The 69697-nt window shown below is 35.2% G+C and overlaps 3 protein-coding genes across 11 annotated transcripts; 2 read left to right on the top strand and 1 right to left on the bottom strand.

The window, feature by feature from the left end:
- LOC18594898 (lysine-specific demethylase JMJ25) lies at window positions 11006-19941 on the top strand. Of its 3 annotated transcripts, none has more exons than XM_007022579.2 (13): window positions 11006-11845; window positions 11949-12052; window positions 12713-12812; window positions 12913-13057; window positions 13597-13660; window positions 13769-14522; window positions 15531-15860; window positions 16831-17142; window positions 17938-17986; window positions 18071-18156; window positions 18384-18503; window positions 19099-19160; window positions 19710-19941. In XM_007022579.2, exons 1-13 carry the CDS (start codon window positions 11153-11155, stop codon window positions 19768-19770), a joined length of 2880 nt encoding a protein of 959 aa, XP_007022641.2. In that variant the 5' UTR covers window positions 11006-11152; the 3' UTR covers window positions 19771-19941. The 3 variants fall into 3 exon arrangements, with proteins under 3 accessions (XP_007022641.2, XP_007022640.2, XP_007022639.2); XM_007022578.2 differs by having other exon boundaries at window positions 17914-17986; XM_007022577.2 differs by having other exon boundaries at window positions 17914-17986; window positions 19691-19941.
- LOC18594899 (ataxin-10) lies at window positions 20349-28376 on the bottom strand. Of its 4 annotated transcripts, none has more exons than XR_001928874.1 (6): window positions 28097-28376; window positions 27418-27607; window positions 25107-25715; window positions 24051-24975; window positions 22755-22849; window positions 20349-21501 (listed from the first exon to the last, which is right to left on the bottom strand). XR_001928874.1 is itself a non-coding variant. In XM_018125125.1 (5 exons), the coding sequence occupies exons 2-5, from the start codon at window positions 27449-27451 to the stop codon at window positions 21456-21458; spliced, it is 1581 nt and encodes a 526-aa protein (XP_017980614.1). In that variant the 5' UTR covers window positions 27452-27607; window positions 28097-28376; the 3' UTR covers window positions 20349-21455. The 4 variants fall into 4 exon arrangements, 2 of the variants coding, with proteins under 2 accessions (XP_017980614.1, XP_007022652.2); XR_001928873.1 differs by lacking the exon at window positions 22755-22849 and having other exon boundaries at window positions 20349-21256; window positions 21335-21501; window positions 24084-24975; XM_018125125.1 differs by lacking the exon at window positions 22755-22849 and having other exon boundaries at window positions 24084-24975.
- On the top strand, window positions 28545-50408 carry LOC18594900 (tetratricopeptide repeat protein 27 homolog). 4 transcript variants are annotated; one of them, XM_007022593.2, is made up of 21 exons: window positions 28545-28994; window positions 29394-29535; window positions 31411-31742; window positions 32457-32538; window positions 32622-32901; window positions 33844-33902; window positions 34261-34350; window positions 34877-34968; window positions 35145-35243; window positions 35375-35452; window positions 41362-41446; window positions 41533-41591; window positions 41725-41794; window positions 41982-42073; window positions 44957-45019; window positions 45133-45199; window positions 46681-46944; window positions 47225-47341; window positions 48726-48878; window positions 49470-49621; window positions 49971-50408. In XM_007022593.2, exons 1-20 carry the CDS (start codon window positions 28591-28593, stop codon window positions 49569-49571), a joined length of 2730 nt encoding a protein of 909 aa, XP_007022655.2. In that variant the 5' UTR covers window positions 28545-28590; the 3' UTR covers window positions 49572-49621; window positions 49971-50408. The 4 variants fall into 4 exon arrangements, with proteins under 4 accessions (XP_007022655.2, XP_007022654.2, XP_007022656.2 ...); XM_007022592.2 differs by having other exon boundaries at window positions 49935-50408; XM_007022594.2 differs by having other exon boundaries at window positions 49743-50357.

Here is a 69697-nt window from a genome sequence, read left to right as displayed (position 1 = left end):
ATATATATATATATATATATATATATATATACACATGTATATTATTTTTTAAAAGAACAAAGCCATTTGACTACTTGTTATTTTATTTTTCTTTATGTCTATCTATTCATAGTTTATATGACTAAATAATTTACTATTATTCTTTTTGTCTACCATTTTCATTTGCAAGTTTTTAATTCTCATATTTTCTTATCCTGAATTATTCTTTTTATTTTTTCTGAAGACAACTTTCTACTATTTTAAAGCTACATATACTTCACCTATTTTTTTTTTGTATTTATTATTATTTATTTTATTTTATGATTTTTTTGTTTCTATGTTTTTTCATTTGATTAACATTTTTTTATTATAGTCTTTTTTAAATATTTATTTAGGATTATAATAGTGAGACTTGAAATTAAAACCCTCCCATCATATTAGTGAAGTTTTAACCAAAATCCTTCACCTAGGAAAATTAATTCGGGATTGTGACTTCTCATGTCCCGAACGAATGTTCCATAATTAGTTCAATCCAAATAATATACTATTATTTTTTTATATTATTATCACAGACATTTAAAAAAATGAAATATTCTATTTATTATTATTATTATTGTTATTATATAAGCCTAAATATTCCATATCTTTTATTATAAGAATCATCCTTAAGATTTCCCTTTTATAACATCAATTACTTTAAAAGATATTGCTTAGAATTGAAACTATAAGTTTATTTTTTTATATATACCTATATATATTTTGCCATATAATATTTAGTATAACTAAGTATTTCATAACAAAAATTACATTATATATTAATGGAAAAAGATCTAAAGAAACTAAATAAATAAAACTAAAAAAGCAAACAAGCCAAACCCAATAAACAAAAGAATCCAAGCCATACCAAAGTTTGAGCTAAGGATTGCTCAAAGGATTGGGATTCCACCAACTATAGGCATGCTCAATCAAAGCCCAAAATGGCAGCTCAATTGATCTCAAGCCTGCCAGTAATGGAACACAACATTTAAGTGCTTTAGATGCCTTCTCACACAATTGAAACAACGCTATTTAGTTTCTATTTTCTCCAACCAAAACCCCAACTATAAAAAGGTCCTTTTTTTTTTCAAATGTTCATCTTTAACTAACCCTAGCCGCGAACTTAACCTCTTCTCTCCTTGAGCTATCACTTAGCCAACACAATTGCTCAACTTTTTACCTTTATCTTCTATTTAACACCACCACAACCCATCATGACTTTGTTCTAACCTAAAACTCTGCACATCTATTTCTAAACCCATAAAAAATGGTACTTCCAAAAGCTACCCCACCCATGAAAAGAACAAATGAACTCTGATAATGTTTTTTTTTTTAAGGAGGGTTTTCAACTCTTCATTCCATTCTCATTTTCTATTCTTTCTTGTGGTTAGTGGCTTCTAAATCTAGGGTTGTTTAGAATTTTTTTAAAGGTTTTCACGATATAGAAGCCTCTTTTTTTTTTTTACTTTTCTGTTTTGGTATTTTTTTTTTCTAAATCTTTCTAGGTTTTTTAAAAAAATTATGTTTTTGAAAACAACAAGAACAAAAGAAAAAGTTGCTAAGGTTGCTAAAAAAAAAAAACCTAGGGTTTCTCCTCTACTCAAAAAAATTTTGAAGTTTCTTAAAGAATAGCTCTCTTCCCTTACCCTAGCTTTGATTTTTTTTATTTATATAATGGTTGAGAATGTCATTCTTAGCACTCTGTTAGCAGTTGATTTCTTATTGTTTTTGCCTCTACCATGTGCAATTTCATGCACCTGGCAGTGTGTGTTTTTCCTTATGCGATTTGGGGCTTTTTCTGGCAACTAGCCTTTTTCAGTCCGTTACTTACATTTTCAAAATGTTCTTTAGTTGATCTTATCTTAATTTTGCTTACCTGTTTTAATCTCTGTTTGATTTGTTTTTTCTTTAATTGAGCTTTACGGGCATGTTTTAACCAAAAGGCTCAAACGATAGGCTTGGATCTTATACCTATTGGACATTTAACATAAACTAAAGTATCTTATACCCACTAGATGGTTAATGCACCATCCACGCTGAATTTGACCCATCTTTTATGAGGTGCCTTCCACGTAACTCCATGATGAACCTTTTTTTTTTGTAGGGGCAATTATCGCGTGGGGGTTCTTCAGACGCCCCAACTGTGAGGCCTTGAGCTTGGCCTCAAAGCCCCAGTCAGCCTAAGGATGCCTAGCAGTTGATTCTTCAAGGCCACAAGGACCAAGAAGCACACAAGAATGTAGTATGCAATGCAACTTACCAACTCACACGCAAGGCCTCAGCCCTTAGTGCGCACTCTGCACACGCACCCAACACAAGCAACATGCATGCCCAACAGAGACGTTTCAGTCGACAGGCTCATGGCACACTCACAAGCACTACGAACAGTGCGTGCTCACACCAACAAGCAGAAAATGGCCTTAGGCTAGTAAGCACACAAGCAGAAGATTGAAGTGAGAAGAGTAGAATAGAAAATTAGAGAGTTTAAGAGTGAAAGAGAGTGTATTTCATTAATTGTCTGATGATAATTTGCTATACAAAATTCACAAGAGGTATTTATAGTGTGTTTTCTCCAAAAACTCCCTCCAAAGTCAAATTAGCTTATAAGACAACTTTTGGCGGGAAACTGTACATTTTGGGCAATTTTGGCGGTTTAGGCAGTACAAGCTCTACAGTATGCGGGTTTGAGTGTTTGGGCCCCGCACAGGCAAGCTGCTTGGGGGCTGGGTGCACGGGTTGGACTAGGCTGCTTACAAGCTATCTATCTAAGGCTGTGTGGGTTGGCTCACCCAAGGGCCTGTGTTCTACACCCCTGTAGTAGTTGGTTTTTGTCTAGCACACCCTAGTGGGGGTTCTCTCCCAACAATGCTTCCCCATGTACCGGCACTCCGTTACACCTCTAGGCCTCCTCTACGGCTCTAAACCGCACTCCATAATACCCTCCCCCACTTAAATTGGCAGTGTCCTCGGTGTAGTGTGGAAGGCATCTATCTGATCTTGGAACTGCCACAAGTCCTCCGCAGACTCCCAGCTCGCTTCACTCTTGGGTAGTCCCTTCCATCTCACTAGGTACTGATGCTAGGGCATGTGATGTTGTCGCCTTAGTACCATATCGGCCAGCATTTCCTCTACTTCCCAATCGTATGTTGCTCGAACACCCAATGGACCTCGACGGCTCACTCCGTGGCTAAGGTCACTCTCATCGGCATGGTAGGGCTTCAGCATACTTACATGGAACACTAGGTGCACCTTTGCCTTGGCAGCATGTCCAGCTTGTAAGCTACTTGGTCGATCCTCTTAACCACCCGATACGGCCCCTCGTACCTCCAAACAAGGCCCTTGTGCAGGCTTTTATTCTTAAAAATCAGATGCAGCTTCACCATCACCATGTCCTTCTCATTGAAGTGAGCCTCCCGTCAGGTTTGGTTTGCCCACTTCTTTGCCAGCTTGGTCGCCTTGTTGAGACATGCTTAGGCCAAGTCTCGCTGTTCCTCCCAACTCTTGGCAATCTTATATGTTGCTGGTGCGGAACCTATGTAGCCTATGGCTATGGTGCTGGGGGTGCGCGGTTGGTACCTCATCATTATCTCGAACGGGCTTTGGCTAGTGGATTCACTCCACTACAGGTTGTGGGAGAATTGGGTAATGTCGAACCACCTCGGCCAGTCTGTCTACGTGTCGCGCACAAAGTGCCTCAAGTAAAGCTCCAACAACGCGTTCACCCGCTTGGTCTGCCCATCAGTCTGCAGGTGGTTGCTAGTAAATAAGCATAGCTCAGACCCTAGCAGTCAAAACAGCTCAGTCCAAAATTTTTCAGTGAAACGGCCATCCCAGTCACTAATTATAGCTTGTGGCACGTCCTAGTACTTCACCACATGCTTGAAGAATAGCTTGGTCGCTTTCTCAGCCGGACACTCCCTAGTGGCTGGTATGAAAGTGGCATACTTAGAGAATCTGTCTACCACCACCATGATGCTGCCGAACCCATTGGCCTTAGGTAGCCTCATGATGAAGTCCATGCTCACGCTGTCCCACGGCTTGTCCAAAATCGGCAACGGGTTGAGCAACCCTATAGGCCGTTGCTGCTCAATCTTATCTTGTTGGCACACCAAGCACGTCCAAACATACCCCTCGACATCATCTTCCATTCGAGGTCAATAGTAGTCCGCACTAAGCAATGCTAGAGTCTAGTGCACCTCCAAGTGTCCTACCCATCGGCTATCATGGCACTCTTTTAACAACAGTTTCCGTAAGTCCCCATGTTGCGGCACATAAAGCCTGTTACCCTTGGCGTACACCAACCCATCGCTTACCCAAAACCGTTTAGTCTTCCTTGCCTTGGCGTGCTCTAGGATGGACTGCGTAGTGGGATCATGTGATATGCCCTCTCTGATGCACCGCAGCAGCTCTGCCTGCACCTCATTGATGACCACTAGCGTGGCCTTCCTGCTTAGCACATCAACCACTAAGTTAGCTTGGCCTGGCTTATACTCAAGCACATAGTTGAATTTTGTCAAAAAATCCTACCATCTAGAGTGCTTTAGGCTCAACTTCTTCTGGCTTTGGAAATATGACGTGGCCACGTTGTTTGTCTGAACCACAAATTGAGCCCCTAGTAAGTAATGCAGCCATGTGCGCAGACAATGAACCACAACAGTCATCTCTTTCTCCTGCATCGTGTACCGCCGCTCGGTATCATTCAACTTGCGGCTCTCATAAGCAATCAGGGTGCCTGGACTGCATCAACACCCAGCCGATGGCAAAGTTACTAGCATCCGTATGCACCTCATAGGGCAGAGTGTGATCCGGCAGTGCTAGGACTAACTGCTCGCACACTACCTGTTTTAGCTGCTCAAAAACCCCTTGGCTCACTACATCCCATGTCCATGCTCTGCCTTTCTTCAACATGTCGGTGAATGGCGCGACAATGGAAAAATACCCCTCAATGAATCTATGGTAATAGTTTGCCAGCCCCAAAAAAAATCTCAACTTTTTTACCTTGGTGGCCAGCTCCCATTTTCGGATAGCACTAACTTTAGAGGGATCCATCCAGATTTTTCCATCTCCTACAATATGCCTTAAGAACGGCACCTCATGCAACCCAAAGCAGCATTTTTCTTTCTTCACATATAGCTCATGGTGCCTTAAAGCCTCAAAGACCAACCTTAGATGCTCTACATGCTCATGCAAGGTATGGTTATACACAACAATGTCATCAAGGTATACCATAACAAATTTGTCAAGAAAAGGCTGTAATACCTTATTCATTAGCGTGTAAAAGGTTGCAGGTGCGTTGGTCAATCCGAACGGCATAACCAAGAATTCATACGATCCATATTGAGTAACATACATTGTCTTGGCTATGTCCCCTGTTGCTACCCTGACTTTGTAGTATTCGGACTGTAAATCCAACTTAGAAAACCAAGTGCACTGCCCAGCTGGTCGAATAGATAAGCAATGAGGGGAATCAGGTACTTGTTCTTCAATGTCAGCTTGTTTAATGACCGATAATCAATGCACAACCTCAATGACCCATCATGCTTTTTTTGAAATAAGATCAGGGCATCGAATTGAGACTTGGATGGCCTAATAAACTCGGCATCAATAAGCTCCCCTAACTTTTTTCTTAACTCTACCAGCTCAAGAAAGGCCATCGGATAAGGCACTCTCGCTGGTGGTTATGCCCTTGGCACCAGGTCAATGTGATGGTCCACCTTGCGGGTGGGCGGTAAGCGGGTCGATAATTGAGGAGGCATCACATTGCAAAACTCTTTCAGCACTTCCAGCACCTCAATCGGAGCCTCTACTACACTACGGGGGGTATCCTCTAAGCTCAGTACGGTGGCAAAGGTCTGCTCACCCTTTCGCACACCCTTGGGTAGCTGCATGATGAATAGTGTTTTCGTCAGCTAGGTCCACCCCCGTCCAAACGGCACCACATATTGCCCCTATGGGTCTAAGATGCAAATACAGTTATTGTGTGGCACGCGTATGGCTTGAATCCGCTCTAGGAATCTGAGCCCCATAACTTCCTCATAATCATCCATGGGGATCACCTCAATATTCTCAACCCCATGCCACTACCCTAGCTGCACGTCTATCCCATTGGTAATGCCTTTTATGCGCACCTATTTAGAGTTGACGGTCTTCACTTAGCCCTCCGCATGATCGGCCTTGATGCTTAACTTGGCAATAGCTTGCTTGGACACAAATAAATTAGAGGCACTTGAGTCCACTAAGGCCTCCATTTGCTGACCGGCCACTATCAAGTCTGCATACATGAGCCCCTTGGCTAGCTTGCCTGCTTTGTTCACTACCGTCAACAGCATCGAACCTAACTTTACTACCTCAGTCGATTGCTACTCCTCCTCCGAGGCAATAGCCACCAATTTGAACCGCTTGGGGTAGTCTCTCACCTAATGAGGTCCATCACATAAGAAACAGCTCTTGGGTTTATCTTCCTTGTTGCTAGAAGGCTTCCTCTTCCATGTGGACTTGCCCTTCCACTTCGATTGTGGCTTGCCATCGCCACTATCTTTATCCCGAGGCTGTTTACCCTTGTCAGCCCAACCCTTGCTTTTGTCCTTTGGCTTGGCCAGTGCAGCCTTTTCCTTGTCCGAGCAGAAGTAGTCAATCAAGCTCTCAGCCACTACCATGGCCCGCGTGAGGTCTTACACACCCCTACGCTGTAGCTCCTGTTTAGCCCATGGCTTCAAGCTGTCCATGAAGGTGAAGAGGGCCTCCCTTTCCCTCAAATCACCCACTTGCAAGGCTAACTCAATAAACTCCTGGACATATTCCCTAACATCACCCTTTTGGACCAATCGGCGCAACTTCCCCCTCACATCATCCATGGCATACTCGGGGTAGAACTGCTTTCATAACTAGCATTGAAAATCAGCCCAGGTGTGTACCAGCACTCCCCCGAGCCTATCATCGCACCGGTGCCTCCACCACAGTAGCCCGATGTCTCCTAAGTACATGGATGCCGCGGTAATCCGGCGATCATCCGTATTAATCCCGATTGCCTTGAAGTATTGTTTTAACCCCCATAAGAAATTGTCTATTTCCTTGGCATCCATCTTGCCGCGGAACTCTTTTGGCTTAGGCACTTCAAGCCTCACCTCGAGACAGGCAACAACCTCATGGCCACCCTCAGTTCTTGCTGCGCGAACTTCAACTCTTAAGTCCTTCAGCTCACGTTGCAAGATGTCTACCACACTCTCTAGCTGAGAGTTTCGTTCAGCCACATTCTCAAGTGTCTCTCGCACCATTTCTTGAACCTCAACCTTGACCTCTTCATCCCAGCCATTAAGCTCCTCTAAGTGCTCCTCTTGCACATTTAGGCGATCCCTCATTTTGCCCACTGTCACTTCCACCCTAAATAGCCTCGCGTCTAGAGAGGATATGAGGTCTCAAGAGGAAAATTTCTCCCTTCAGCTGGCGCGAGTTTCTCTACCCTCGGGCACTGGTTTTGGTAAACTAAACCCACTAGTTGTCATCCTTTCCACCCAATCACCTCCTGTGAAGCTTACAAACTGCCGCTCACAATTGATAGCAAACTGTCCCAACAACACTACCTAGCTTGCAATTGACCCAGCAACACTGCCTGACTTGCAAACTGTCCCAACAACACTACCTGGCTCGTAAACTATCCCAGCAGAATAGCCTGGCTCACAACTGATGGCCTTGATACCACCTGTCACTTGGGGGTTCTTTAGACGCCCCAACTGTACAGCCTTGAGCTCGCTCTTAGCTTGGCTTCGGAGCCCAAGTCAGCTTAAGGATGCCTAGTAGCTGATTCTTCAAGGCCACAAGGACCAATAAGCACACAAGAATGTAGTATGCAATGCAACTTACCAACCCACACGCAAGGCCTCAACCCTCAGTGTGCACTCTACACACAGACCCAGCACAGGCAACATGCACGCCCAATAGAGGGGTTTCGATCGGCAGGCTCACGGCACACTTACAAGCACTCCAAACAGTGCGCGCTCACACCAACAAGCAGAAAATGGCCTTAGGCCAACAAGCACACAAGTAGAAGATTGAAGTGAGAAGAGTGGAATAGAGAATTAGAGAGTTTGAGAGTGATAGAGAGTGTATTTCATTAATTGTCTGATGATAATGTGCTGTACAAAATTTACAAGAGGTATTTATAGTGTGTTTTCCTTCCAAAGTCAAATTAGCTGATAAGATAGCTTTTGGCGGGAAATTGTACATTTGGGCAATTTTGGGCTGTTCAGGTAGTACAGGTGCTACAGTATGCGAGCTAGAGTGTCTAGGCCATGCACAGGCAGGCTGCTTGGGCGCTAGGTGTGCGAGTTGGACTGGGCTGCACTAAGGTTGTCTATCTAAGGTTGTGTGGGCTGGGTTGCCTAGGGGCCTACGTTCTGAGCCCCTACCAGCGGCTAGTTCCTTTCTAACACACCCCAATGGGGGTTCTTTCCCAACAATGCTCCCTCATGTGCTGACACTCCGCTACACCTCCGGGCCTCCTCTACGGCTTTAAACCGTGCTCCGTGATATAATGACATAGTACTTGACATTCAAAAAGTATCTTCGGTTAAATCTGTCATCTCTGGTCATCTAGCTTTACTCCATATAACTAAATGAAATTTAATAATATTATACAATTGAAAAGTGTCTCAATTCTTCCCATTGAAAATTATATAATTACAAAATAGCCAAGTGGACCAAACAATTGCGTAAAAGGCTAACATCCAAACTTTTAATTTATCACCACATAAACACATTGACAGGATGGACTCAAAAACTTTTCTAAGTGGTGTAATAACTAAAATAATAATAATAATTAAAAATATATAAATATATTAAAATCCATAAACTAGAAGTTTAAAATTAAATAAAAAATGATCTTACATACCAAATTATTAGGTTTAACAACTAACAATGTGACATTTTTCTATTCATTGATCAAACTAAATATAAGCATTCATAAACCACGTAAAGTTAAATATAAAAATCAAATAATCAAACAATATATCTACAAAATAAATAAAAAAGGACTCATAATTTCAAGATATTATTTGACATACAATACTATTTTCTATTAGCTAGATTATAATTATGAACCCAAACTATCAAATTAATCAAAAAATTTAGACACAAAGTATTAAATAACTTAATTTGGGTTAAAAATTACTTATAATTGAAGCCTAGGTGAATTGTTTTGAAAGAGTAAAAAATGCAACCAAGGACCGAGTAGAGGAAGCTTTATTATGGGTCTCAAGAGTAGAACTTGAATTTTTAGAGAGGGAAAGTAGCTTATGTTTTGACTTTTTTAATAAAATCTTAACTTATAGGGAGAAATTTTTTTGTCTTTCCATGTAATATTTAAATATTAATCTATAAATTACTTTTTGATAAATCTATTTTGACTTGGAGTTTTGACCTCGCCCCAATAAAATGGCAAAAAAATTAATGGGTTCATTATATCATTAACTGTATAAAACTCTAGCTTAACTAATATAAATAAGTAGAAATTTTTGGAATGCGGTAGGTCCTCCCTTGCACATTGGTCTCCAAGCTAGGAAAAAATCTTTTGGATTATTAAGAGTAACCCAATTAATTTCCCAATTAGAAAACCATGAACACCATATCCTCCAGATCTCTTTACATGTGAAGAAAAGATGACAAACAGTCTTACAAAACACAATTAGATTGATCCATTCCAATTAAATGTCTTTTTACTAATTCTGTTTTAATAGCAATTCTTTCCCACGTTAACTGCCAAACAAAAACCTCAACTCTATATGGTGCATACCCAAGCAAGATCTTCTTTCACAACACATTATTATCCGAATTTGATTTATATATAATTTGACAAAAAGATTTAATGGAAAACGTACCACTTGGAGATGCCTTTTATATCACCCAATCTTTGTAGTTGTCCCCCAAAATATACTCTCTTAAGGTAACTCCATAATCTTATCCACTATTCAAATTCCCAACCAAATAGTTGATGTATGAGCTCAATTGTCCATTGTCATCCACTTTCTGTTCATCGGTCACATTCACATAATCTTTCATCTTTATTTACAGCTAAGACAAACAATCTAGGAAACTCTTTTTTTTTTATATATATATATCAGTTTTGTGTTATTTGTTTTCTTAGCTATAATTAATAGTGAAGCCCCATTTTGATTTTCTCATAGAGGTTACTGAAGCCGAGGGCAGCAACCAAGATGGAGGTATAGCCTTGATAAGTGCTTTAAGTAACATTTATTGAAGGTTACAAATAATCTATTTCATTATTTTTTCCAAATTAATCTCTATTTACTTTTGAGTAGTGCTATAATGTCAGTTGGTTTTTAGAATAATGTGTACGGACAGGTAAAGGAGTGCAGCGATTGGGATATGATTTGGATAAACATGGCATGCTCTCAAACCGCATTATAGTGAGCAGCAATAGTAAAGAAGTTGATGTATTTAGACATTCGTTAATTTAAGTATCTTACTATCAGGGTTATTTATTTATATTTTTTAATAAAATATGATAAATACGTATTTGAATATTTAATTTATTAATTAATGTAAAATTTTTTTATTAAAAAAGTAGAGTTTAATTTTTTTTAATTTAAAAAAATATACGAATGGGAAATACTGAAAATAACAAACAAAATAAGTTTGCTAGCCTTGAATTTTCAAGGATATTGGGAGCGGGGAGAGTGAAGGGTCATTATGTAACCCCAACAAGATTGTATCAATTCCAGTCGGACTCTAACAAACAAAATAATAAATAAATTAATTATATGTATTTAAGCCATTCAACTTTTTAATGCTTTTTTTTATAACAATAATAATTGATAATTCATTGGTCAGGAATAATTTTAGAACCTTTGCTTTGAGTATGATTATGTTTAATGTAAAAATATTTGGTTCCCGAGATTTCGGATTTCAAAAGTTTGAAAGTTTAAGGATTTACAGTAAAAATAAATAAATAAATAAAAATAAAACCACTCTCCAATCTTGGCGCCACTTTTCAAAGCCCACAGTTTTTGCGTTCCCCTGGGAACCCTTCCTCTGCTTGTACCTCTTCCAAACTCTGTCTCTCTCTTTCCCAAATCCACCGAAAGTCCCCTTCTCTCTGAGCTAAAACTCTTTTCAGTTTCCCATGGCTCGTCCGAGGAAGCGGCAGAGACCCGTGAGAGCCCCTGGAATTGGCGACGATTTGCAAACCACCACCCACGAGGAGAATGCCCCAGGAAGAGAGGAAGGCATCGTTGAGAAAACGGAGGAAGACGAAGTGAATAATAAGAAGAAGAAGAGTGAAAAGGGTAAAAAGATGGGCACACACAAGGTTGATGGGCAGGGAAAAGAGGAGGAAAACTCGGAGAAAGTGGAACGAAGTTCAAGCTTTGTTGCTAATCAAGTTGTTGAAACGGGAAATGATCAAGTTGTCTTTGAATTTACAGAGTCATTGAACAAGAGATTAAGATCTGCCGTTGGGGGTAGAAGGGTAAATTACTGTAGTCAGGATCAAGGGTTTGAAGAAGAGGGAGATGAAGTGTTCTCTAGGAGGAAAAGGAAAAAGGGTAAAAGGCAAAAGAGGAAGCTTTCAAAACCTAAAGCTGAAGAAGAAGAAGAAGAAAAAGAAAAAGAAGATGATAATGACATGGAAGTGATTGATAAAGAAAAGGATGGGGAGAGTGACAGAAAGGGATGGAAAAGAAGAAACGAACCCAAGAATGAAGAGAAGGAAGCAATGGTGGAAACTAGAAGATATCCAGCTAGGGCATCAAAAGCACCAAAGAGAATGGGTGGATTTGTGTCTGATAATACTGCAAAGAAGAAAATTCTTTCTAAAGTTAGAAACCCATTCTTTTTAAGATTTTGTAATGGTGTGTTTTTTTTTAATTGATTGTTTCATGATATAATTCTGGTTTTTGCATTTTTCTTTTCCTGAATAGGACTCTATAATGTGCCATCAATGCCAGAGGAATGATAAAGGAAGAGTTGTAAATTGCAAAAGTTGTAAGCGGAAACGATATTGCATCCCTTGTATAACCAATTGGTATTATTTTCTTTCTTCTTTTTACCAAAAGAGCAATAATATGATGAGAAATTTGAATCACTGTGAATTTACTTGAGTTTTTATTTCATTGATTTGGATTTTATATGTATATATCTCTCAACTACTTTAGATATTCTTCTTTTTTATTGTTGAGAGTAAATGTTAAAAGTTTATAGCAATATTGGTATTTATTAGAGTTTGTATTGGTAGGCTTTTTTTCTTTAAATTTCAAATATAATTTAAAGCTGCTTGGTGCATATTTTAACAATGCTGTCGTTATGTAATCATATTGAGGCCTAATAAATTATGAGTTTTACCTTAAAAATTGTTCAGATGATACTTGACTATAAAATTTGCCAGTTTTCTCATGTTTGGTAATTTTTAAAGGTTTTGATTGAAAAAATGTGTACTTATAGATTTCTTGCAGCATTGACTTTACTTTCTTTACTTCCTTTATACCCTTGCTTCCATCAGTCCATCATTATTGTGATTTGAATGTTGATGCAGATGCTTGGTGTACTTAATCATGTCTGAATCTTGTTTGTTTTAATTCTTGAATTTGCTTCTATTTTTGTATAAGCAACTGATACACTATTGTTGCTTTTGCTTTGTTTATGAGAAGTTGGGAACTCTTTTTAAATCGTCCTTTTTATTTTATAGGTATCCGAAAATGTCGGAGGAGGAAATTGCTGATGTCTGCCCAGTTTGTCGTGATAATTGTAATTGCAAGGCATGCTTGCGCATGGATGGACCTGTCAATGTTAGTTTTACATTTCATGCTTAATTGGTTTTTGATTTATGTATTAGTTGATGGTTGCTATAGGCTGATAGATGGTATTCTTATCCATGATATGCTGTAGAAATTGAAGGAAGCCTTAGAAATGAAGTTCAGTGGTGATGAAAAGCTTCGGCATTCTAAATACTTGCTTCGGGCACTTCTTCCCCATGTTAAAAAATTTAGTGAACAACAAATGATGGAGAAGGTGATGGAGGCCCGGATACAAGGTGTGGTTTATTTCCTTGACATCCTGATAGGAACCTGTTTTAATTGCCATGCATTGTCTTGTTTTCAGCAGCTTATTTATGGTTATAAATAAAAAAACTAGGTTAGAGGGAAGCTCTATGATGTACATCTTTTTCTTTTTGGAAATGCATATGATGTACATCTTTGCTTTTATTTAAAAGCTTAAAGAAGTATAAAATTCAAAATCTCGCTAGGACATGTTAAGATGGCCTGTAGTTCTTTAAGTTTTGAACTATAAATTTCAAAATCTTGCTAGGCAGTATTAACCTTCATTCTCAACTTGTGATAGGAAATCCTAGATTGGTTCATTAATGATCTTTTCTGCTTCCATAGTGGTTTGTTTCTCTGCTTGCTGCTTCCTCGTGCCTCGTCAAAATTAGGAAACAAGAAACTACATTAGTGTTTGGGACAACAAATTCTTTGTTTCTTTTTTTTTTTTTAATTTAATATGGTTGTTTCCTGCTGCACATTTTAAATCAACATTAATTTTAATTTTTTGATGTGATCCTTGGATAAATAGGGTCATCACCATCAGAAATAAAGCTGAAGCAGGCAGTTTGTCATCCCGCAGAGCGTGTTTATTGGTATGCGCTTATTACTGCTGTCAATGACTATTGCTATTGTTGTTGCATTAAATGATCATTAACTCTTTACACTTATTGCGTTCATGATTCCATTGCATGCTTTTTCAGTAACAACTGTAAAACTTCAATCGTCGACTTCCATAGAACTTGTCCTCTCTGTAACTATGATCTTTGCCTAATTTGCTGCCAAGAAATCCGTGAAGGCCACTTGCAAGGGGGGGAGAAGGAAGTTACTGTGCAATATGTTAACAGGGGTTTTGAATACTTGCATGGTGAGCTTGACTCCTCTATGCTTACAGAAATGGTGGAACCTCTGGATTCACCTGCCAAAACTAACTGTAAAGAACTTGAAGGGGTGGAATCTAGGTGGAAAGCAAATGGAAATGGCAGCATTCCTTGCCCTCACAAGGAAATGGGTGGTTGTGCTGAGGGCCTTCTGGAGTTGAGGTGCATGTTTAAAGAAAATGCTGTTCTTAAGTTGGTGGAAAATGCAGAAAGAATAGCCAGAGATCTCAATGTGGAAGACATGCCTGAAACTACTAACCATCAGTGCCCCTGTTACAGCTCAATGGCTGAAGTTGATTTGGGTGACTGTAAATTACGGAAAGCTGCTTCTAGAAAAGATTCCAATGACAACTATCTGTATTGTCCATCAGCAAAAGATATTCACAATGGAGACTTGAATCATTTCCAAAGACATTGGGCTAAAGGTGAACCTGTTATCATCAGTCAAGTGTTTGAGAATGCATCTGGGGTGAGCTGGGAACCAATGGTTATGTGGCGTGCTTTTCGTCAGATAACTAACTCTAAACATGGTCAACATCTAGATGTTACAGCCATCGATTGCTTAGATTGGTGTGAGGTCAGTTTGGCTATTGATTGCTATCATCCAGTGTCTGAAACATGTGATATTGAACTGACTTGCATAATATCTAATGTCTAAAGTTTTGTTTTATCTCTTTTTTCACCCTTATGGTTGCCAGTAATTGATTTTACATTTTAGCGAGAATTTTGGAAAAGAAAAGAATCTCTGGAAGCTACTTCATTAGGGAGATCTTATTAGTACCATACTAGTAATATGTTGATGCAGCAACTGTGGCGATCATTATAGGGCATGTGAGTTAAATTAATGACTATGGAACTTCAAATTATGTGATTTGAATGTAAAGGGTTCCAAATATCTATGGTCCTTAAATGCAGTTAGATATAATTTAATGCTTCCCCATGTGAAATGTATTGTGTTTATGTAGGAATTTAATTGTTCATGATTTAGTGTTCTTCATACCATGGATACTTGGATCCCTTAATTGAGAAATTTACTTGCTGGGATCTCTGTTCCCTGCAAAGTGCAAAGTTTTTGGAATTTGGTTATATTGACCATTTCTGAGAAAGGATTGTTAATTGAGGAAATGAAATGCTCTAATAAATTAACCATTTTGTAATGGTCTCCACTTTATATGAATTGTTTTGCTAAAGAAGAATGTAAAATAAGGCAGGGCATGCATTTTTCGAACCCTCCTCCCTCATCTTTCCAGAAATGATTTGCCAATTTCTGTTTTGGATGGTACTTTGTTTATCTTCCAAAGACTGCCATCCTTCTTTCCTTTCTTACTTTTTTAAGAGCTATTATTTGGTACTTATTTTTAGTTGATGTGGGAAAAGTCAGGACTACCAATAGGTTGAAGAAGCAAACATATTAATTGAAAGTAAAGAGAACCTTATGTGTGTCTGTGTGTACAAACACGGTAAATATTTTTTCTAATATGCTATTTCTTCCAAGTGAACTGTATTTTTCATCTTTCCAATCTATTTTAAATATTTATGACACAGCAAGCTTGGTTTCTAAATGAGCTGTTGTGATGAAATGCAGGCACAGATCAATATTCACCAGTTCTTTAAAGGGTACACAGATGGCCGTTTTGATAGTAAAGAATGGCCCCAGATATTGAAGTTGAAAGACTGGCCCCCATTCAACAAATTTGAGGAGCGACTTCCACGCCATCATGCTGAATTTCATTATTGTTTGCCATTTAAGGAATATACACATTCTCAAAGCGGCCTTCTAAATCTTGCTACCAAATTGCCTGAGGGGTCCCTTAAGCCAGACATGGGGCCAAAAACATATATTGCTTATGGAGTTGCTCAGGAGCTTGGGCGTGGAGACTCTGTAACAAAGCTTCATTGTGATATGTCTGATGCAGTATATTCTTCTCCCCCACATCCTCCTTATCATTTTTATATTTTAATTTTTTATTTTCCATGCTGCTCATTTGCTCAACTTTTTGTTCATTTACACATTTATGTTATGGTATTTGTACCTGTGTTCTAGCTCAGACTTTGTGTGCATTAAGTTATAGTCATTTTTTACTTTTGCCTCAGTATATTGATCGATAAATTGTTGACATGGTTGATACAATGAAAATATGATTTTTTTAGGTATATCCACTTTCTCTTGTCCTCAGTTTTTGTGTATTTCATGAGTGTCATGTTGGGGATATTGCAGTTGTAGTTGCTTCAAAGTAACAACATAAATATGCCTGTAGTTAGATATTTAAACTATTGTAAATATATTTAAAATATTGTAAATTGTTTAAGTCATTCAATGTGTGTGCCTATGTGTTAAGGTGATCAAATGTGACACTTGCTCTATGAAGTGCTTGCCTTTGATGATGACTTTTTAGTTTAGGAGAATACTTGATCCTTGTAATATACAGGGCAATTAATTTACTTTTCTTTTGGCCGGAATAACACAGCTTCTTTTAAGGTCTTTTAAACAGAATTAGTCTTTTTAAGCTACTGGGTTTTACCCAGTGGCTCTTTTATCTCCAACTTAACGTGGACAGTTGGATTTGCAAATTATTAAATGTGATTACATGGCTTTTTGCTTTTGGTGCATCTATTTATTGATTTATCTTGGGGAAAATTTTTATATCTTGCACCTTGATATGGAGGTCAGTAAGTATAATTGACTTTGCCTTTTTTTTCCTATTAAGTGATGTGTGAAAATGCTATAACGGAGTGAAGAGCCCATAATCACATGCCCTTGCTGATAGATATTGTATAGAGTAATAATGCTTGTCTGTGTCACCCACTGGACAGAAAAGATTAGATGATTCTTGATAACGTTTTCCTAAAATTTACTTTATTTAGTATTACTTTCACTGTTTCAGGTCAATGTTTTGACACATACTGCTGAAGTGAAATTAAAACCTGAAAAGCTTGCTAAAATAGAGACGCTGAAACAAGAACACTGTTCACAAGACCAGAAAGAAATATTCGGGATGGCAAAAGTGGATCAAGAAATATATATGGGAAATGGTGGAGTCCACAAAATTTGCGGAAATAAGTTTGAGGAATTACAAGCTAATAAGGCAGGTGCAGTTTGGGACATTTTCCGGAGACAAGATGTTCCCAAGCTGAAGGATTATCTTAAGAAGCATTTTAAGGAGTTCAGGCATATTTATTGTTGTCCGGTGCCACAGGTAAACTACTGCATTTTAAACAAAACTGTAATGTCCTTGAAGATTTGCTTTTGAATTGATAGTATGTTAAACTAATGGCTAGTGTTGCCTTCTGTTAGTTGTTGTTGTTGTTGTTGTTGTTTTGTCGTTCATTTAAGTTGGGGGAGGGGGACTTAAATCAACACTCTATTTTGGAGGTGTGACTATTGTCATTTTTTTCCTTGGCCATTATTTGTATTCTGTTAGTTATTACAGTTATGTACATTTTTAGCTATTTGAGTCAAATGTTCCAGTGTTTAATTTTGTAAGTCAATCTGTTTAAAGATTAGGGGACCTAAAAATATTCAATTATCTGTTTCAGTGGTATTCTGGAATTCAAATCAACACTACTAAGTTAGCTGGAAGGGATTGGGATATGTTCTTAGTTGTCTTTAGTTTAGATTTCCCTCTCTTTTTCTCTCCAATGAACTTACATCAAATCTGCAATGCGGAAATGTATATATAGTGCTAGCCAAGACTACATAATGTTTCATATGTTACCTTTGAGCACCATGAAGGAAATGGAATTTAAAGTAATTTTACTTTAGTGAAAAGTGGGCCCCTGCATATCCTTGTTTCTTGTGCTGGGTAAATAAAATCATCAACTAAAGTACTGAGATTGAACTTCTCAATCAGATGCTGCTAATCTTAAATTTTAATGTTTTAAATCATTTTAGAGAAACATTATTCTTTACTACATTTGCGGACTCAAATTATTACCTTGTCATTTTGTTCCTTCATTTGCTAACACAGGTTGTCGACCCTATACATGATCAGACATTATTTCTGACTTTGGAACATAAGAAAAAGCTGAAGGAGGAATATGGTAAGTTAAATTGACCAAGTATTTACAAACCAGTAGGAAAAAATATTTCAATCTCTTATGTTTATATCGTATACTTTCATGCAGGAATTGAGCCATGGACATTCATACAGAAGCTTGGGGAAGCTGTTTTTATTCCTGCAGGCTGTCCTCATCAAGTCAGGAACATTAAGGTAAGATATGTATGAATTCTGACTTTTTAGTTATATCTCTAGATTCTATGCACATGCAACATGTAATTAAATTGGGTATGTCCACTAAACGGTGGCACAGCAAATTGTCCATATTAGACAAGGGACAAGATTGAAGCCTACTTAGTTAGAGCTGTAGCTGTGACTGCTACAGATGGTATTTACCATATGTGTCTGATTTCAGATGCTTTTGTGTTTGTGCCTTTTAGTCATGCATAAAGGTTGCTCTTGACTTTGTTTCGCCTGAGAATACTGGTGAATGTGTTCGTTTGACTGAAGAATTTCGATTACTTCCACAAGGTCATAGAGCTAAAGAGGACAAACTGGAGGTATGTGGATAATAAGCACTGGACTGGATGCTGTAATTTCTATCTTTTTTTTTTTTCTTAATTAGTTTATTTTGCATCTAGAGAGGGGGAGAGGGGTGTTCTTTCTGATTTGATGTCCAACCTAGAAGAAAGGCGACATTGGGCATCATACCTGTTTGTGAGTGCATCCCTTGCTAAACTGAGATTTCCATAGATCATTGTTTCTTAGAGTACTCAAACATTAGTTGTCCACTTCTGTTCATCCGTAAGTGGTGGTCGAACCGACATCATACACTAACTTCTCTCTTAAAGCTTCCTTGTTGTCTCTAGATTTCTCTGTTAAAATTCTATCTATTGGGGATGGCTCCCCTCCCTATATGTTGTATATGGATCTTTTGTATACTCCAAATATTGGTTTCATCTACGGTTATTTTGCACTGGTTCAGCAATGTGGTTTTCAATTGGAGTTGGGGGTTGAGATTGTTACACTCCTTAACAAGCCGCTAGGATTTTCGCATGGTTGCATGAAGTTTTTGTGAGGGTTGTTTATGTTTTAAAATAAGTTGGGAGTTTTGACACTTGGAATGATGTTTTCTTTTTACTTAATCTGAAACAGGTCAGGAAAATGATACTGCATGCAATGTGTGAGACTGTTAATTATTTGGATCCTCAAGCAAAGTGAGTCACTTTAAGTACATTTAGCTATTATTTGTTTCTTGATGCTAGTATGCTGAAAACCAAATAATTAGTATGTATCATGGAGTTGGCTTGACACTTGCTCTATATCTTCTGCAAATATTCTGACCGGCCTAGTGTAAATGGGAAAGCTTATATTGAATTATCTTAGGGTGGATTTGGGATTTGCAATGTGTCATTTTACGGCACGACTAATGTTTAAGAGCCAGAATCACTTTGCAGCTGATTCATGATCTTGAGTTTGTTATAGCTTTTCATAAATATTCCTTATTAATTTTGTATTGACTGCTCCATTACTGATTGTTTTTTTGGTGGAGTGGGCTGGGGGTTTAATATTTCCGACACAGACATTATCTGTTAATATCTGTCACTTAGTACAAATAATTTTTTTCCGACATGAATTTTTAGATTTGTATGCTTATATATTTTTAGTATGTGCTGTGCGCTCTTCAAATCTTCTGTAGTGATGATATGCAGAAATAAGTAACTCGTATTTTAAATGCTTGATTTAGGATTATGCTCAAACTGCAGAAACATGCTTGATGACGGATCAACATCTTTGTGGAGCCATTCCTGGATGCAACTGGGTTAAGTATATGGCATCGTACAGTTATTAGGCCATGAACTAGTTTCTTTTGTATAAACTTTAGTTGTGTAAAATATATGTAGAACTAGTTCAATTTGCCTCTAAAGAAGTTTGATCTGTATTTTGTGGAATTGGAGGCACAATTATTATGGTATATACAGATATATTATATGGGAATAGCTCTTATATGATGTTTTGCATATTCGTTACTACATATTTACTGGTTGAAAGCCTTGAGCTGCTTACTGTGTGAAGCTTCACGAGAGCTGTTAATATTGACCTTTAAGAAAGGCTTTGTTAATATTCACAGTTACAAAGGAAAGGTGGTAATTGACATTAAATCATGCAGGAAGAAGGGAAAATACTGATTTTGTTTTATTTATTTTTCCAAAATCTTTACAATAAATTAGAAAAAGATAACTAAATTTTTATTTTTCGGATTTTCATCTAAATCCGAAATTCTAAACAATTGTTTTGCTTTGCATTTGTTTGCTTAATTTAGTGTACTATCATTGAAAATAAATTCTCTTAAGCAGAGTAAGTGTTAACATTATTCCAAAATAAAGGTAGTTTGAGTCTATTAGTTTTGATTTCACATGAACATCTCCTTTCTTCAATCCCCAACCTGCAACATCTGGTTTATTATGTAGTAAAGATCAAAGTATCCCATCATGGAATTCCATACAAAGCTTTTGAAGCTAATCTCAGCATTCATTAATTATTAAGTTAGAAACAAATACAAGAAGTTGAAGAGACTGCCAAGATTTTGCTTTGGGAAGATGCATCCTGACGCAGTCCTCATCATGAATGCCGCTCCCAATAAAGTAACCTGCCTGCCCCTCTTCAAATCCTTCAGCTACCTTCCCCATTGGGCTCCCCTCACTCTTCTCCTTTCCCATTCCCTTGAAACCACATTTCCAGAATGTCTTCCAGAAAAAGGGCAAATTGTGATGAAGATTTTGTCCCTGATTCTGAAGATGATGATGTTGAAAAAGAATCCATTGACACACAAGCTACAGAGGCAGAAAGCAAGAAGAAGAAGAAGAAGAAGAAACAATGGAAGGAAGAAGAAGAGCTGGCGGTTTTGAAAGAGATGGTCAGATTCTGGAAAGAAGAAAAGTCTGATCCTGCAACTAATAAAGATTCTTTTCTTGGATTCATGAGGCTTGAAGGGAGCTCTGATTTTTCCCAAGTTCAACTTAAAAACAAAATACACAAGCTCCACAAAATGTACAAAGAAGAGAAAGCTGCCAACAGAGGGAAGGTCATTATGGGTTCACATAAAGAGCAAGTCCTGAAATTATGCCACAGCATTTGGGGCCAAAAGGCTGAGCCTGACAATGAAGGTGATAAGGAGGATGAGGATGAGGAGACTAGCACGGGGCAGACTTGCTTCAATGAACTTTGGAGGTATCACACCAAAATATCATCCCGTGTTGGAATTGGAGATGACATTCTGACACAAGCACTTGATCTGGTGGAAGAGCAAAATCTGCAAGAATGGGATCAACAGTGGAAGGAATTGCAGCTTCAGCAAATAGATTTGAACATGAAGGCTGCAAAGTTATACCATGATCAGACCCAGAGTCTCCTAAGAGCTTTGAAGGCTTCGTCTGGTAATGCTAGCTTGAAACGAATCCTCTGACATGCTTCGACCTTGCATTTTCCTTCCTCTCAAGGTTGTTTTCTAGCTATTTGGTACTTGCTAGTAGCAGTTTACCAGTAGTGTATCTTGTCCTGCAGGGTTACAGTTAGTTTGTATGCCAACTCTGCCTTTTTGTCAGTTCGAAGTTTTGGTTATATGTAAATCAATGTCGGTTCCGATCTTAAGACATTGCTGTCAAATGCAAAAGCTTAATTCTCACAAATCAATAGTAATTCTTGATCACATTTACATTCCATATGCTTTCATTTAAACAAATAAAATTGAAAAGGATGCTAATTCTTATATCTTTTGCCAGTCTCATTTCACATTTGGATCAAGTTACTCTTCCAATCCAAACTGTTTCAACTTTGGAATCTATTTATTTTCTTTGAATGTGAAATAAACTAAGAGCTTGTCTTCTATATACTTTGACAGGATTACAAGTTTCCTTCTCCTCATGCTTTGATTATATTAAATTGCTATTAGCATAAAGAATTTGTTGTCTATGTTCACAGAAAAAAACATGAAAATGACAATAGATAAAGAATGCATTTCGGATTGATCAAAGTAAATAAAACTTTCACAATCATAAGCTGGGGACATTCATCGTCAAAATTCATAAGGTGAAAAAAATAAAAAAAAAATTCATTAGTTTGACATAGACCACTGTGCATTATGGCAGGTAAAGACTTCACCCACTAAGTAATAAATGATCTGAGTTCCAGTATTCCTCAGATTTACTGTTGAATACTTAAGCAATAGTGGCAATTGTATTTAGGTGAAGATAGGAGAAACCACCATTCAAATAATTCAAATACATACATGCAAACACCCTTTTACAACTCCAAACTCACTTGGAAAACTCATTAGTTTGGGATACATAGGATGAACAAAATCAATGAACTAATAATAGCTTTGTCAACTTCTGAGCAATATCCACTCAATTTTCAGTTGTGCATAACTTAAAACTGAAGAAGGGGGCAAAGGGCAATGTGAAGCAAACTCTTTTTATCTAAATAATGGTGTGAAACAGTGCAAAGAAAAATAATTAGAAGTAGGGTTCAATTATCCACAATATTTATATGGGAGTTCCTTTTACTTTTTTCCACAAAACTAGTTTTTTTTTTCCCCCAAAAGACAGACAATTCTAACAAAGCGCAGAAGGAATTTTGCAAGATTAATCCAAGGCCAATGCATCATAAGCTTTACTAAGAACTATGAAATGTTTGGAAAATGACCAAAAGTTTGTGTAAGAAAAATTAATACCCAGAATATCAGCAAAAACAAAATATCATACAGAAAGAGGGAAAGGACAATTTTCACTATCATGATCCAAAAATCATACCATATCAAAATCAGATTGCATAGTCAAGCTTTCTGCCTTCCTGGATCAGTTCCTCAAAAAGTGTGCAAATTGAAAAACTTCAAATAACATGGCACCTTTTTTCCGATTTTAAGACATTGCCGTCCAATGCAAAAGCTTAATTCTCACAAGTTAATACTAATTCTTAATCACATTTACATTCCATATGGTTCCATTTAAACAAATAAAACTGACAAGGATGCTCATTCTTATATCTGCTGGCAGTTTCATTCACATTCGGATCAAGTTATTCTTTCAATCCAAACTCTTTCAACTTTGGAATCTATTTATTTGGTTTGAATGTGAAAATAAACTAAAAGTTTTTCTTCTATTTACTTTGACAGGATTACAAGTTTCCTTCTCCTCATGCTTTGATTATATCAAATTGCTATTAGTATAAAGAATTTGTTGTCTATGTTCAAAGAAAAAAACATGAAAATGACAACAGATAAAGAATGCATTTCGGATTGATCAAAGTAAATAAAACTTTCACCATTATAACATAAACTGGGGACATTCATCTTCAAAACTCATAAGGTGAAAAAAGGAAAAAAAATTCATTAGTTCAACATATACCACTGTGCATTACAACAGGAAAAGACTTTACCCACTAAGCAATAAATGATCTGAGTTCCACTATTCCTCAGACTTACTGTTGAAATACTAAGCAACAGTGGCAATTGTATTCAGGCAAAGATAGGAGAAACCACCATTCAAATAATTCAAATACATACACGCAAACACCCTTTTATAACTCCAAACTCACTTGGAAAACTCATTAGTTTGGGATACTGGTATACTATGAACAAAATCAATGAACTAATAATAGTTTTGTCAACTTCTGAGCAATATCCACTTAATTTTCAGTTGTGCAAAACTTAAAACTGAAGAAGGGGGGAAAGGGCAATGTGAAGCAAACTCTTTTTATCTAAATAATGGTGTGAAACAGTCCAAAGAAAAATAATTAGAAGTAGGGTTCAATTATCCACCATATTTATATGGGAGTTCCTTTTACTTTTTTCCATAAAACTAATCATAAGCTTTACTAAGAACTATGAAATGTTTGGAAAATGACCAAAAGTTTGTGTAAGAAAAATTAATACCCAGAATATCAGCAAAAACAAAATATCATACAGAAAGAGGGAAAGGACAATTTTCACTATCATGATCTAAAAATCATACCATATCAAAATCAGATTGCATAGTCAAGCTTTCTGCCTTCCTGGATCAGTTCCTCAAAAAACTGTGCAAATTGAAAAACTTCAAATAACATGGCACCTTTTTTGGGGGGGGTTAAACAAGTAAACTTACTCATCGAGCTTTGGATGGCTTCCTGGGATACTTATTAGCTTTGCACGTCGAGTCTTTTGATCAACCTCTACTCTAAGACCAAGTCTTGAAAGTTCAGGCATGTCAACAGACCCTTGTAGCTCTAAATCAGCCACTGCTTGTTGGTTTTCTGCATGCCCTTCTAATAAATTTCTCAAAGACCAAATGCCCCATTCCCTCAGATATGGGTTGTCATCATCAGTAACACACTGCTGTAACAGCAGTAGAATCCCATTTTTCTGCCTTATTTCATCCTGTACATGCTTCCTTCGATAGGCACAATTCCCAATTACTGCTATCATATCTCTCCGGAATCCTTTATAAGGGCAAAGCTTAGATGCAGACAAATTCAGTCCTTGGTTGTCACCCTCCTTCAGGACTTTTCTTATGATTGCTGGAGGGTCAAGATCACGAAGTAAAGACAAAAGAATGTCTATAAGTTCATGGGAGAGTAGCATATCAACAACATCTAAGGAATCGTTCTTCAAGTCTCCTACACCTTCTCGAGCACAGATATCTCTCAAAATGATGAGTGAATATCCCATAACATCAATGGATGTACATCCTGTAGGAAGACTAGACATGCCTCGGGAGGCAAAATCAACAACCCTCACTGATCTCTTAAATATTCCAAGAACACACAATGCAAACTCACTGGAAACTTGTATCTCCTCAATTCGTTCATTTAGGATCTCCGAAATGATTCTCAAAAGAAAAGCCTGCTCTGACAAAAAAAGATCATCCCCTGAATCAGTATTTCCACTATTCTCAGAGGAACTGCCTTCACATGATTTAGAGAACACCAGAGGAAAGTGAATATCTTCCAAACATAATCTTGAGAGAAGCAACTTAAACCAATCTTCTCCAAAACCAACTGATATGACCACAAAAGAAAATAGAAAAGGGAAGAATTTAGAGTTAGGTGTTGTTATATCTAAATCTGTTGAAAACGAAGTTAGGAACGGAGTAATGAAAACTCAAAAATGAAAGGCTAATCTTCTGTACCTGAAGCAACTGTCCTTATTATACCCACTACAATAGGCAACCCCATATCTCTACATAGCTCAGCAACCAGTCCAGGCCTTCTATCACAACAGGTATATAAAATCATACACAGAGGATCATTAGTCTCTTGACTTCGAACTCTCGCTAGTACAGAAAACTCATTCGGGAAGAACTTAAGCCAAATAGCCTGCTGATGGTCTTCTCCAGCTAATGAAACATTTGCCAGAACTTGCAGGCTGACACGAATAACCCCAGAATCTGGATTAGAAAGAAGTGCTGCAGACCTCAAAACACTCAAAACAACTTCAACTCCATTTTGTTCAAAAAATGCATTCTGATTGGCAACTTCTCCTGCACATAGGTTCCTAAGAAGCTTCAGAGAATTCACGAGATATTCACGACTTGATGTTTGGTGGAAAGATTCAACAAGCTTAAGGACTGTAGGAAGGATATTCCTTAAAGCAAGTTCTGCACGGGCAGCGGCAGTCCTAGATACTTTTATAAGAATCTCAAGGGCTTCTTTTAGTGAAGATGAATTTGATGCACTAAGTAATGGCTGCAGAACACCTTCTAGCCCATTGAACTCTGGCAAAGATTCTCCAACCATTTCTAAAACAATGAAAGAAAATGAAATTAAGGTTATAATCATAACAAGATTCCTGAACTCACAAGCATAATATGGCACTGATATGCAATAAAGGGGCAGGAAAATCAATTTAATTAAATTTACATCTAAACAAACCCACCCTGTGAAAATTTCACCATAATTAAAAACTTTGTTTAGCCATAAGCAAAACCATTTTTTCGTTCCTCAAATCTATAATTTTGCAATTTCAAACCAGTAAACTTGCAAATAAAACAACAATCACATTAGTCAAGCCAGCAAGCTCTGCTTGTGTGCAAAGGAAATGACATCAAACCGAGCTAAAACTTGATGAAGAAATCAGAACCTTTTACTTTAAATCAATTACGCTGCTTCTTTTTTTATAATTATTCCAAAAAAATTGCCAAACCCACTTCAAACATCAAATATTAATAATAGAAAATTGCGAAACCCACTTAAATAATTCTGACAAAATTGGTAAAATATATTGGCATGGAAATATCAGTAGACATCACAACTAAAATATAAACTTGGGAAGAAGATTGATGTGGAGACCTTCCAGAGGCACAGCAGCCCGGGACACAGTTAGGAAAGAAATGAGAAAGAAGATTGAAGAAGCACCCAGCTCTTTGAAGAAAAGAGACGAAGCCTTCAGTTGCATTTAGATTAAGTGTGCCAAACTGTTAGAATTTAGATCGAAAAACTAAATTTACCTTAATCTATAATCTATAACTATATATAAATCTAGACTTTTTTTTACTGTTGTAATTGGAAAAAAAAAGGATGTAGTTTTGACTCCTCTTGCAAGAAATTTTTTTTTCTAGTTCCTTACGGCTCAAAATGATGTTGTTTTGAGCTTTATTTAATTATGATCAATTTTTTTTTAGAGAAATACTGTTATAAACAAAACAAAAAAGAAATCCATAAACACAATTTCACAAAGAAAATCAAAAATAAAAAATTCACGAAGAAGCATGTTAACCATCATAAACAAAATGAAAAATAATGACATAAGCCTAAGAAAACCCAAAATAAGATCACATTGAACAAAAATAAAAAAAATCCACATCATGGAGAACACAGTGTGAGTAATAGTTCAACAAAATTTCCCTTGCTCAAACTTACTGATGACAAAAGGTTGTTTATGTATGTTTTCAGTAGCCAGTGAGGTTGTAGGGGGAATTATACTAGAAGGAAAATTAAATTAAAAAAAAGACAGTTATTTCTTAACAAGAAAAAGACAATAAACCACTGTCAGAATTTGGGCAGGACGGGCAGTGTCCTCCTCATGTAGAAAGATTGAGGGTTCGGGGATACGAGTATTTTGGGTTTCAGAGTTATTTAATTAAGATAAAATACTATTTAATTAATTTAATATTGTTTTTGTTAGTATTTAATTAATAAAAATATTGGACTCTTGTTTAAACTCTCTTGTCCTTACCTCCCTGGTTTTGGTTTAACTTACTAACTTTATTTAACAGTTTAAGTTTATAAAAGAAATTAATAAAATTTAAAACATTGTTCTTAAAACTAAAAGATTTATTCAATCGAATTTCATCTTTCTTAAAACTTGAATATTGTAACATGGAATGTTAGCATTTAACCAAAGGCTTTACACCTCAACTCAATCACATGATTAGAATATAGATTGAAAGAATAATGGAGTTTTGACTACTTTAGGAAGGGTGTGGGATATTATTTTATTACCTTTTGGAAAGATTAATTTATTCCAACTCATCATTTTAGGAACAAGATGTCTTCAGCATTTGAGTGGCAGCCACAAATATTTCTCAATATTTCTACACTCCAAACCATCCACATGGAATCCAGGGAAATGGACCTCAGATGAGGCCTCTATCATATCCTCAACTGATTTAGAACCCATACATGCTAACACCTACACAAAAAAACCTTACACCAGTAGGAAAACAAAATACAAACTAAAACCAACAAGGGCTCTGGCTTGATTATATACAGTCAGTTCATTTTCTTTTCCCCTGCAACAAGAAAGAAAACACTCGCATATGCAGCAATCGCCCTTCATATCATCTTCACAAGGAAGCAAAGTAAACACCACTCCAGAAAAAAAAAAAAACAGTCTTTAGCTCCCAATAACACATAATCCAATAATGTGAAGCTAGAATCCATCTAATCCCTTCGAAATCACCAATGATCACCGCCCATTACAACTAATCGAACACCTTTTGGAAGAATTAAATAAACCCATATAAAAAATAACACATTAAATACAAAATAAATCAATTCCAGATTCAATTCAGCAAAGATTATTTATTTTTAAGATCACTTATTGCAAAAGAACGAAACATGAATGCACAAAAAATACAACAAAACTAAAATTAAATGAGAATTATTGATTTAAAGTTACCTGATGTAATGGATGATACGGACAGGATAAATTTGGACGTATTTGTACAGTTTTAAAGGAGACCTTGCACCCCGAGAAGAAGAACGGCGTCTAGGGCTTTTATAGAGAGAGGAAACTGGCGGCAGAAGGAAAGGGAAGAGAAAAAAAGAAGAAAAGAGGAAAGGGAAGGAAAGAGGGAGCCGCCGCCGGAAAGGCCTAGGCCGGCGAAGGCGACCGAGGAAGGGAGAGATAGGGTTCAGAGGAAGGGGCTGGCTGTTAGGGTTAGCCCTTAGTGGGAGAAGAAGTGGAGAACAAAAATGAAGAAAGGAGAAAGGGATCGGATGTTAAGCTTAGGTAAAGATTTTAAGGGGAGACCAAAACTACGTCGTTTTGTTGGGTCGGATTGATATTCTTTACTTTTCCATTTTATTATTATAATAATTTCTCCAACCCTTAAAACCCCAAGTAAAATTGCCTCATTGCTCACTTTCCCCAGTACCTCCATCAACATCAACATGGCCGAATACGAAATACAAATCCTTCGCGGCCATGAGCTACGACTCCTGCGCTGCGCCCTACGTCCACCACCTTCCAGTCCTTCTCCTTCCTCCCAATCCTTAGCTTCCGACGACTCTCCTTCTCCTCTCCACGCCTTCATCTCCAACATCCTCACTTCCATCGAGTCCGGGGACTACCTCGGAGCCCTTTCCTCTGACGCGGCACGCCTCGTCCTTGCCTCGCCCGACTCCGACATCTTTTCTGACACGCCTGACCGAGTCTACTCCGATTTACTCGACCGAGTTGAATCCCTTATCAACGAACCTTCCATTGAGGATGCGGAAAAAGCTTGCAGGGTTGTTCTTGTTGTGTGCGTTGCTGTAGCCGCTTTGTTCTGGTTCACTCAGTGCAATTTGACTGGGTAAGACCTTAAATTCTTTTTTAAAACGTAAAAACGATTATTACACTTTGCTTGTTACTTTTTTTTTTATTTGCCATTCACTTTTGGAAAAGGAATTATGAAAGGTTAGTTTTCATATAGAATTGTACAATGTTTGTAAAAATTGGAATTTGAAATATATTTTATAAAATTTGAAAAGAAATTATATTATTTTACTTTAATGTAAGAAATATGATAGAATTTATATGGTATTTTGTTTTTTTTTTTGTTTTTAATCGTGAATGATTTTACTTTTGTACTAGTACTTCCGTTTAACAGCTTTGGAGTATGTTAAAAAAATAAACAAAAGGCAAGATGTAATGTGATGACTAAATGATGTTTAAAATATATTTTCTTAATAAATATTGAATTCAAAATTAGGCCGGTGGAGAGGTTACCGAAGCGTCCTTTGCCAATGAAAGCGTGGTTGGAAGAAAGTGAGATCGTGGAGTGGGAGAATTGGGCAAGGAATCAGCTCATGGCTGCTGGCTCTGACTTGCTTGGCAAGTTCTCTTATCTTCAGGTGATTTTTTTTTTTTCAATTCATAGAGGGGTCTTTCAATTAGTGAAATATAAAAATTGTTCATTTTTTTTCTTGTTGCTACTTTTACTATTTGCTTTTCTAGGCAATGAGCGACAATTTACATTTGGATCTAAAAGTAAAAGAGAATGAAGTTTGTAGAATTAAAACCTAGATGAATCTTTTTATCTAAATAATTATATTTGAATTGGCCTTTTTTAAACCTATTTACTCTTTTTTTTTTCTTTAAAAGACCAAATACTAGAAAGCAAGTAGGAGAACAATATCCAAATTGAGAATTAGGTTTTGCTTGGTAGGATATGGAAGTGGGATGATGGAAAAGGGGGGGTTATTTTGTTTGATCATACTCATTAAGGAAAAAGAGTGAGAGTAGAAAAACTAGAAGTGATTGCTATTTTTATCCATGCTAACAAATATTAGTTCTCTCAAATTGGAAAGATTAGGGAAGAGACAATGGAAGAGATGCCAATCGACTGTTGCAAATTTACAATGCTGTTCACATCTATTTAAATTTGCTGTTTATTTCTAGTTAGCAACGGGTATAATGGTAAAATAGTGTGAGGAGAATTGGAAAGATAGAAAGTTGGCTGCTGGTACTGGCCAGTATCTCTTTTTTCCTCAAACTAGTACATTTAATTGTTTGTTCATTTTTGCCTTGGTACTGTTCAATACCGGACTATCCCGTCTTTTTCTGCCTGGAGGACAAGTTGTCTTCCCTTTTATAGAAAACTGTCTTTGATTTGTTTCCATAGGCCTGGTAAATGAGTTTAAGCACATATGTTGTATAGGTTCTGAAATTCCTCTTCAATTTGTTATTGACTTCCTTTTCAAATTTATTTGCATAAATTTCTTTAAAATAGAAACAAACAACAAGGAATCAAAGAAAAAAAAGGTAGAAAATAAACTAAAGGAAAGTAGAAGAATAAAGACCAGAGAAAGAGAGAAGCAAAAAGAGAAGGAAGGTGAGCAGGAAGAAGAGTAAAAGCAGCGCAAAGAGACAAAAATATTTTTAAGAGATATTTCATACTTTAGGTTGTTTAGGGTTTTTGATGAGTGAGTGTTTTATTATTATTGTTCTTTGGACTGGGTGAGTTCAAATGATGACTTTGGGTCACTTTGATCAAAATGAATGAAGTAAAGATCATCTTAAACATTATTTCTACTTTATATGCTTGTTTGATGATGACTTGCATTTTATATTTGGATTTTTAATATTATGGAGTTAGTCTCATTATTTGATTTGAAGTTTTTGGAACATTACTTTTTTAAATTGTTTTTGTGTGTGTGTGTGTGTGTGTATAAGAAAAAGTATTTTAGAATATCGCTATATCCAAAATAATAAGTAGAAACACATTGGTACCAATATGAACTGTTTTCAGAGTGATACCGGTATACTCACTGGTATGGTCTTGACAAACCTCGTTCAAAATAAGTTGTAATGAGAAGATGATAGACAAGTTAAAATTATTAAATAAAGAAAAGATATTTATAGTTAATCAAGTAATGAGTAATTATAAATTGATAGAACTTCCTTAAAAACTCTACTTAAATCGCACTTTTTTGTGAAGCTCCTATTAGGCCCAAACAGCTCTTAATTAATCATATGTTATAGAAGTGAATTGTCTTTCTAGGTAAGCTTGATCAGAGTTTAATATTGCCTACATTTGTGTGTCTAAGTGATTTCAACTCTACATTGTTGTATATGGTAATGTTAACTTTTCTATATGAATTTGAAATCTGCTTTTTAAATGCTTTTGGTTTGAGGGTCTAGTTGTGCCATTTTGCATGATGTTCTTGTTTTTATTGTACACTTTGAGTTCTTTAAATTTATTTAAGAAAGTCTTTTCTGCTTTGCAGTACATAATTTTTGCTAAAATGTTGCTCCTGAAGACGAGAGATCTATTATTTGAAGCAAGTGTTGTGTCCACATTTGGAATCAAAAGCATTTCATGGTGGCTATTTAGAATTTTGCTTATTCACCAACGAATTTTGGATGAGCGGTCTTCTTCTCTTTTTGATTTATTGCAAGTATTTATGGGTGAAACTTCAAGTCATTTTGGAAGTTCGGAAAAAGTGACAAGTTATTGGGGTTCTCAATTGCAAGATGGGGAGGCATCTACTATTGCTTCAATGGTTCATTTAGAAGCAGGGGTGCTAGAATACATTTATGCCCGACTTGATCCATGTAGGTGAGTTTCAAGGAAACGTTTCCTATTGGATAGGCTTATCACAGACATTGTTTTTATTTGGAAAGATATTGATAATAATTGATAGGAATATTTATATATAGTTTGATCGGATCTTTATGAACTGTACATACATGCATGGAGCTATGTATGCACCCATCTGGAGAAGATTGTCTTCCTTGCTTTTCCTACCATGTCAAGACATTCTTGTCCAGCAATTAATTGCATTTTATTTGATTCTTTTGTTGCATACTTCACAATGTGAGAGATTACATTCTTCCAAGTCACGTCTTTTGCATGTCAGTTTGTATTTGTGCTATTATTGAACCAAAAATTATGTTTAACAGTTTATACCTAGTAGACCTTACCTTTTCTTGAGGCATGCTAGTTGCTTAAAATATTTATTTTGAGTGTCCACATTTTATGCCATGTGTGAAATATGAAGAGGGTAAAATGCTTATTCAGTAATAAGAATTTTTTTTTTTTAGAGCCTAATATTCTCACTCAAAGAGATGATACTCATGCTCCTTGAAGTTGTTACTAAATACCCTTTTTTTTTTTGGTTTTATGCTTTGCAATTTTTCTTATCAGCACGAATCATTTTTAATTCTCCAAACCATGATTTTTTAATGCATAACCTGAAGTTCCAAGTGGTACAGTAGATGGTTTTGTTTTCTTGCTTTTTTTTATTCATTGAGGTCATTTTGTTCATGTCAGGCTACATTTGGAGTCAGCTGAAGTGGCAGCTGGGCTTCAGCTCTCAGTTACTGGTGTTCTTGGCTTACGTACCGTACATCAGGTAAATATTGAAAGGTCTTAATAATGCTTTTATTGCGAATTCTTGTTCAGTTGTTCTTAGAATTAGGAATCATTTTGCCATAGGTAGAACTGAAGGCGCAAATGGTATTGGTTGCAAACCCAAGATCAGAATCTGTAAATGGTGATATCTGCACCTCGATAGGTCCTGGCATAGAGTTGTCTGGTCCAAGCATCCGTGAAGCCTCTGATATATTTATGACCCCAAAGCTGGTTGAGGATGGTAATGATTTTGGAAGCAATGCATGTGGTGGTGCTTGTGCCACATTAACAGCAGTCCAGCAGGCAGTGGTTTTAGCACAATGCCTCCTAATTGAAAAGAGTAGTCCATATGATGAAATGCAAGGTAAGATGGTCAAAGATATCTGGACTGGGCCTTCTGCTGGTATGAGCATTGCTTTTGGTTTTCTCTGCACTTATGTATTTATTTTTTTTGTGACATGAGATTACATATCTTTTGCTAAGGCCCTGTTATCCTCTAAAGGAGTCTTCACAAAAATAAAATTTCTAAAATGTTTGTTATCATTAGGTATGAATTGGAATTGAAGGTGGATGCTTTCTTTCAGTAAAACAAGGACAATATTTGGGCTTAACATTGTTATCTAAGCAAGGAGAAGGTCATAACAGTATGAATATTGTGTTCATTATGTACCATATAACTCTCATATTGGATATTTTATATTCATTCCACGACGTTCTAATTCATGCATTTTCTTGTTCAAACATCAGATATATAACCTGCAAAAATAACATCTTAATGCTAAAACCTTAGCTACCATTCCCAAGCTCTTTTTTTTTTTTTTGTCCAGTTCTTGGACACCCTTAAATTATTCAACCACAAACCTGACCTTATTTCAAATTAATAAATTAACTCTTTCTCTTCAGTTTCCTTTATCTTCTCAAATTTTAGCCTCTTTGGCTTGGTTGGGGTTTCAATGAAGTACTGCTTTTTGAAATTTTTGAAAAGGGTTGTCAAATTGAAATTATGTGAAATCATTAAGAACACCATTTATTTGTTTATTTGTTAATTGACTTGTCTATCACTTATATTGCTTCTTTCCTTAGAAGCTTCAGCTTATAGCTTTGATAAGCTTATTTTAAACTTTTAAAGAAGTTATGCTTTGAGTGTCCAGTTTCACTCACCTTCATCTCTTCAGAATAGAGAAGTTGTACCATATGAGAAACAACACTTTATTGTTACTTTTCAATTGATGTACAGTTTGTGGAATTTTGTAGGCAGATATTGAGAATGATTATGTAGTAATTTACTGCTCAATTTCTGTTTCAGGTTGGGATATGGCTCCGTATATAGAGGCAATTGATTCTCAGCAATCATCGTACTTCATTGTAAGCAGATTAGTGCAAAAGCATCTAGTTACATGTGTCAACGAAATGTATCGACAAGTTTGTTTCAGACATTAAAATCTTTAATATTGAAAAATTTAGTGAATGTGGAGCCATATTTCTAGAAATTTTTGTGCTTTATGATTGGGGCTTTCTCTAAATTAAGTATGCCATAATGGAATTTGCAATCTAAAGTTACTCAAGATAGTAAAAAGATAATGGGTTTGACCTGAAGAAAGATGATTTGACAACAATCTGAATGATCTGTAATGAGCTATTAGTTTTCTTCAATGCAGAAGGTTGGTTACCATTGAATATGATCTTAAAATTTTTGATTGCCACATGCCTTGTAATTTCTCAGTTACAGTGTTTCTGTGACATATTACGGATTCGTTGGGAGTCAACTCGCAGTCGCACAAAGGAGCGTGCTCTACAGATGATGGATAACTTGGTAAGATGAGTGTCCATGTATTGATGCTTTCCTGGTCTTTTTAAAAAAATATAGTGTGGCTTTGTAATTTTATATCCATGCTTTTGCTTTCCTTTTACTCCTTGTTTGTAATTATATATATATATATAAGTACAATGTCTAAGTAATTTTATTTGTATTACTATTGAATATAATATTTTAATTTACAGTACACACTCATCAAGTTTACATATCAATTTATACTATATACTACTTAAAAATATTATGATGAATGACAAAGTTTGATGTTATTTTAGCCATTGGGTTGACTACGTAATCATGCCACTTGTCTCATGAGTTGCTTTTAATGACATCGGAGAAGGGTGCTTTTGGATATCCATTGCTTCTTTTAACTTTGGGTGTCTACAAGATGTTGTTTCTTTTATCTTTGTCTTTTCTTTTTTCATGTCTATTCTATGTGCATCAAGTTTTTCAATTCTAGTATGTGAGGATTCCTTTTCAATTTGGAGGTATGTTTCATTAAAAAATATATTTTGGGTTATTTCAGGTTGAAAGTATTCATGAACCTTCTGTTGGGGTTCCGCTGAGGCTTCCTTTTTGTTATGCTGTTTATATCCCAACGATTCCTGCTCTTCGGAAGTAAAACTATTTTCTATGTTCTCAAAAGATTCATGATGGTTTATATTTTTATTTTTTAATTAAATGTATCATATCTACCAACTCTGTATACTCACCTTTATTTAGAGTTAGTTGTTTTAACAATTTCTTACAGTGTTCCGTTATTCACTTTTTCTCATTTATCCTCATGATTTTAGGCAATATGGTAACATATTAGTTAGCTGTGGCTTGATCGGAGAGGCGCTTAAAATCTTTGAGGATTTAGAGTTGTGGGATAATCTAATATACTGCTACTGGTATGATGAACTATAGCATCTCCTTTCCGAGTGAAGATTTTCTTGTATGTGTTTATCCATGCCTTTTGTTTCTTTTTGGAACTCTTTGTTGTGTTTTTCAATCTTATGTGAGATTTGACATGATTAAACAGCCAATTAGAGAAGAAAGCAGCTGCTGTTGAACTTATCAAGGTCCGACTGTCTAAAACGCCAAATGACCCAAGATTATGGTATGTGAATTCACCTTTTCTATTGATCTTCTCATATTGTAATTTTTTGTCCTTCTATGTTCATTAACATGTTTATTTCATAAGTTCTGGCCAGGCTAAAAACGTTGTTCTCATCGACTAGGCTTTTTTGATTGTTGCATTTGTTATTTGCTTTTACTTCCTAAAGTTGCTAAACAACAAAATTATAATTGATTAAGAGCTTGTTTGGCCTGATTTTTGTTTAGCTTAAAAGTTATTATGAAGTTCTTATGAAAAATAATAGTTTTTAAAATTAAGTGAAAGTTGTTTGGTAAATTTCTTTTTATAAGTTATAATTTTTGTTAAAATTATCATAGAAGGTATTTCTTTTTTTTGAGAGGGTAATATTGTTATTATTTTTAACAGATGAGGATATTTTTGAAACAAAAATAAAAGTTTTCTTGTATTTTAACAGATAAGGATATTTTCCTGAAGCTCTTTTTTTAAAAATTTTATTCTTTAAAAAAAAGTTACTTTTTTTTTAAGAGCTTCTCAAAATTTATGTTTGACTTGGCTTTTGTTTTTAAAAGGTAAATAAGCTGAAAAAAAGTCAGGCCAAACAAGCACTAAAAATGAACAAATAACTTAAATGTAATACTAATCATGACATAACTATTTTATCTAAAAGGAAAATCATGCATTATGCTCTTAAAAAAATTTACAATCTTTAAATTAAGTGTTCGAAATATTTTTTGCTTTTATACCCAAATGTGTATTTTTCCTTTTGCTTCCGAGAGCAAAACACTAATAGGAAAATCAACAACCAAATGGAGTTATACATTTTACATTTATTTTTTATTTCAGTATTAATGACTTTGCACCCAATGATGTAACATTTTGAGAAGCATGTTGTGGCTCAAAATAGAAAAATAAAAAATTTAGGGCTTTGTTTGGTTGTTGCTTTTGTTAGTTGGTTTTTGCTATTTGCTTTCGATTGTTAAAAGGTTGCTAATGTGAAAGCAAATTATAAAATGTGAAATCAAAAATAATATTTGAAAATTAATAAATAAGTAAAATAAAAATGCAACAGCAATTCTAGTTTTTCAACATAATTAAAATCATGCATTTTCTTCTCCAAAATAGTTACAATTTTAATTTCTCCTTAACTCAAAAATATAATTTGCTTAAGTATTCAAACATGTGTTTTGTGTGTTGCTTTTGGATGCAAAAAGCGACTAGAAAAAAGCAACAACCAAACAGCATCTTAATATAAAACATCCTAGTATCTCTAGTTCCCATGCTTAATTTTTCTTTGCTTTATTTTCATTGGGTTGTATTCCCATATAACTAGGTTGACCACTTATAGGTAATTTGCTTTAGTATGGTTTTATTTTGTGGTGGCCGTCAATTTTTTGGTTTTTCTTGGTTGTAGGCCTTATTATACCTTATAAGATGAAGTAAATAATTAACTTATAATAATATATAAAGTAATTTATTGCATTTTAAATACTTTATAATTAATAATTATATCATAAAACAAAATGTACACATTCTAAGATTATATAGCTCACTACAAAATCAATCACAAAACTATAACCATTTTAGTGATATGAAATTTGTAATTATTTTATGAGTTATTTTCTCTAATAAATAATTACATAAATTCATAGGAAAAAACAAAAGAAAGTGTTCATCTTCCTGGTCCTTATGTCACATGGGGGTTCTATAGACGCCCCAACCGTGCGGCCTTGAGCTCGCCCTTAGCTTGGCCTCGGAGCTCAAGTCAACCTAAGGATGCCTAGCAGTTGATTCTTCAAGGCCACAAAGACCAAGGAGCACACAAGAATGTAGTGTGCAATGCAACTTACCAACCCACACACAAGGTCTAAGCCCTCAGTGCACACTTCGCACACACCCAGCACAGGTAGCACAGTCAGCAGGCTCACGGCACTCACAAGCGCTCCGGACAGTGTGTGCTCACACCAAGTAGAAAATGACCTTAAGCTCGCAGGTACATAAGCAGAAGATTGAAGTGAGAAGAGTGGAAGAGAGAATTAGAGAGTTTGAGAGTGAAATAGAGTGTATTTCACTAATTCTGATGATAAATACTGTACAAAATTTATAAGAGATATTTATAGTGTGTTTTCCCTCCAAAAATTTTCCTTAAAGTCAATTTGATTGATAAGACAGCTTTTGGTGGGAAATTGTACATTTTGGGCAATTTTGGGTTGTTCAGGTAGTACAGACGCTACAGCATGCGGGTTGGAGTGTCTGAGCAGCGTACAGGCAGGTTGCTTGGGGTCTGGGCGTGCGAGCTGGACTAGGCCGCGCGCAAGCTGTCTGTTTGGGGTTGTGCTGGTTGGCTCACCCAAGAGCTTGTGTTCTGCGCCTCTGCCAGCAGCTGGCTCCTGTCTAGCACACCCTAGTGGGGGTTCTCTCCCAACAATGCTTCCCCATTTTGGCATTTCGCTACACCTCCGGGCCTTTTCTACGGTTCTGAACCGCGCTCCGTGATCCCTTCCCCCACCTAAGCTGGTAGTGTCCTCGCTGCATTGTGAAAAGAGTCTATCCGATCTTGGAACTGCCACAAGTCTTCCACGGACTCCTAGCTCGCTTCACTCTCGGGTAGTCTTTTCCATCTTACTAGGTACTGATGTTGGAGCATGTGGTGCTGTCGCCTTAGTACCCTATCGGCCAGCACTTCCTCCACTTCTCGATCATATGCTGCTCGAATGCCCAATGGAGTCCAACGACTCACTCCGCGGCTAGGGTCGTGCTCATCGGCATGGTAGGGCTTCAACATACTTACATGGAACACCGAATGCACCTTTGGCTTGGGCAGCATGTCCAGCTGGTAAGCTACTTGGCCGATCCTCTTACATGGCTCGACATGGCCCAGTTCTCCCACAACTTACAGCGGACTGAATCCACTGGCCAGAGCTAGTTCGAGATAATAATAGGGCACCAGCCGTGCACGCCCAGCGCTATAGCTACAGGCTACACAGGTTCAGCACCAACAGCATATAAGATTGCCAAGAGCTGGGAGGAACAGCAAGACTTGGTCCGAGCATGTCTCCACAAGGCGGCCAAGAAGGCAAAGAAGTGGGCAGACCAAACCCGACGTGAGGCTTACTTCAGTGAGGGGGACATGGTGATGGTGAAGCTGCACCTGGTCTTGAAGAACAAAGGAGTGGTTCAAAGGATCGGCCAAGTAGCTTACAAGCTGGACATGTTACCCAAGCTAAAGGTGCACTCGGTGTTCCTTGTAAGTATGCTGAAGTCCTACCATACCGGTGAGAGCGACCTTAGCCGCAGGGTGAGTCGTCGGGCTCCATTGGGCGTTCGAGCAGCATACGACCAAGAAATAGAGGAAGTGCTGGCTGATAGGGTACTAAAGTGACAGCACCACATGCCCCAGCATCAGTGCCTAATGAGATGGAAAGGACTGTCCGAGAGAGAAGCGAGTTGGGAGTCTGCAGAGGACTTGTGGTAGTTCCAAGAGCGGATAGACGCCTTCCACACTGCAACGAGGATGCTGCCAGCTTAGGTGGGGGAGGGTATTACGGTTCAGAGTCGTAGAGGAGGCTCGGAGGTGTAGCGAAGTGCCGGCACATGGGGGAGCATTGTTGGGAGAGAACCCCCACTGAGGTGTACTAGATAAGAGCTAGCTGTTGGCAGGGGCGCAGAACACAGGCCCTTGGGCGAGCCAGCCTGCACAACCCCAGACAGACAGCCTAAGCGCTGCCTAGCGCCCAGGCAACCTGCCTGTGTGCGGTCTTGACACTTCAGCCCGCATACTATAACGCCTGTACTGCCTGAACCACCTAAAATTGTCCAAAATATACAGTTTTTAGCCAAAAGCTATCTTATCAGCCTAATTGACTTTGGGGGAAATTTTTGAAGGAAAAACACCATAAATACCTCTTGTACATTGTGTACGAGATTTATCATCAGAATTAATGAAATACACTATTTCACTCTCAAACTCTCTGGTTCTCTCTTCCACTCTCCTCACTTCAATCTTCTACTTGTGTGCTTGCTGGCCTAAGGTCATTTTCTACCTGGTTGGTGTGAGCGCGCACTATCCGGAGTGCTTGTTTGTCATGAGCCTGCCAACCGAAACCCCTCTGCTAGGCGTGTGCTGCCTGTGTTGGGTGCGTGTGCGAAGTGTTCACTGAAGGCTGAGGCCTTGCGTGTGGGTTGGTAAGTTACATTGCATACTTCATTCTTGTGTGATCTTTGTCCTTGTGGGCTCAAAGAATCAGCTACTAAGCTGACTTAGGCTCGAGGCCAAGCTAAGGGTGAGCTCAAGGCCGCACGGTTGGGGCGTCTGCAGAACTCCCACGTGACAGGTGGTATCAGAGCCATCAGCTGTGAGTCAGGCAGTGTGTTGGGACAATTTGCGAGCCAAGCAGTGTTGCTGGGTCAGTTGCGAGCCAGGCAGTGTTGTTGAGGACAATTTGCGATCTTTTTGCGAGCCGCAGTGTGTAAGCTTCATAAGAGGTGATTGAGTGGAAAGGATGACGACCAGTGGGTCTAGTCTGCCAAAACCAGTGCCTAAGGGTAAAGACACCCGCGCTAGTCGAAGGGAGAAATCTTCCTTCCGAGACCTCATTTCTGCTCTTGACACGAGGCTGTTTCTAGTAGAAGTAACGGTGGGCGAGATGAGGGATCGCCTAGATGTGTAAGAGAAGCACCTAGAAGAGTGGAAGAGAGAACTAGATAGTTTGAGAGTGAAATAGAATGTATTTTATTAATTCTGATGATAAATCCTGTACAAAATTTACAAGAGGTATTTATAGTGTGTTTTCTCTCCAAAAATTTTTTCCAAAATCAATTTGGCTGATAAGACAGCTTTTGGCGAGAAACTATACATATTGGGCAATTTTGGGCGGTTTAGGCAGTACAGGCACTACAGTATGAGGGTTGGAGTGTCTGAGCCGCACATAGGCAGGGTGCCTGGGTGCTGAGCGCGCGTGCTGGACTGGGCAACGCGCAAGCTATGTATTGGGGGCTGTGCGGGCTGGCTCGCCAAGGGGCCTGTGTTCTGCGCCCCTGCCAGCAGCTGGCTCCTGTCTAGCACACCCTAGTGGGGGTTCTCTCCCAGCAATGCTCCCCCATGTGCCGGCACTCCGCTACACCTCCGGGCCTCGTCTATGGCTCTGAACTGCGCTCCATGATACTTGCCCATTGTTGGCCAAAGAGGCACAAACAAGTTAAATCCAATTAAATTGATGGCAACATGCCTATATTACTCTGTCTACTAGTTTTGTGCTCTCATTTCTTCTTGAGGGGCCAAAGGGTCATCACCCTAGGTGTGTTCATATAAAAGTGGGTGATATGATTTTAACTTCTAGAATGTTTATTAAAATGTCCTCTCTTGGCTTGAACCCTGCTCTTGTACATACCAACACGGCATTTTTACTATTAAAGAGGATGATGGCCTCTGATGATACATGCCATAATTTAAGAGTTCATTACTTAGTATATTCATGCCACATAAAGTCTTGGTAAAGGTGTACATAAGAGAACTACTGTCAAGATTTTGTATTTGTTTTGTATAGGGGCATATATCATTTTTATGGGCTATCCCTGTCCCCTGAACTTATAATTTTGTATTCAAGAAAAAGGTTTGATAAAGATGAAAGACAACTTAATCTATGCTTCCATGAATTATTTTTTCTAAATGAAGTGTGATTTGATCTTATAGGAAGCCCCCTGTAATTGTGGCTTCTATGCCTTAGAAGGCTTTACTTAAAGGTGGCACTTACGGCACTTATGCTGTTTTCTGTTTATTAAGTATTTTTCACCTTTAAATATGGATATGATTGTGGAACTTTTTGGTTTTTGTTATGTTGCACATGTGGACACAAGTTTATTGAGTCTTGTCCAATGGAAGGAAATTGCTAAATTTAGTGTAATATATCTAACATGTAATTTTTAATTTCTAGGTGTTCATTGGGTGATATTACAAACAGTGATGCCTGTTATGAAAAAGCATTGGAAATTTCAAATAATAGGTCAGCACGGGCTAAGGTGACTTATTTTGCTTATAATTAAATGGTTTTCAGTATGTTTTGTTTTAGTATTTTTTATTACATTATTAGTTTTTTTTGTGTCAGCGTTCTCTTGCTCGTAATGCGTATCAAAGAGGAGACTATGAGACATCTAAGACACTATGGTATATTTTCTTGATTGCTTCTACTACTGTTTCCATTACAATGACTGATAGCTTTGTGCTGCTTATGATTTATTTGGTTGAAAATAAAACAAAAAGGATTATTTGGCTGAAAAACTGATTAAACTTAACCCAGGGAGTCTGCCATGGCCTTGAATTCATTGTATCCAGGTGGATGGTTTGCACTTGGTGCTGCTGCATTGAAGGTATGTAACTTGATCTTTGTTTTTTTGGGGCCAGTTGACTTGTTGATCTTTATTTATCAGTTTCTGCACCAATTTTTGTGCACTTTAGAGTATATATAAGAAAATGGATTTTTAAGGTTCTCTTTGTTGTGTGGGTTAGTTGCTCTATTAAACTTTTTAAGCTTCTGATTAAGATCATGACATACAGGCTAGGGATGTTGAAAAGGCGCTTGATGGTTTTACTCGAGCAGTGCAACTTGATCCTGAAAATGGGGAGGCTTGGAACAATATTGCTTGTTTGTATGCTCTTGTCTCTTTCATCTATTATCACATCTTATATTTGTTTGCCCAAGATATTTGTATTTTTCTCCTCATTGGGCAATTCCAATTACTGCTATTTTAATGGGATGATTTTTGTAGAAGGAACTTCTCTAATTCATTGGGATTGGTTTTTATATTTTTCTGCCTTAAGATTTTTTGCTTTGCTCCAAGAAAAAATTTTTTTTGTTTTACTTGCATCTTAAATCTGGATTATTATAATTGTCTAGATGAATTAAATTGCTGTAATGAGAATCGGTTTTTATAGTTGCCACCTGGTCATCTGATTTTAGGTTAGTGTGCTAGTGAAAAGTGAAAACTGTGTGGTTTGCTAAAGTTCTGAGTTCTTCTGCAAAGTCTAGTGCTAGAGCAACTGGAAAATCTTACCTCAAAGCTTCCAGGTCATATTTCTACCTTTTTTAAAAAGGGTTTTTTTAATATAGGTTATATCAGATGTCAAACTTTGCTTAGCTTCCATATTTCAAGACATCTCTTGATGAGCATTTGCTTATGACCTATGAATTGCTGAGTCATGAATATAAAAGTTTGGAAGGGTATATCCATCATAAATGACACTAAAGTCTTGAGACGGCATTATTATAAACAATATCAAGATCTTTTGTTGTCTATGTTCCAAAAAACAAAACCTTTTGTTGTCTGAGAGTGTCCACGGTTGTTTGTTCTCTTGAATTTACTTGTTAAGTATTACACTACACTGCTATTTATATGTAAACCTGATTCTTCTGTCTTGAACTAGAAAGATGCCATTTGTTGAATCTCTAAAGTTTTGGCTAGATGGAGGAGAATTGGATGGATGCAGTCAGATTTGGCTTTCAAATTACAAACCCTTATTGAGATACTTACTGATTACCAGGATTTTTATCTTAAGAATGATTAACAAGGTATTTCCAAACTTAGATCTCTAGACTTGACTTGCCCATAAGAATTTTTCATATCTACTGACAGAGATCCCATCCCAATGCTTAGATGCTTCTCAAAGAAGTCAACATTTATCCCCCTGTGCTTTGTCAACTTAAATCTTTCTCTCTACCCTCTAATAAGCCACATCATAACGCTTTGATGTTTGGACAACAAATTTGTTCAATTGAGCCATCAAAAAGAAGTTGATGTTGCTTTGTAATACGGTGTATTCACTTGATGTCTGAGTTTTACTTGAAGTCAATCAGATGGTCGCTTGGGTAGCTAACTTTTGTTCTGAGAGCTGTTACTGTCGAGCTCATTGTGAAACAAAATCAAGCATAAGCAAGATTTTAAACTATTTTGGTGGAAATCTATTTGAAACCTGAGATTTTCTTATTAGGATTAGATCCAAAGAAGGATGAAGGATTTGCAGCAAATTTCTGATTTAGGAATCTTAAGTACGTAAACAGGAAAATGAACTGATTCCTATCGTAAATTTGTTCAGAACTCTTGACATCATCCTGAATCCTGGTTTATTCTCCCTTATTAATGCAGCCTGAAGTCAATTTCTTGTCTTGCACCATTGACCCTTCAAATCCACATCATTTCCTGCCTCTTTCCTATCATCTGTTGCACTGAACATATCTGAATGGTGAGATAGTTTACCTTTGGATTTCTCATGTAAAAATGCTCGACTGGTTTTGGGAACATAATACAGGTGTTTTTGTGGGCCAAAATCAATTCATTGGATCTAGTGCACAGAAAAATTCATAGCCTTGATTTGTTTAGCATATTTAACTAGTCCGGTTAGTATTTCTTCAACTGACTATTGGTTCTTTTAATGCTCTCAATAACTAGGTTCTTATAGATGCTAGACTCATGAAGCAGGTTCAAAAGCTGTCAGCAAATCTACGTACCATTTTGAAATGCCTTAATTTGGTATAGTGCAAGGGAAGGTTGTATAATATATATTTAATATGATAATGGTAACAATTGATATGACAAATAAGTGGATAACATCCCCATATGGGAAAAGATATTGAAAAGAAAGGAAGGAGAACCCTTTATATTGTCTTCAGATCTTTTTGTCTCATCAAAAGAAAGAATAGGGAGCACATTGTTAGTGCCAACATACATACATGCATACATGTGTGTGTAGATATATATATGCAACAAGAGGAGAAAAGTAGGTAAAACTGCTTATTGCCTGTAACATAGTATGGTTTTAGTCTATATTATTTGGGCTTGGGGGTGAGTGTTGGATATGGGTATGTGTCCTACATAGGTATTTCAACTTTTTTATAAGTTTTCCCATGCATTTGGAGGGTGTGACCTCCATACCCATGTCTGTTGATATGTGTTGCACACAGATAGTTTATGAGAAATGAAGAGTCAGAGCAACATAACATTCTACATCTGTGTAGAAATGGGTATCTTTGAAGTGGAAATTTGGACTTAGAAATGGAATTTATCTAAAGATTTTTGGCTTGGTTCTTGCTCCGATTGTAGAATGTTATTGCTGGGGTCATAGTAAGCAAGAGTTGTATATTATGGAACTAGACAAAACAATTTTAAGTTTCAGGTAGGCTCGTTAGGAATTGGGATACATACTTTGAGGACTAGGAAGATTTGAAGTGTGGATTGTATTTTAGGGTTTGTGTAGAGTGTTATTCAGACTTTTGATATCTTTTTTTTTTTTTGTCTCAATAATCAATCATGATCTTCTTGTTGAGATATATCTTTGTTGAACTGTATTCTGCATATATTTTTTTTGTGAACCATATATCACTATTGGACTTGTGCTCTTTTTTTATACTGGAATTTACTATATCATAGTTCTTTTGTTTTTTCTCTTTGATAAAAATTATGTTACAGTTTTAGACCATATAAACTTTAGGTGCATGGTAAATTTAATCAATTACAACATATCTGTTGACTATGCAGACATATGTTTAAGAACAAGAGCAAAGAGTCCTATATTGCATTCAAGGAGGCCTTGAAATATAAGTACTACTTTTTCACCTTGATTGAATCACGCACTTTTGCACACACCAGGCCACTTATTTTCAAGCACACTTGTTTATTGTTTTACTGTAACAAACAACCTGTTTTGGTGACAGGCGAGACAGCTGGCAGATGTGGGAGAACTACAGCCATGTTGCTTTTGATGTTGGCAATATTGGTCAGGTAATCTTGCCTATGTAGTTTGGTTTTGAGCTGTTTACTTTGCTAATTAGTCGATCTGTTTAAAGATCAAGCAAGTCTTCTCTTTGGCCCTTCTTGGAAGGCTCTGCTTGATTCATATGAAGATCTAAGTAGGAGCACTTTTGTCTGGCATGTGTGGAAAAACTTTTATAGCTGTTAATTATTATTAGCTGATCACTTTGAGTTTCAGATTATTCAAGTTTGGGTTGTTGAATTTTAAATTAACTGAAAGTGAGTTGAGTTCTGGTCATTATTATACTAAGTTGTATTCTAGTTTTAATTTTTTAATTAAATTAATATTGAAAATGAAAAAATAATAGAAATTATGCTCGATTTAAGTTTCGGATCAGTTGGGGTTTGGTTGAGGGTCGGGTTTGGATTGATATGGGTCTGAATCTCTTCAGGTTCATGTTGATTCAAAAATTTTTGGGTTTCAGTTTATTCAGGTTTGAGTCTCTTGTGGTTATTTTTATTCATGTTCTGGTTATTGAGATTTAGGTTTTGCTTGGTAGGGAGGATGGAAAAATGGAAAGATGGTTGGGAGAATAGAAAAGTAAATGATTGACAGCATGTTTTTCTTTCCATATTTGCTTGGTAGGAAAGATGGAAATGTGAATGAAAAAAATGATTTTCTTTCCATGGTAGGGTTGAAAAGTGAGGAAAGAAAATAAAAGTAAAATTTTCAATCATACACTTCTAAAAATATTCACTAAAAATTGTAATTTCCAATAACATGAGTGGATTTTATCTGGTTATTTCTCAGATCTGGTGTAAAAAGGTTCATTTATGGGGTTTATCCAAATAGGCCTTATTTTCTCTCTCCTCATCCGCCCAATTTTGGAATTGCGCTTTGTGGGTTGGAAAGAAAACATCCATCACTCCCTGTTTTCTTTGCTCTGGATTTTCTTTAACACCTAAAATCCATTTCTTTTCACCTTTTCCACCATCCCCACTCCATTCTGTACTCAAGCAAAGCCTTAGAGTCAAATTGGGTTAAGTTTCAGGGTAGGTTGGGTGGGTCATTCTGGTCAGGTTAGCTTTTTCTTAGTCTTTTTGAGCCTGGGAAAAAGTTTATTCTTACAAATAGAAAGGATTATTCTTCAAATTGGTATGTAAGAGCAAACAAACTGTTATAAGATGTAATACAGTTAACCTCTACACGGCCTTCACCACACTGCTGGTATTAGCTATATGAATTGTTCCCCTTGTCTAAGAGAAACTGATATTCTGACTAGAAAGAGGAGATAGAAAATAGCATGTGACCTTGATTGAGGTCTTATAAGTAAGATAAATTTGATATATGCGTAGTTATCTCTGGTTCTCGACCTCAGATTCTCTGCGTGTGAGCTTTTCCTCATATAGCCATCAGTTCAATGACTAGCAATTGCAATTATGATTATACCTTCACTTGTCTTTTTACTTTCTATTTATATGCTATTTTATCTATGTATATCTGTTTGTAGGCTCTGGAAGCTATTAAGATGGTGCTAAGTATGACCAATAATAAGAGAATTGATGTTGAATTACTTGAGGGAATCATGCAATATTTGGAGGAAAGGGCTTCAGTTAGACAGTCTGCTGTAACCAGTGATGATGATTTTTCCAATCAGACCAGTCCTGATTCACTTGTATATTCTGTTAATAAATCTGCAAATACTGAGCAGACTGCGGGAAAATTGGGAGAAAATGAGCATTTGGTGGAGTTTCTTGGAAAAATTCTACAACAGGTTTCAAATACTTTCATGATTGTGACTATGTTCTATTATCTTTTCTCCTTACAGAGAGTGATACCAAACTCTTTCATGTGGGGAGTCAACAATCGTCTCCTTATATGATTTCTCATGCTTGACACCAATCACAAAACTTCTAAATTGGTATTGGGATGCATCTGCACTTTGACAGACTGCTTTATACTAGCGTTACTTGGGCTGTACAAATTTGGGCTAAATTATGCCTATGTAATATTTTACTCAATATCTAATGCATATTAAGTCTTGTCTGATACAGATAGTTCGAAGTGAAAGTAGGGCAGAATTATGGGGCTTATATGCGAGGTGGCATAGAATTAAAGGTGACCTTACTATGTGCTGTGAAGCTCTCTTAAAGCAAGTTAGATCATATCAGGTATCTCGATCAACATTCAATGCCTTGTATTCTGCTATTATCAACGTGATATTTTTAGTACATTTTAGGGGGCTCCTAGCAAATTCTTTTCCCTGAAGAGTGACGTCATGTATTATTTGAGTTTACCAAATTGACAATCCTATATTGTGAGAGAGCTTTTTAGTGATTTTATATTCTCTAATGTGTATGTTTTGACTTATATTAAGACTTTGTGATGAGGTTCTTTTGAGTCAAAACTGAGATGTATAGAAAAAAGGTAGGCCAAAAAGTGCCATGATGGTTAAGAGTTAAAGAGCTTAGCTTAGTGATTTTATATTCTCTAATGTGTATGTTTTGACTTATATTATGACTTTGTGATGAGGTTCTTTTGAGTCACAAGTGAGATGTATAAAAAAAAAAATAGGCCAAAAAGTGCCATGATGGTTAAGAATTAAAGAGCTTAGCTTGATTTCGAAGAATTCTACTGAGTTTAGGCTTGTTCTAAACATGCCTGAAGTTAGGTGCCTGCTAGGAAGCTGAAGAGTGCCAATATAAATTTTAATTTGATTTGCCTGGCTTGGACTTTGTCCCCTCACCCCTTAGTACCCCACCTTCATATCTGCCTCCTCTCTCCCATCCTACCTCCCAGCTACTCATCTACTTTTCTCTTTCTCAGAAAAATTAAATAGGACCAAATACAATAACTGATGTTTCAATCTGTTTGTGAAACTTTCTTTTCAAACCACACTCTTGAAGCCAGGGTTCCCTTGTGTAAATTCTTGATATCAAAGACTGAAGTGAGGATTGCATGGCTGAAAATTTATTACCTGCCTTTACATCAACATTACTGGCCAGCACTGCTTTTCTGTTTGGACAGAGAAGTGTATGCCCAAACACTTTTTGCAGTTTTAATTTGCATCTGCTCTTGTGTAATTGCTCCTTATTTGAGGAATTATGGATGGGTTTTCTCAGTAAGAGGATAATCAAATTCTCAATCAGACTTTTTACATTGTCTGCATCAGTTTCCCATTTTCTTTCCTTCTTCACAAGAATTTATTAATAGAAAGACTTATGGAAATATATGCGATTCCTATCTGAGATATGTGTCTGTGCTGGCACTTATATTTTATGCCTTGTGTTATTATTCAGGATTGACTTTAGGCATAACTTGAATGTATTTCTGTACCATGATGACAACTACAGGAGTCTATTCAATTTCTGTTATCATTCCTTCTCCCTTTATGTTTTTTATGCATGTGTCTTTATATCCTAATTTAATGAATTTATATGATGTGATCAATAAAAAATGTCATCCTACCAATGATTTCTATTTCAATTGGCATATCATTTATTCTTATTATTTTGTTATTGTGCCATGAGTTTGACTCTAATCTCTCTCTCCCAGGGATCTAATTTGTGGAAAGATAGAGACAGCTTTAAAAAGTTTGCACAGGCCTCATTGGAACTTTGTAAGGTCTACATAGATATTTCTTCCTCTACTGGTAGTCGTCGAGAACTACTTACAGCTGAGATGCACTTGAAGAACATTCTAAAACAGGCAAGTAGTTTTATTTTGCTATGCATTCTAAATTGCATTGTTGCTGCATTTATCTTTTCTATATTTTTTAGTTTAGTTTGCACTTTAAACGTTTTCACTAATGTGTTCCTACATTTGCTAATTGTTACACTCTTCTGTAACTTTATATGTATATAATATAGCTATTTTCTATTGAATCAACCATGATTCAATAATTTATTTATTCTCATCATTCATGTAAAGTTTTAGGTTGAAGATTTTTGTATCACATCAATCAAGAATATATCTTTTATGATATATGTTTAACGTTTGATTTGTGATGTCAAAAAACAATCAAGCATTTTCAAGCAACTTGCAATTGTACGAGTACAATTTCATGATAGAGCATTAGATCTAACATCTAGATTAACAAAATATGAAATTTACAAACAGATGGGAATGTTTTTTTTGTTTGCTTAGCAAACAGATAGGAAATTACATAACATATATAATTGTTACTTTGAGTGTAAGTTTATTCCTGCTCATATTTTCCATGGATAAAAATATCAATTACATATTTATCCTTGATCATGTTGTGAGAACTGCTTATAAGGTAGAATTGTGGCATTTTAGGCTGGGATCTTTTCAGACACGGAAGAATTCAGGAATCTTGAAGCTTGCCTTAATGGAGTAAAGACGAAACAACAACAACAATTAGAGTCAACACCTACTTAAAAGTCAAAATTTCTAAGCTTGCAGGATTTACCATCTACATCAGATCAAGGGTAGGTTTGCAATTATATATATTCCTTCTTTTATAACTATGTCAACCTGTGGTTTAGTTTGGGATAATTTTTGCAGTGATAAGCATGCATTAATTACTTGCTCTGCTTTTTAATTATGTAGGTATATGCTTTATACCAAAACACATTCACAATGTTGAGTCAGCTTTTCCATTTGAGTTGATCAATTTCACAGTCTTCAATCCTTTTAGTTATCCAGAGAGCATTTTGTTAAGGATTTTTATTCCCTGCGATGCATCGGACTGTAGAGAAAGAATTGACATCGAATTATTAAGACAATGTGCTTTTCATTCAGGAAATGCTGGTAACACATCATGATGCAACTGTGCAGGTTGGGTCTGGCTTTATTTCACCTCCCTGTCCTGGAAGAGAAAATTTTAGTTGAAAGAACTCCACTGCATCATGGCAGTGGCTGTGATGTCCAAGTGAACCTTGTCATCATCTTTTGGTAGCAGAGTGTCTCTCCCTACCCTTTGCCTTGGCTTTGATTCCTTTTCTTGATCATTTTTGTTTTTTTCTTCATAGAGATTGAAAAAAATGAAGGGTAGGAATTCCTGGGCATTGGAAGACGGAATGGGTGATTGAAAAAGGATAGGGAAAGGGGTAAGTATCCACAGTATCCCTGCCGTCTACTACATGATCGATTGTGGGTCTTCAATGACTGATAGTTAATCACAATGCCAAGGGCTAATTACATGAAATTCTTTTTTATTTTTTTATGGAATAATTACATGAAATTTTTTGTGAATTAAACTGAAGCTTTAGAACCCGTAAAGAATTAAATAAATAGGTTAGCATATACGATCCAGAACCACCGTGTGTTACCTTATGTATACAGTGTTAGATTTTCTTATAAACTTTTATACTATTTATTTGTTTATTTGATTAAAAGTTGATTAAGTTAATTTGGTTTTAATAAAGAAATAAAATTATAATTTAAAATTATGATCTAATAAAGTGGATTATAATTCAAGACTAGAAATTTACCCGTGCATTGCACATGAATATAATAATGCATGTAATAGTTGTGTTATCATATTTTTCATTTTATTAAATTTTTATAAGTGAGGATTAAAGCAAGTTCACGTATTAAAAATTACATATATAAAATGTTATAGTCCATAGTAGAAAGTCTTAGAACATTATAACTTAGGATCATAATATAATGCATAAATATATAGGTATCAGCACAAAACGTAAGGCAATATTACGGCAATTTATAATTTTATACCATATCGTTAGGTTAGATACAAAAGGTAGTGCCTGTAAGTAGAAATTAAGGTAAGGCTTTTATGAAGTATCACAAAAGATGTTACAAAACATATGTAGTTGGGTAAATGAGTGTTTTGATATTTAGTCAGCATTCGAAGCATATACTAAAAAGATATAGTTAGAGTGTGTAATATCACATGCCATCTTGAACAAAAGAATGAAGCATCTTAATACATAATGGGCAATTAGATGTCAAGATTTCGTATTAGTTATAAATAAATAAAAAGTTTCAGTAATGTTGAGCTTTTATCAAGGTTTTGGTTCAATCTGTGCTTTATTTGCAGGCAATGGCAGAGCAATTAAAGAGTATCATATATTGCTTGAAATATTTATTAGATATCTCAATGAAAATATTACAAGAATGCATATGCAAATACATGAATATTTTACTTACAATTTTTCATCATCTCAACCAATGATTTTCTTATAGAAAGAATTTATTCTGGAAGGCCATGCATCAACCATTCTAAGTTTCAATTTAAAAAATCAAGCCACTAATCCTAATCTTATAAATCCAAGAAACATAAGCAATAATCTCAACAACTCATGAACCAAAGCAAAAAATGTTAAAATTTCATGAGTAATACACAGCTTACATCAAGCATTGATAAAGTTTATGTACGAACAATTAAAAGAGGTCAACTTTAACATCCATTAGTAATAGAATTTTATCATCCATAAAACAGACTTTCTATTTCTTTGCAGCTCTCAAAATGAGCAAAAGAATCTAATTTATTTAAAATTTCAATGTTGATATCTTAGCTATAAATCATTCATTAAAAGTGCTAGAAGTGTGTGTTAATTTTGAAAATGTTGAACATTCAAATAAAGATAGATATATTTCAAAATGCATCATTTTCATCTCATGCTTACTGTTCAAACTATATGAAAGAAGGAGAAAATAACCTAATAACAATAAGATGAAGAGCAAATATATAAAATGAAGTTTATTGCACTGTAATCCTAACCTGGTTTTATATTTTTTTTTGAGGTGATTCTTGTCTCTAGTTGGTGGCAACACCATCGTGAGGAGTATTTGTTTGGAAAAGTTCTCTAGCTATTTGTGTGCTAATTGGTGATGGTAGGAGTTGCTCCTCTAGTTGTTCAATTGTTGTAGAAGTTGGAGTGGCAGGTTCTTGGTTTGCCATCACATCACAATTGAACAATTTATAATTTAAAATTCTTATTTTAATTGCCTTTAATGTCAAACTTATAATCTATTACGAATGTCTTGGTTTGGTTGATCAAGGCCTTGACAGATCCAAGCAATGTCATGCGATGGATAATATTGAGTGTTGTAAGTTTTGCGATACTTGCTCCAACTAACTTTTCTGTCACTTTACCAAAAAGTCTATGTTTTGTTAATATCTCAAGATTCTGACAACCAAATGTAAATATGAATAAAAAAATTGTTTAATTCCATACAAAGGAGCAGCAATCCATCATAACTTGTCCACTAAGGCTGCATTCTACCTTCTTCATAATATAAAGAAAGTAACTAATAATAGAAAGGAATATCTTCAAGATTTTTATGTAATAAGTTTAGTGTCGTAGCATGACAGGGTCAAGTGTTTAAGGAAAAATTGGACTATATGGTAACTTGGAATTATATTTATTCATATTTTGGATTAGTTATTTAGTTGACACCAATTAACCTTGATATTTTATAACAGTAGAGAATGAAAGAATTAAATATTCTTTGTTAACATTTTATTTAATTATAAGTAATAATTACAAAGCAATATCAATTTGATTGTTGTTTATACAATTGTAGAATGCTCTTTCCTAATTGAGAAACGGTCAAATTATTTGTAATATATTTCAAGGGAAACTCTATTAAGATATGGTTATATATATATATTCTATACAGGGATTGGTTTAATGTTTATGGAATAGTATCTAATTTCCAAAGAACAATCCTGTTTAATCATTAAAAAAAATATGTACTTGTGCATTAGTTGCTAGGAAATCCAATCTAAGGAGTGTGTTCGGACAATTTGGATCAATTGATTCACATAGATGCACAATCCTCACTTCGACTGATGTAGCTGGTTGAAAAGATCGTAGGTCAGATAGGAATTGATTCACCATTGTTATCCTGTACTGATAGCAAATAAGTTATGCACTTTAAATTAAATAGATATTCAAGAGTAAAATGTTTATGTTATACTATTTGTTTAATTGGTAAATAAGCATGAATTAAAGTAATTATAAGATAGAAGTCGAAAATAGAATAAGTTAAAGAAACAGATCTCTATGTAATAATATGGGTTGAAATGGATATACTAAATGATGGTTGGAACAAAACAAGCATTATGTAATAAGTGGCAGCACCTTCCTGAGGAGTGTTTTTTAGGAAAAGTTCTTTGGCCACTTGTGTGCTGATTGGTGATAGTAGGAGTTGCTCCTCTCGTTGTTCAATTGTTAATGGATGTGTTGAGGATACAATAATGCTTGTAGAAGTTGGAGTGGCAGGTTCTTGGTTTGCCATCACATCACAATCGAACAATTTGTAATTTGAAATTTCTATTTTAATTGCCTTTAATGTCAGACTTATAACTTATTACGAATGTCTTTGTTTGGTTGATCAAGGCCTTGACAAGTCCAAGCAATGTTATGCGATGGATAGTATTGAGTGTTGCAAGTTTTGCAATACTTGCTCCAACTAACTTCTCTGCCACTTTACCGAACACTACTAATCCCATTTGTCTAGTGCTATCTTGCATAATCAGTTGTATGAAATATCTGCAAAATTGAATTTTAGTTTTTTACAAGTGGAGATATGGAGTTGGTAATGAACTCAAAAGGTATTTATACCAGCAAGACATGTATTGTATAATAATAATTTTAAAATATTTCAAATACTAACATAATGAATTATAAACATGTTTATAAAATTAATATACAAACACATAAACTTGTGTTCATGTATATTTGATTTTTTGAATTCATTATTAAGAAGACAGAAATGAAGATTTTGATTGTGTGAAGAAGATTGGACTAGAGTTTGCAATGATTTTTAGAATCTGAGACAAAAAGTATTCAATCATAAACATCCATATTCTAGAACAAAATAAATGACCAAAATGTTAAGAATATGTGAATGTTTGCTCCTTTTGAACTAGATGACCACATATCAACCAAAAAAATTTTTCCTCAATGTGGTATTATAAAAAGAATTTAGGAAAGCATTGAATTCATGAAATAAAGATAACTAAGAATATAAGGGTTTCATTATTTACTTATGTTGGCAACGGTGTCTTTTCATCATGTTGAGTGCACCAACACTTTGCAGCACAGAATCGTAAGGCCAACCAACATTCGTTACATGAATTGTAAAACCATCCATTGTTGCAATCAATATCAGTAATTGTTGCATGTATCTTGTATTTGATGTTCTACAATATACATTTATTGTCAGTATGTTTGTGTTTAACATTTTGTTTCGAAAATCGTTTGTTCAAGTTTGCTGTTACTTGGGTTTTGATTGGGCAAGCTGCATTAATGGCTACAATGGTTGATTCCTCAATGTTGTTATTGTTTCCAGTTTGTGGATGTGAGTCCATTTCTATGTTTATGATTTGCACACTAAATGGTTTTTCTTGATATATGTGAGTTAAAAGATTTGTGAGCTGATATTTTATATTTGAATTGCCATTTATAATTATAATATTAATATTACATCTGTTTAAATGTTGCAGTTTTAGGTATATCTGGATCAATATATATCTTGGTGGGCGAACATGATGCAAAGTAAAGGGTGTCTACAAGAGTAGCAAATAGTTATAAAAACACATGACTAATACTGAATAATATAACTAATAGTAAATGATATTCTTGCTCATATATTTCTTCACTGTTGTTGTGGCCAAGACAATAACGAGGCTGATCGCTTCATCAACAAGGTAATCTCCATTTATGTCTTTAGCTTTATCAGCATATAAAACAACTTTTAAGTTGTTGCCATTGGACATAAAAATACCAAGTATATGATTTGATGTAAAAATTTAATTCACCCGTAAGATCAAATGCGTTCATGACCTTTTTTTTTTACTTGAGATCCTCAATGTGAAGGTCACGTTTTTTAATGTCATATGTTTTGTTATACAAGCGGACCTTTGCAATATTGGTCATTGATTTTAAAACCCCAATAAAATCTGAGGTTTTCAAACATAATTTTAATTGGGGTTAGTGACTATTTGCAATGTCAATAATGAAAGATGCTATAGAAATCATGTTTTAGCAATTTAGGAAATAATTGAGTTGGTCGTACTTGTCAAGACAACATCATATCGGATCCTTGCATTGAATTGATTAAATGATACAAAAGTAAAATATGACGAAGTGTATAGGGCCAAATCTTCATGAAGCTATTGGATTTGGGTGTTCCTTGTAAACATCCTAATTATATTTAAAGGAATGGTGTTAAAATTGAATTTTTTTTATCACTTGTTTGAAACTTGCTAATTCGATATAAAGATCCTTTTTCAATTGAGGTCGGAATTGTGGCATGTCCGGGGTTCTCACCATAAAATGCAACGCATTTGTCTATTGAATGAAGAATTCAAAAAGTTATTACCAATTTGTAACTCCAAGAATGCAAAATGTGGTTTTAACGCTAAAATTATTTTTCAACAGTCAACTATACAAAGATAGAAGCAAAATTCTATGATCTTGATATGTGAAGTACCTAAATTTTGAAATGAAACAAAATCTATGTTTTGTTAATATTTAAATAAAGAAAAATCTATGTTTTTTTAATATCTCAAGATTCTAACAACCAAATAAAATATGAATCAAAAACTTGTTTGATTCCATACAAAGGAGCAACAATCCATCATAACTTGTCTATTAACCAACCAGGCTGCATTTTGCCTTCTTCATAATATAAAGAAAGTTCAAAGTTTGTATGGTAATCACTTACATTCTCCTATCATTATAATAGTAACTAATAATAGAAAGAAATATCCTCAAGATTTTTATATAATAAGTTTAGTGTCGTAGCATGAAAGGGTCAAGTGTTTAAGGAAAAATTGGACTACATGGTAACTTGGAATTATATTTATTCATATTTTGGAATAGCTATTTAGTTGGCACCAATTAACCTTGATATTTTATAACAGTAGAGAATGAAAGAATTAAATATTTCTTTGTTAACGTTTTTATTTAATTATAAGTAATAGTTACAAAGCAATATCAATTTGATTGTTGTTTATACAATTGTAGAATGCTCTTTCCTAATTGAGAAATGGCCAAACTCTTTGTAATATATTTCAAGGGAAACTTTGTTAAGATATGGTTATATATATATATTCTATACAGGGATTGGTTTAATGTTTATGGAATGGTATCTAATTTTCAAAAAACAATCTTGTTTAATCATTAAAGAAAGTATGTACTTGTGCATTAATTACTAGGAAATCAAAGCTAAGGAGTGTGTCCGGACAATTTGGATCAATTGATTCACATAGACGCACAATCCTCACTTTGATTGATGTAACTGGTTGAAAATATCGTAGGTCAGATAGGAATTGATCCATGTAATGACTGTTCCTCGATCGCTACCGACGTCTAAGTCTTACGAGAGAACCCGCCAAATACCGAACAAGCTTTATCCAAAACCTTTGTATAACCATGAATCCATTCCACTGATCTATTTAATTACTTGAACCATACATCCTTTATGTGACATAACTTAAACAATAGCTATGATAAATCAACTCAACTTTTATTTAACATAATTGTAGAAGTATATCAAGGTTTTTTATTATATCCAACCATACATTTAAATTAATACTATTTATAATCAAATTTGTTTGTCCCAAATAAATGTGCTAAGGGGGGGTGAATAGCACTTTTTGGCTTTTACTAAAATTGGCTCTAAATTAGGGGCAAGTTAAAGATCAATAATGACTAGTTTGAAGCAAGATGAAGGAATGATTTAAGAAAGAATGAAAAAGAAAAATAAAACAGAGTAGACAATACTCAACAATTTATAGTGGTTCAGTCAAAGATCTACATCCACTACCTTGATTGTTCAATCAAGGATTTTGCAAACCAAGTCACTAAAAATGGTGGAATTCCCAAGCTTCCACCAAGCTTTTACAATGGCTTTTCACAGGCTTAACCACAATCTTTAACAATTGTTTTTCCAGAATCAACCAAAACCCAAAGCTAACTTTTTCTAAGCTGAGTTAGAACCTATACACTCAATCAAGCTAACCCAAGCTTGAATAAACCCCTTAGAGTGACTCGCTCACTCTAAGTATATAAGGAGAAAATAAATAAGGAAGTACCTATGATCACTAACCTGATCTAAATGGTACAAAGTGAAGTGCTTATCTCAATTACAAAGATTGGAGTGAAGTGTAGAAAGTATACAGAGGGTTTTTGCTATTTTTGAGCTTTTTTAATCTTGGAAGCCTTGGATGTGATTCTTAGCCGTTGGAAGTCCCTTATATACTTGAAAAATTGACTTTGATGGATGTTTGACAGTTGCTGACCGTTGGAAACAGTTGAGAGATAGTTCTAGCTGTTATTTTGTCTTTTAGCATTAAATTCAAATTTTCTGACAGAGTGCTCTTAGTCGACTAGCTATGCTTCTTAGTTGATTAAGTCGTCTCTGTCTCTATGTCACGACCCAAATTTCGGGCCATAACCGGTGCATGGGCCCAATGGACGTAGCCCACAAAGCCCAAGCAAGCCTATTTATATGACCTGTTCATCATTCCATCAAAAGTTGCTAAAGTCACATTTCATAATTTCAATTCAAAATAATGCTAACCATTGCCAACTCATAGTGGTATTACCAATCAAAATATACATATATTGTCTAAAACTTATATCTTAATAATTTACATCAGGTTTGTCTATACACAACAAAAGGGATACTCGACTTCTAGCGGAGAGACCCGGGCGAAAGTACAGCTATTGAATACCGAGATACCTACCTAGGAGACGAATCTACAAGGACACCTCGACCTAGTTACCGACTGCCTCTTAATCTGAAAACACGAAGTTGAAAACAGTGAGTATAAACCTAGTGAGTCAACAAAAGGAAGGGAACAAGCAAACGATAAGAAAAGTTTAAGAAATCAAGATGCACTTATTTTCAAAAACAATGCAATTTAGGTTAATTCTTATTAAAACCCCTCATTAAACCCTTAATTGGTTAATCACTTGATGATGAAGGATCTATACATAATAAAGAATTTGAAGAGTGAAAACTTTAATAGCATTCAAGCAAGTCAAGTGAATGACGAGTCCTCGCTGCAGCGGAAAGGCATTCTCGCTGCAACTAATGAATTTTCGCTGTAGAGAAATTTGGGCTCAAATCATTAGCTAGTCAAGGGTTTCTCACTAAAACCCCTCATTTCAAACTTAATTAATTAATTCCTTGACGTTGGAAGTCTATGATCAACTATGATGTTAAAGAAGTAAAAAATATGGCAAAAACCAAACAAGGTGGCAAGCACGACAAAATGTTTCTCACTATAGCGAAACCACCTGTAGACATCTCGCTGCAGTGAGTTACAGGACAATAGCCAGCCTCCCAACCCAAGAGTTTCTCGCTGCAGCGAGAAACAGGACACCAAGAAAAAGTTTTCATTATATCAAGAAAAGGCCATTCTGCTTCAATGACAAAATCAACTTGAAATACTTAGCAATTTCTAAGGTTCAACATGCAAGATTTCACAAACATTACAACCATATACCATATTCATGAACTTTCTATTGCATAAATATATATATATATATATATCTATACACACACACATACATAACCACCAATAACACCATCGCCTCACCCAGCTCATGTGCAACCCCCACATTGCACACATAGTTGGAGTCATCATGTGCATCCCCCACATCGTGCACAACTAATACCGCAGTGTGCATCCCCCACATCACGCACAGGCAATATCATCATCCACACTCCTGCACTTGTCATCACTGGTATGTGCTCCCCCACATCGCGCACATGCTCAGTTATAATTACAAACAATATTACTATCAATACATATCATATATATATTTAGATATATATTTAGATATATATATATATATCAACATAACACAAGGCCCATGGATTCATCACAGTCGCATTCCACAACGCAAAACGTTTCATTAAAAGCTTGTTCCCATGCATATTTTAGAGAAAAACAGAGAAAATATTTCAATGGATTTAATCAAACACGTATGCTCTAATCCCAAAACATTTTAATGCAAGTTCACTCACCAGTATTTGTTAAATCTTTACCTAACTCCAACTTCCTCTAATGGTCCAAATGGGGCGGTGGGGCTTCGTTGGAACCTATCATCACATTAGCATCACAATTAACTCAATTCACATAACTATAAATTCTAAAAGCTATCTCTTAATTAGCTTCCAATTGCCATTAAGTGGCTATCTATTTTCACTATCCTAATCACTCTAAAATGAATAAACAACCTCAACTACAAAACACTCACAAGTCTGATCACTAGCCATTCTCAACATTTAAAAATCAACTCTAATTCACTACTCATTTCGGTAGCTTTGTAATTGAATTTCTTTCTAAAAATTTTCAAGCTATTATAGAAGCTCCCTTTTTCTCTCTCTAAAACACCTAGCTAGTGAGAGAAAGTATGGAAATAAGACTTTTCAAGGGTTTTAAAGTGAGAGAGTGAAAGAGCACAAAAGATTATATGAAAAGGTGCACAAAAGCATGAAAATTGGAGCTAGCTTAAGAGAAGTTATGGACGTTTCAAAACAAGCTTCCATGGAGGATGAAAGAAACGTGAGATGGGAGGAAGAAGAAGAAGAAGCTACTGGAGAAATGAAGAAGTTGCTGGAAAAATGATATTTATAGCTAAAGCTTATCCAAACTCTACTTAAATTACGAAAATACCCTTAACAAGTCGGCTTGTCCTCCTCCAATCATTGGTGTAATCTTTTTACTCTTTTGACACTGGGACGAAGTCCATAATAGTTTAAAAATATTGGGGTTTACGAAAAATTAAAATTTCGACTCGAGATGGAAAATGACCATTTTGCCCCTACCTTAAAAATCATCATTATGTTTATTTCCTTCGTCATTTTACCCTTATTTTCATCATTCATTTATGCCTTATGCCTACTTAGGACTTAATATTGTTTGAAAGCCTACTTCTAAGGGCTGACCATGAGAAATGACGAAATCATCCCTGGCCCATGTTATCGTGTCTACACCTAGTTACGGGCCTATAGGGGTCGAGGTCTCACATTTCCAGCCAGCAGTCTTCCTTTAATTAGTTAGTCCTTCCTTTAGCTGATTAAAGCTTATCTTCCTCCAACTTTAACTAATTAAAATAAACTTTACCAATTAAAAATTCTTCGAATTTGAATTTCTTTATTTTAGCTCCCTTTAAAGGTCAACTTCACTTTAAATTTGAATTTTTGGCACCTTTTTTTAAGGTACTTCAAATCTTATGCTTTAATCGATTAACCTCATTCCTTAACCGATTAGCACACCTTTATCTTTAGCTTTTAGCACCTTCTTAATCAATTAAGCTTGATGTTAATTGATTAGGGCTTTTCTACCTTACTTTTATATAGCGCCCAGTTTTGCCTTAACTGGTTAAAGCTCTATGTTAATCTGTTAATGATATTCTGTTTTACTAAACATTTTCTTCTTTCCCACTTTAATTGATTAACCCATCTTTTGAGTGAGTAAGCTTCTTGACTTACCTTTAATCATCAATTTTATTAGGGAAATTAAACTTTATCCTGCACATTTGAGTTGTGAAGTTAGACATCAAAAAGTAAAAAATGTTTTGTTATCATCAAAAACATATGGAGTCAATATTACCAACACTAATGAACCTTTTAGACAACTTGTTTATGGCTAATGAATGCAACTTCCAAACTATCAACTACTTCAGAAACAACAAAAATTGAACCAAAAACTATAAAATTCAAGCTACGATTTTTGAGTTTATATTAAAAGCAACTCCATGAATCACAATTATGGAAGCAACCATATTTGAAATGGTGATAAAAAGTTAGGATTGCCTCAAGAAGGTTGCCTTTTCAATACTTTCTATTCCTTCCTCCTTTCCAATCAAATATATAATTGAAGCGTATATTCAACTTTTAAAATCTCATAATTTTCATAATTGATAATCATGTCTTTAATATGACTTCCCAAACATATAGAACCTCCACAAAAACAAAAATCAATCTGAGTTACGAAGGACAATCTACCTACTAATTTGATGCTCACGTCTTTACTTTTAAAGGTTTATAAAATTTCATATTTATTTTTGACTCAGTGACACTATAAGATTCACTGATGATTGTAGGATGTATTCACTGATAATACATCAAATATAAACTCTAATTTTATTTGTATATTTGATCTCATCGAAAAGTGATAATTTAATTACAATTAAGGTAAACATCTTTAATTTTAAAGATCATATATAATTCTAATAGAAAAATATTACGAGAGACGCATGTGAGGCAAGTCCTATGAACAAAATTAACCACAAATCCCATCGCCCTTAGCATCCATTGGCATTCACCATCGTTAATTTCCTCTCTTGTTATCAAAAACTATATTCATTCATTAAGTCCCAATACAAAAGAAGAATTACTACAAATGCATGAATTAGAAACGAAAACAGTTCCATTCAATCAAAATAAATAATTGTCCTTTAAGCCAAATAAATGCCACTTTCCAACAAAAAGCTAAAAAAAAGTCAACTCTACTTCCCACCCACCCTAATTTATATATGTATAGTTGATTACACAAATAATGGTAGAACGGGAAAATGTTATTAATTTGGTAACAAGTCATTCATTATTATTCTTGTTTTATTATTACTTATGGATTTATTTAATTATGGTGCTATTTGATAAACAGAAAAATTACGTATTAATTTTTAGTTTTGAAAAATTTAAGCACTGAATTTATAATATCAAAATTGTTTAGTATGCAACTTAAAATTAAATATTGAGTACATTCTTTGTTAAATATTTTGTCAAAGAGATATTGATAAAAGCTAAAACGAAAAGAACTAATGATTTAAAGGAAAGAATATTATTGCTAAATATTGAATATCTTCAATGCATTTGTATTGAAAATTTTTTTTATTAAGTAGTTTCTCAAAATGAATTATCAAAAAATTATTGAAAATTTTGATGATTTATCAAACACATAAAACCCTTTAAAGTTAATACTAGTATCTTTGTCTATACATTTGGGTAGACGAATATTTATTTCACTTATACAAACATTCACTTACAGTAATTTGGACAGCAGTCTGCATGCTGGGAATGGGCAATGATATGCTTTTTTTTTTTTGTAATTAAGGGAATGAAAATTCGAACCTTATTCTTTAGGCAGAGAGATCATATACCAACTAATAAGCCAAATACGTAAGTGCAATGATATGCTTCATTATGCATAGACTCGATTTAATTTAAGCTGGGACTAATGTTTAGCTAGTACTTGGACATCCCCAAATCCAAGATTTAGATTTTATTCATTGTGTTATAGTTTCCCAATTGTAATATAATTATAATTTATTTCCATGTAAGCAAGACCTAAAGGACTAATGAGTAAATATGGTTTATGTGCTCTTTGGCTATTGATTCTGTCGATGAAAAAGAAAAGAATAAAGTTTTTATTTGGGAAATTGATTCAAAATTGAAAGCACCAGAGAGAGGCAGAGACGCTTTGAAGCTCTCACCTTCCCTCACAACTTACAGCTACCATACAAATAGGTTTCCATTTTTCCCAGAACAATAAACCGCTCTATTTCCTACTCTCTTTAATGGCTTTTCCCTGTTATTATTTTGAATTTTTTTTCTTATTTTAAGAAATAATTTGGTTAATGTTTGCAGGAATCAAGGTGTGACCATTCACTCATGCACCGGCACATCTCTCGAGTATAATTAAAACTCAAAACTCCTCTCCTTTCTTTTCTTCGAGTTAAAATTCATTGCATGAAGACATGAGAAGGCACCACCACAAACACCTTCAAAACAAGAAGAAATCCAAGGAACTCCACAAACTCAAAACAACTCACCCTTCAAAAACACTAAAATGACCACAACTACCATCCATGCAAACTGCTCCAGTGACTCCAACGAAGTTAAATGTCCCAAGAGAAAAGCTTCTGCTGTTGTTGAGACGTATAGAGAAGATGAAAAGAAGTCGCCTTTTCAACGGGTGTTTAATGAAGACGATGAAGTGGCTGTGTTGGAAGCTATATTAGAGTACTCCATCAAAAAAGTGACTAATCCTAGTGCTGATATCAATGGATTTTATGATTTCATTATGAAATCCATTCATGTTAATGTTACAAAAGCTCAATTGAAGGACAAAATTAAGAGGTTGAAAAAGAAATTTAGAAAGAATGCTAAAGGTAACCGGACCTTTCTCCACTCGCATGCCCAAAAAATCTTTTACTTGTCCAATACCATATGGGGTCAAGAAGTGAAAGGAAAGGAAGCAATGGAAGTTGATATGGGAGAAAGCAGAGCAACTTCGGAACAGAAGTGGAGGGAATTAGAAATTGCTGAATTGGAAGTCTTTTTGCAACGGAAGAAGTTGATAGTAGAGCAAGCCAAGTTGATGCTGAAACGATTAAAATATGAACATAAATAGGGCATCGGTTATATGGTATTAGGTCTTTATCTTTAGGTTATTTTGATGCTTTGATATGGTATTTATTATTTGGTACCAAGGGTTTGCATTTATGTTTTGTTAAATATATTTTAATTTGATGCTTTGACATGATATCTATTAATTTTGTGTTGGGCGTTTTGTTTTTTTCTATGTTTTGATAAGTCTTGAGATCGTTTGCATGTTTTGATAGTTGCCTTTATATAGCATCACTGCTAAGAGTAACTATGGTTTGATGGTTACTTTATAATAATTTGGTGCAGTCCGATAATGAGAAGCTTAGTTAGAGGTTTAAGTAGGGTTTGTTGATTTTGGGTCTAAACTTATATTTCTTCAAGTTAAAATCAAGGTTGCTGTTTTATAATCTTCTGTTTTCTTGAGTTTCAAAATGCTAAGGTTATTCTCATAATTTTTGAGATTGCTGGTAATTGCAGTTGATTTTGAGATGCTTATTTTAGAATCTTGTTTTGAAATCAAGTTTGTTAGTTTCCCTTTTGAAGGTTTAGTAATTGTTAGTCCTTATTGGACTAAGAACTCAAATTGCACATGGACATGCAAGGCTACTACAAAAAAGACTAGAAGTGGGGGTTGGGGAAATTGCAATAGGCTCCTACTTATTGCAGGGAAGTAGAGTCCCTGAAACTATTTTCCATGTCCGTTTTGAGTTGTTAGATTGGAGGCACACATTGCCCCTGCTAAACTCAATTGCAGGCACAGAATGTTAATATGGGCTATGGATAGTTTTAATGCCTAAGACTTGGAGATGTTCTAAATGCTGTGAAATAGGTGCGTCAACTTGTAGCAGATTGTTAGAAGATTTGAAACAGGCAAATCACAATAATTGTTGCCCATGAGTTTTATTGTTATCATATTCTGAAATGGTGATAGAAAGTTGAAATTGCAACAGACCTCAACAAGGTTGCCCTTTCGACCGGTACCTTCTATTCTTTCCTCCTTTCCATCCAATATTAAGGTCCACGGCCTTTTCTAGAAGTTAGGCATCAAAAACATTTTTTTCGAAAGTATAAATTTATTAATTTCAAAAGCTTACATGCCATAACAAGTCTTGAATTTTATAAATAAAAGACTTCCAAATAATTTTAAAAAAGGGAGCAGTACACATACAAGAGGACTAAACTACTCCAAACAAAAGTGATATCGAGTAGAAATCGAGATCCCAAGCAAACAGAGACCTATCCCATACATCAAATAACTGACTAATCTTAATCCAGATATACCTACCCAGTCTTAAAATTACCAACTAATTCTAAATCTGATCCTAAAACAAGCATCAAAACCACACAAACAAAAAGAGACCCAATATTGCAACAAATTACACAGAAAAACTATAATCCAAGCCTATAGCCTCGACTTACAACATCCAAAAAAAGCAAAGCTCCACCAGCAGTAAACAGCTCCACCCAAAAACAGACTTATGGTTGACGTTACTTGACCCGAACATATCAATTTAGGAATCATTCCCTATCTCAAAAGCCCCAATAGCGTTCATGCATCCATCTTCAAGCAGGCAGTCTGGTTCAATTCCTTGAAACTTCTCCATGCAAAACAACACTTTTGAAGCCAAACACCAACCCATCAGAAACACGTACACACTTCCAACTACATCAGCTGGACATCTCATGTTAAAAAATTCTCTTCCCCGTCATTTGAAGCTCCCTTCTATTCCTTTCTTGGCTTTAGCTCTTGTCACTGCCTCCCTTACCATGTCTGCCAGCAGCATATCCTCATCTTTCTCACAAATGAAACCCAATTTATTTTCAATTGAGCAAGCAACCTTCACGTCTTTTATTAGCACGTCATTCTTATTCTTGAATCCCCATTTGATAAAGATTTATTACCATGTCAAGCTGCAGTTAGGAATGGCAACCTACTCGCTAATTTTGACTTACTCGTACTTGAATTCAATTATAAAATCCAACATCTTTACCCTATCGAATCTAACTTACAAAAAATCCTATTAAAACTCAATAAAACTTAAACCCATTCATTTAGTTAAAAGTGATATAGGTACCCGTTACAAACCCGACCTGATCTAAATTCAATAATAAAAAATAAATTTTTAGTCAAAATTAAATAAAAAAAAATGCAAAGTAAATTTTATACTTAGACGATTTATAAATTAAAATAAATATTATATCAATTATAAGCAATACATACACACAAAAAATAATATAAAATTAAAAATAAATATTAAAATATTCATTATCTATTATTGAGTTCAGGTAATAGATACATAAGATTAATATTGCTCATCGTCTGAAAACATTTATAAAGAACCTTAATTTTTCTTAAATGAGCTAAACAATGCCACAGATCAATTTACATACTACTCATTTATAAAATACTAATAATGAGACTGGGAAATGAGGTGAGGGAAACAATGGTAATGGCAGCCGTAATATAAAACATATAGAACCTCCGAAAAACGATAATCGATATGCAGTTAAAAATAGCAATGTGCCTACTAATTTGATGCTCATGTCTTTATTTTTTAAGGATTTATAAAATTTCATATTTATTTTTTGATGAGGTGGCAACATAAGATTTACCAACAGTTTATAGGAACTATGCATTGATAGTGCATCACATATAAATCTTAATTCTATTTGTACGAGTGATCCCATCGAGAAGTGATAGTGTAATTACAAGCAATGCTAACATCTTTATTAAAGAGCATATCTAATTTTAATTTTACGTGTGATCTTTAGTAATATTCTTCTATCTAATAAATATTTTAATATTTATAATCAGGTTTAAGTAACAAAAAAATTTTATTTTACTACCATATCCTATCCAAATTCATTTATAGAATGCTCTAATCCTACTTAAATAGATTAGATAGTGTCGTGCTCTAGTTAACATGCTACCCATTGCCATCGTTAGACAAATGGACTTGAAATGACTAAAAAGGAAAGGAAAAATAACTAGGTATTTAACCAAAACGACGACATTTCCATAGGAAAAGATTTGAAAAGAACTAATAATGAGATGAGGTTATGAGTTGGGAGAGCCCTATGGTATCTTTTATTGGGATAAATATAAAATTTACCGTTATACTATATACTTAGCTTATTATTTAATTTTGTCGACATATTTTTATATGTGGATGATTTTTGAATAAGAATTATAGTGAAAATATCCATAAAATATTTTATTTATAAGGTTTAAATAAGTTTAGAGAATGAAAAATTGTAATATTGAATTTCACAATTTTTTCTTCATAATCATGAAAGCAAAAGAATTAGTGGCATTTTATGTCACCAGGGCCGCCCTAGGGTAAAGTCAGCAAAGCCTTTGCTTTAGGTCTCAAATTTTCATAAATCTCATAGTTTTATAATAATATAATAATTATATTAAAAATATATAAAAATTAATATAATTAATAAAATATCTACATATCCTCTCATGCTTAATAAATATCTATTTTCTCTCACTTCCCACATCTCTATTAATTTTCAACTATTTATATGATTTTTCATTAAAAATATGTAAAAGTCAAGATAATTAATAAAATTACACATTATGTGCTTTATAAACTCAATTTTTTATCACTTTTCAATTCCTACATTGCTATTAATTCTCAACTACTTTTCCTATTCTCAATCAACTAATGATAATATGTATTTAATTATGTCCAACAGCTATTTTTTGTATATATAAAACTAATTATTTTTTTCATTTATAATATCTACCTATGAATTTTTTTTCTTTTTTCATTTTCTCTTTCTTTCTTAATTTCAATAAAAAAAAAAGGCCTCATTTTCTTAATTTCAAAAAAAAAAAAAGACTTCATTTGAATATTTAGTTTTAGGCCTTTAACGTTATTAAGTCGCCTCTATTGATTGGTATAGGAGGCTCTAACGTGGTAGAAATTGTCACACTCCCGACTTTGATATGGACTATGGGATATGTCAACTAAGCTATTTGAGGAGTTAATTTAAATTTTCATGTATGTGTTAAAAGATTTGAGAATATGATTAAGTGTATAGAGAATGATTTTGGAATTTATTTTGTACTTAAGGACTTTGATGAGACTTTGATGATACTTTGAATAAACTAAGTGTATGAAAAATGCACCATAACACTTAGGCAATTTATTAGAAAAATGATTGATGAATCTTAAAGTTTGAAGTTTAGATTAAGATTGAGATTTAATCTTACATTTTAATATAACTGTAAAAATCTTGAGTTATATGAATGATTTGAAGTGTTTGTGTGAATGAAAATGTATTAGATACTTAAAGAAGTGACTTTGGAGACTTGGGAGGAGTGAAAACTAGAATCTAGGCATGATTTATCAATAAATGTGCTACATCAATAGATGCAAAATAGAAAACATGAGGAAGGCAAGTTGGAAGAACATCTCAATAGAATCCACATGATTATCGATAGATGTCCACTTGAGAATCAAATAAAGCCTGTTGGACAAAAACTATTGATAGATCCACGGAATCAATCGATACATGGCCACACAAGATGAATATCAAGCAAGTTGAGAAGCATCTATTGATAAACTCTTGAAATCTATCGATAAATAGCTAAACAAGGAAAATGTGAAGGGGTCTAGTGCACCATCTATCGATAAATGGAAGGTCAACACCAAAAATAATAGTGGGATCTATCAATAGATGCATACATCTATCTATAGATGAGTGTGAAAATGCAAAATAAAAAGGGGTTTCAAGCTATCCGTTCATTTCAAAACAAAAGGAAAACTCTCCTCACTCTCTACCCCTTTGAAACCCTAAACCCCTAATAGAATTTAGAGCTCATTTGAAGTGGATCTGAGCTTAGGACAGCATTATTAAGGTAAGATCAAACCTTTCTACCAATTGATTTTCGATTTAATCGGTTTATAACTTTGAAATCCATTTGCTCTAACTTTGGTGTTACTCCCCTTAGACTTTGTTGAGAATTCGAAGTTAAGATTAGGTGACCTTTGGACTTTGTTGGGAATTTGAAGTTGAGATTAGGTGACCTAGCACCAAAGGTAAGGATTTAAACATTTTGAACTTAGGATTTGAAACCTAGATTTTCACAACCATGAGTGATTGAAACCAAACCTAGTTTGAAATGCTAGAAATGGTCGAAAGCTAAGAAATAATTATTATTTTGATTTGTACAGGGGGAAATGAAATTGTTAGAGCATCATTGATCTAGAGAACCATTAGAGGCGAGAAAAGCTCGATTTTGGCTGTGGAAGAGCCTTCGTTTGTCAATGTGAGTGAAGTTTATTGTTTGAATAATGCATGTAATGCATAACTCATGATAGATGAATTGCCATGGTACTTAATTTGATATGTATATGCCTAGAAGGTTATGCATAGGCTAGTAATTATTGATATATGTTATTATGTATGTGCACTATGATGTGAGCCACATGGTGGCAATATATTTGACTCGAGGGTATATGGAACCTAGATTATGAGGTTATCCATGTTATGCTATGTATGTCTAGATAGTAGCGGTGCTACATTTCGAAAACTAAGTTGCCTAACTATATATGAGATCAAGATATATATTTGGAGATAATACTATATGATGCATAGACTAATGGAGGATTATTGTTTTTATGCTTAGTTGATGTGTATAAGCCTATGGCTAAATGATGTGAAATAGTTTATGTATGTGAGGCTATTTGTGAGAACTTGACCTTTATAGACTCGTAGCTAGAAGTAAACATGATATCACTGACTAGAGGTAATTTCGTCATTTCCTTAGTAAGCCCTTATAAGTAAGCTTTCAAACAATATTAAGGCCTAAGTAGGCCTAAGGCATAAATGAATGATGAAAATAAGGGTAAAATTACAAAGAAAATAAAAATAATGATGATTTTCAAGGTAGGGGCAAAATGGTCATTTTTCATCTCGAGTCAAAATTTTTAAGTTTTCATGAACTCGAGTATTTCTAGACTATTATGGACCTTGTCCTAGTGTCAAAAAAAGTAAAAAGATTGCACAAAAGATTGGAGGAGAACAAGCCAACTTGTTAAGGGCATTTTCGTAATTTAAGAAAATATTGGATAAGCTTTAGGTATAAATATCATTTGTTCCAGCAGCTTTTTTGTCACGACCCGAAACCTTCCTTGGGCCCATGACAACCGCCGCGACGT

The sequence above is a fragment of the Theobroma cacao genome, chromosome 7 (genome assembly GCF_000208745.1).
Source record: "Theobroma cacao cultivar B97-61/B2 chromosome 7, Criollo_cocoa_genome_V2, whole genome shotgun sequence".
In the NCBI taxonomy this organism is placed as follows: Eukaryota; Viridiplantae; Streptophyta; class Magnoliopsida; order Malvales; family Malvaceae; genus Theobroma; species Theobroma cacao.
This window is presented reverse-complemented; position numbering and strand designations above follow the sequence as displayed.

Bases quoted from the DNA above. Each gene is read 5' to 3' on its own strand.
- LOC18594899 (XM_018125125.1), bottom strand. From the start codon at position 27,451: ATGATGAGTTGGAATAAATTAATCTTTCCAAAAG. The intron at 25,716-27,417 runs GTAATAAAATAA...TCATTGTTTTAG, and splicing joins TAAATTAATCTTTCCAAAAG to AAATGGTTGGAGAATCTTTG. The intron at 21,502-24,083 runs GTAAGTTTACTT...GTAACCCTGCAG, and splicing joins AGCCATCCAAAGCTCGATGA to GACAAGATACACTACTGGTA.
- LOC18594900 (XM_007022593.2), top strand. From the start codon at position 28,591: ATGGCCGAATACGAAATACAAATCCTTCGCGGCCATGAGCTACGACTC. The intron at 28,995-29,393 runs GTAAGACCTTAA...ATTCAAAATTAG, and splicing joins ACTCAGTGCAATTTGACTGG to GCCGGTGGAGAGGTTACCGA. The intron at 41,447-41,532 runs GTGACTTATTTT...TTTTTGTGTCAG, and splicing joins ATAGGTCAGCACGGGCTAAG to CGTTCTCTTGCTCGTAATGC.
- LOC18594898 (XM_007022578.2), top strand. From the start codon at position 11,153: ATGGCTCGTCCGAGGAAGCGGCAGAGACCCGTGAGAGCCCCTGGAATT. The intron at 17,987-18,070 runs GTAAGTTAAATT...ACTTTCATGCAG, and splicing joins AAAGCTGAAGGAGGAATATG to GAATTGAGCCATGGACATTC. The intron at 18,504-19,098 runs GTATGTGGATAA...AATCTGAAACAG, and splicing joins CTAAAGAGGACAAACTGGAG to GTCAGGAAAATGATACTGCA.